Genomic DNA, 72,089 nt, shown 5'->3' on the forward strand with positions numbered 1-72,089 from the left:
GAGTAAGAAGTAAGAGTAAGAAATTGACCAATCATAGTCAATTATTTTTCTTACATTGGACTGTGATTGATCAATTTCTTACTCTTATTTCTTAATCCGTGTATTGTAGACGACGCATTACATTAGAAGAGTAGATTGAATTATAACTTAACAAAAGAGAAATATATATGCTGAATTTTTTCAGAAGTATAATACTTTTGCGAATACTAAGCAAGAAAGAGTATATTATCTTTCTTGCTTTCTTATCAATACGATTATTGTTGAAATTATTCTTTGTGTCTTGTCCGACAAAAGTAGTTTACGATAGATAATTAATACTTAGGCAACAAAGTAATCGTTAGCGTTCGAAGAATCGTCAGATATGGACGTCACATCAGACGTGTTTATTAGCGATGAGAATAAATGGAAAAGTTTTCCTACGGAGAGTATAAATAGGATATTCCCAGAATATATATAGAATATAGAATCTATAAATAGAATATATCCCAGGATATAAAGCAGAACACAAATCACCATGATACCAAAATGACTCCAAAATTATCACTAAAAAGTCATTTTTTAATCATTCTATTTACTGCATTTATTTTAACGTCATTTTGACGTTATCACGTGGCTCATTCATATTTGGCTTTAGCGCTTAATGATCGATAAAAGGGGTAAATATCTAATAAAAGCATCATAATCAGATATTAAAAAATGCATTCATTACAGCCGTTCAATATCTGTTCGTAAAAACATTCTTCAACTGAGTATATAATAATTAATGATGATTTCTTAATTTGGAAAAGATACCCGTTGGTAAATACAATAGATTCCTATCAGTCACAATTTTTTATCTTATTTTTTATACGTATAATATAAAATACGAACGACTGCCGAAGCTCCGATTAATTCAACTAGCTATATTAATTCAGGATAATTTCTAAACCTTAATTAACATAAGCAATTATCTTCTAAAGCAGTATTAATGATATTTCGTTTAATGCGGATAGAATTAATTTTTCATTATTTAACTTTAATCCATGAAAAGTAGAACCGAATTACAAGAGCGACAAATTACACAACTAGAAATGTTGCTGCAAGCAATTTTGCTAGTTCAATCATGGTGGAAGGGATATATATAACATATGTTTCTATAAAAAAGGAACATAAAGTGTGTTAAATAAGGAAAGATTCAGTACCAATTTCACGACGCAAAACAGGCTGATATTCATAGTCTTTTCTTGCATTTGAGACTGTCTTAAGTACAATTTTAAGATGTCATAAGTCAATCCGAGAACTGTATTAGCATTTTAAGACATTATTTAAAACGGTTTTAAAATAAAAACGGACTATGAATATCGCCCCATGTCTAGTATTTCACAGTTGGCAGCTCTTAGGCTTTTATCGACATTCATAAACAGAGAAGTCGGAGATTCAGAGAAAGAAGGTTGCAAACTGTTACACACCATGTTATCCTTCCATCATGAGTTCAATCAATTGTTGATTAAGTTCATCGGAATTTGATCGAACTCACTTTCAATCAATTGTTTGTAGCTAAATGTTAAAAGTACAATATCCTGTTCTTAATCTAATCTTTCTTTTCGTCTGTCAAACGATAAAACATTAATTAAGATAATTCCATCTATCCACATAAAAATATTGCGATACCTATTATTTTCGACAAATGAATCACTGGTTACATTAATTAAAATTTGACCGAAATTATCCTAATATTTCTTGATGATTCGGAAGTGCAAAAATCTGGCTATATATTTTACAATCGTAGTTTTACACGAAAAGAGTCCAAGAGTTCGTGAAAAAAGTAAGTTGCACATCCAAAGAACATATATATCAAGTTAAGAAAATGTCAAATAACTTTATTTTAATGTCATGAAAATCAAAATAATGATTTTTGGTTATAAAATTTGACTATTTATTGAAATTAAGAATTAAAATAGTCATTTTGATTTTTGTTGATTTTGTTATGTTCCTTGGGACACACTATTTACCTCCTAGGTAGAACACGAAGTCATAATCAAGTCATAATGATATCACAGAACGTCATTTGATACCTAAAAATTGACTTATAAGTGACGAATGAGGTCATGATGATATCTTCATGAATTCTGTGTTGCACTTGGGCTGTAGGTGATCAAGGAAGGAGGTCGTCGAGTTTGATAACATTAGCAGTGCTCGATTCGCATGACTCACTTTGTTAGACTTTTAAATGCCTGCCGCAAGTTTTATTGCGTGTGGGACATATGTGGGACCGTAATATTCCCCTCGTGATCGGCGCTAATGACTCTCGCGTCATTTCGCTCTGAATTTACCGACCTACTTTTTTGAATGGTATCGGAGTGATCAGTACTGTACACTTCTTATCTTATCATCGTTGTTATTCTACCTTTATCGTTTGTGCTCTTTTGTAGTCGTTTTGTTGTACTTTCTGTATATAAGTCTGCTTTTTATTCCTACAATAGACTGCACTAGAATTTTTTTTTGTTTTCGACAAATATCGAACATATACCTATTTCAAAAGTGTTCAACTATAGAAAACGTTCATTTATATTTCATCAGGTGAAACAAAAAGAGAACAGGAAGGAGACACAGAGATAAAGCATTTACTAACATTCTAGGACAAGCCCTCTAAGAATATATGCAAAAAAAACAAGAATAAAAAAACAGCAATGATTACAAAAAAAAAACATAAAGAGAAAAAATAATTAATATATAGAGAAAATAATAAGTAATGGAGAAAAAATGTAATATAATAAAAAAATTTTTTATTATACTAAATTTATAATATATACTATGTCTATTGTAATAATATACTTAACGTGCAATCGTATTTAAAAATTCTAAAAGTAATAAAGCGTTAAACGATCGATCGTTCCACGATTAGATTATTCGAGAGAATTGTTATTTCAAGCATCTCCTATCGTGGCAACCTCGAGAACATCGCATCACGACACCGCGATTTAAGTGGACCTCGCGCACGATCACGACCGATCAGTGACTTGAACGCCAAAAATCCGCGCCGAAAGCTCGCTCCGGCGAGATCACCGAGTCGGTCGCCACATGGTGATTTCAACGCTTAGGGCCCGATATTTTCGTGGTCTGTCGAAATGCGATCCGGAATTTAAAGTCTAATTTATCCGAACGTCTCTGCGTTCGCGTTATCGAATATCGGACGATCGAAGGAAACACGCTGAATCTACAAAGAAGAATATCGATAAACACGCCAAAAGGCTGGACGTTGTGCAAGGCTATTTTATTTGCGAAAGGTTGAATTAAAAAAAATCTTCAGGTACAAGCGATATCGGATAAATAAGAATAATATCAAAAGTTACATCTGTCAGTTCAACAAGTTTCTTCTTACATTTTACGAAGAAGAATAGTCACATTTTTACGAGATCAGAGCGGGAAAAAATATTGGTGCAGGGGCCTTATTTTCGAAGAACCCATACGAAGATATTAGAGAAATTATAATATATGTAACATATACATGTATGCAATAGTACTTTTGTATATTCTCGTATGCGATATTTTTCGAGAATACGCGCGTAGTCCCAGATTCGCGTAATAAATTCATCATTAGAACCGTCGATTCGAGCACGAATTCAAACATTCGTGATAAGAGCCGAACGAAGATAAGGGATCTACCGCTGTACCGACGGATCACGATATCGACCGCAAGTATATAAATTAGTTGGTCGGCCCCTCTCGAGATGGCAGCACTAGTATTATTACCCCGCGTTAATTGGAGTAAATTCACGCAACTTGCGTAGCCGCGTAAACGTATGCATAAAGAAAATGATCCAATCGCCCTTCTCTTATAAAGTCGCAGGTAAAATGTGATTGGATAATTTTCTGTATGCATACGTTTAAACAAGTTAGTGTGAATATACCCTAAGGCGGGAGTACAGAATCTTGCATAATACCTGACGCGTGATAAATCGAACCAATCGAAGTCCTTCATTTCCTTCCTTTTCACGAAACAAAAGACTCCGATTGATTAATTGTCTTACGCTTCGTGCATCGTGCGCCGTGGAAAGAAAAGAGGTCTGCGGCGTCCGTGCCGCGGTTTTAATTCCGAAAGCTCGTGGCACATCGCACGTCGTACGAAAGCGCTCGGTCGCGAACCGAGCGCGGCCGAAGTCGCGCGAACGCGAGAGTCGAGACTCGGCGAAGCGGAGTGAACGTAGACGCGCTCGGACGGTGCGCGGACAGTGTAGCGGATGAGCGAGCGAGCGGAGCGTTGCTACGCTGGGTCTGTGGATTTTGCCGATTTTTGCCTTGGCTGTCAAGCCGGAGAAGCGCCCTACTCTCGCGGCGCGTGAAAGCGGTGCTTCGCGAGTGACGCCCCTAGCACGCCTCGCGCGTACCTCTCTCTCTTTCTCCCTCGAACACGCGAATTTCTCTCTCGCTCCGATCTGTCATCCTTTCTTTCTCGCGCTCTCTCCCTCTCTCTCTCTCTCTCCCTGCCGCGCGCTCGGAGAGTCCGCGTGTCCGTCTCTTTTTCCCGTCGCGATACGCTCGATAATTGTATATTCGCGGACGACGGCGATCACGACACGAGGACGGTGACGTCCGTCGCGACACTCTGACGTTTTTGCCTTCGATCGGCCGCGCGTCGCGTGTGCACCACCAGTTGCGTGTTGCGTAACTGCATTTTACAGCAGCCCGCTGCCTCTCGCCGAGCAGTACCGCGGGTGCATCGCTCTCCCGTCCCTCCCGCGTCCCATTCTTCGCCTAGTCACGCCGAAGAGTTTGGACCTACGGAACCTTGGGATCTTGACGTTTCGAGCGCACGACTTTGCTGGTGAGTTTGTCCTTTTTTTTTTGCTTGTTTCATCTTCTTTCTTCTCTTGACGGCGCTCGTAATCCTCTCGCCTCGCGTTCAACGTCTTGAATCTTGCTCGACTGTTCATGTATACTGATGTATACTTGCTTACGCCGTCAGAGACTTCATCCGAATGGAAATTATCGTAACAGTTGAAGATTCACGAGATTTTGAATAAAGATGCGGAAACATGTAGATATTGTATCTTGGTGTATTGTTGAGTAAGAATCTTGCATAATACATCAAATGCATAATAAATCAAAGTCCTTTATTTCCTTCTTTCCGTGAAATAAAAGACTGATTTATTTTCTTATGCTTAAAGATTGTCAAGTACAAGGTGCTTGGCAGCATCAAATATACCAGTGATTTATTTGTTGTTAATATTATCGTATCACACACATTTTGTAGTAAGCCAGTAATAAGCCAAATGTATCCAATTGATTTCTTATTATTAATATTATCATGTCATATTATAAACCAAAAATACACTAATAGCCACTAATAGTCGATAATAAGCCAAGTATATTCATATAACTGATTAATTTCTCATTTGTCACACACAATATTATATTATTTTATTATTAAATTTAATCTGGGAGTGTGTTGTGTGATTTAAGCTGCTTTTCTTTCAGAAAATAGGAGACGCAAAAGTGTCATTCTATCTTCGATAGAAGATTCGTGTCGATTATGTTGAGCAATTTAAGCTCATCCGCACTCTTGTTTCTTCCACAACATTGGTTTAATTGTTAAACCATTTCGAAAAATAACAAAAATACGGATAATCTTCAATTCTAGACTAAAATTTAATCGTAACACGATATCGCCTGCAATTTCTAGTAGGCCTTTAAACAATCTCTACCTTGCGCTTTCTCGCAATAAAATATATTTTTTAATATCTTTATATTTAAAATAAAAATGCAGCCAATAGAAACATAAAAGACGCGAAACAAGAGAAAGCGTAAAATACGTTTCGTTTTTATTTAATTTAATTCGTTGAGAACGCTCTAGATGTATATTGATTGCTGTAATTTTGCGATCGATCGATCCGGTATTTTTCTTAATCGCCACGATAGCACGCGTTTTTACGGCGTTTAAGCACGAATACCATCGCGGTCTCGCCTCCTCGCGCATCTGAATATGCAATATAGAATCACAATGATGTTGAAAATGAGTTGGTGTTGGGGAAGTAATGACGGGTTTATATGGGAAGAAAGAACCGCTTTTATTATAAGACGCGTTTTCGCGAAGGCACGAAGGACCAAAGGGGAGTTGCTCATAGATTCGATTTCGCGGAAAGCATAACGAGCGTGCATCTCTGAAGCAGTTTTAGTCAGATACCAAAAGAAAATATGTTTTACATTATCGTAAAAAGATAATGTATGTGTATTGCGATAATAAACAGCTTGGATTTCGATTTTTATGTCTCGGAGAGTTAAATGTGTTGTATGTACGATAATATTACAAAGAATTAGAAATTTTGCTGCTTCAAGATAATAGCGCCTGAATATATTTTAAAAATTGTGATCCAAATCTAAGCAGACGGTAAAGTAGTTTGAATGGACACATGTCTGAAATTTAGTGGAGAAGCTTTTTAAATAACCGTAGTTTCTTCCTCTTGAATCTAAATTCGGCTTTTACTATTTAGACATTAGGATAATTAAGAATCTGCAGATATTCTTTGCCCTTAAATTTATTTATAATATTTCTTTAAATTCCGTTTAATTTATAAAATTTAAGGTAAAATATTGAGATTTATTTTTAATCTGACAATCTCGTATCGGGTTCGTAAACAATAAAGTTATTAAATAAAAATTTCTGCTTCGAAATAACAATTAATCCAAACGCGATTTAAAAGTATTTTACGATATATTATGCAATCGTACAGAAACGATCGAGTTGATAAAAAAAATGTCCTATTTCAGTACCGCTTTATCGAAGATACGTACTTCCGTTATTTTGCTTGTGAAATGTTTGCCCAAATCGTAAATCACATATACGCTCAAACGACAAAGGATCTTGCGTATAAATAATGAAATCAAAAATAAGAGTAAAAAGAAATGTCTCGATTCGAATAAATCAAAACATACAAGATTGGGCAACAAGCTAGATATAAATACAAAAGACTAATAATATTTTTTTTAATAATATTAGATTACATACAGACGTTTCGACTCCGATCGAGTCATTTTCAATGTCAGGAAACAAATTTAAAATTACAAACTAATAACGTCGGAATATATAAACCTTGACAAATTCTTTATGATTATATATTCAGACGTTATTATTTGTTTTTTAACATTGAAAATGACTCGATCGGGGTCGAAACGTTTGTATGTAATCTAATATTATTAAATAGTCTTTTGCATTTATATCTGGCTCGTGTTGCCCAACCTTGTATGTTTTGAAAAAATAAGAGGTTGACCGTGTACCATCACATGTGAAATACACACGTATACTATCACCGAAAAGTTTTTAGACATCGGCAGCGAAGGCAAAGAGATTTCTAGCAGCAATAACGAAAAATTTTACGAGTAAAAAGTCTTTCGAATTACTTCCTACATATTTCTTCAATTTGCGTATTTACGAGTTTTGCATTTGCCGCAATTTTCCCGAATGTAACTCTCGTCAACATGTGATCTTTTATTGTGCGTACGTCGGAAAACTTTTCGAGGATAGTGTACGTGCCGACGTACACAATAGCAAACGTAACCAGTCGTCGCGTCGTGACACTGCAATGGCACTTGCATATGCAGTACGCTCGTCGACATGAAATTATCCAGTGGCCATCCTTTTGCTCTGTCCTTTTATGTCCCTTTTTTTTTCTTCCCCCTCGTGGCCAGAGGAAACAAAAGAAAATCTTCATTACCCTCGTCCGGTCTTATAAATCTTTGTATACACGCTGCAGGAATTTAGATTTTTTGTTACCAAAATTTTTCACGAGTTATAAAAAATTTAAATTCTTTTATACGACCTCCTTATCTTAAACTTCACTCGTTAAGGAATAACAAATGCTTTAAAACGGTCTTAAAAATTACGGAACAGTTATTTATGGGTCAGTTTAGATGAGTTAATTTCTGAATTTTTGATAAAATTATTTTACTTGATTACATTCAGTCAGCTTCTAAGCGCTGTCAAGATCTTAAGCTGGAACTCTCTCGCGCAAATTTGGGAAATGCGTCTTGTAATTAACAATTTGTCGACGAGGAAAGAACTTAATTCTCGCAATCGGCGGTGATCTGCTGCCTTGTTCGAAACCGGAAGAAAGGGCATCCGACGAGCAACGGAGTGCAAGTACTTAACCTTGCCGCGACTTTCGAACCTCCGATCGAGCGGAGTTCAAGGGAAAGGGTTATTAAAAGGCTCCCTCCCCCCCCCCCCCCCCCCCCCCCAGGCGGAATCGAATTGACCCACTGCATGTCGGTTGCGATTCGTAGTGTAAACGTACGTCTGTGCCTGCATCTATGGCAGCATCTCTCGCCGCTCACACGCTGCGATCGAATTTATTATAATCATTCGGCCGGAGTATCCGGCGCGTGTGTGCACGTATGATGATTCAACTCTCTCAAGATAGTTGAATTTCGCTATGTGAAATTTATAGGAAGCCATATGCTTGATCAACCGCTTGTAGAAAAGCGCACCTTTGATTAATGGATGCCTAACGCTTCGCAAAACATTCGCGATCCATTGAAATTGCCTTTCTTACGTTATGTTACACCTAACATATTTTATTTTACAAGAAATTCATTGGTCGCCCTATGTCCTTAATACTTTGGATGTTATCTGGATACCTTATAGAAGTACCAACGTTTCTTACTCATCAAAAAGGCAAATAAATTACTATGAAAGTACAGATGAAAAATCAGATATTTCATTTGTAGTATAAAGAATATTATTATCGAAAAATAAAAAAAAATTCAGAATCCTATCTTCTATACAGGAAATATAATATTAATTCAAAAAATTGAAACAATTATAATACTCACTATATTGTAGTTAAAAGGATCAAGGGGCCCGGTTCCACCAATATAAAATTAACTTTAATCTTGGTTTAACTTACTATTTATCCGAGATAAAAATTAATTTTACATCGGTGGAATTGGATCTAAAGCTCAGTTTCTAATTAAAAGCATTATGTAAGAGGAAAAGCTTGAAATATTTATCTCGTAACGTCGTGATATCGTACAATGTGCACGACACGCGAATCTTCCTACCTAAATAATTCTCTCAAAGTTATGGAAAGATTACTTGCGCGCGTTGCCTTAATTCCTCTCCGTTTTTTGTCAATGGCTGCATCCTCGTCCCGTAGACGTACGTTACATTGCAGGTAATAAGGTAGAATCATCGGACGAGTGGATAATGGGCAAGAGGAGAGGGAGGAAGTTGGGAAGGCTGCCGTGGAATGATAAACACAGCTTTTGCGTGTACTTAAAACGCACGTGCGTGCGTGTGCACGTTCGTACATACGCGTGTATGCGCGCGTGTGTATGGAAAGAGGGAGGAACGGGTAGGTGGAACGATAGAGCGCGAGGAAACCGAAGGGAAAAAGGCAGAAACGAAAGGGCGGCGTGCATGATGGGATAAGTGCACGTCTCTGACAAAATACCGAGGCCCGCTTACGCACACGCACGCACGCACGCAGACACGCGGGGCTCCTCGACCGATCGACGGTCCCCCGGATAGTCATATTTATTAATCATTTTTAGCGAACGCGGCGTCTTAATTCGCGCGTGCAGCATATTGTGAAACCGACAATTTCCGCACCGATCATATTCGCGCATCCACCGAGGTCCTCCTAGTTGTTGCACCGTTTCTGACAGCGGTGCGTTCGTGGGAATCGCGATCAATCGGCAGTCCTTGCCGCGAACCTGTTGCATCGAGTTACGTCTGAACTCGAAGCGACAAGCTAAACTTTTTATTACGGCCGATATATTTTCCGAGTGTCACACAGATATCCTTTAGAATTTTGGATAGCTCCTTGAAAAGTCGGAAATGTCATATATTTAGATAACATACCTAATTATTAATTGGGTATTGAGATAATGTATTTTAAGAAATAAAGATATACATTCGGATTTATTTCAATGTATTGCGAATTTTTATCGCTATATAGGATAATTATTTTTGGTTTCATTCTAGAATGCTACCTCTGTTGAGTGATGCTGTATTGTTATTTCGAGACGTAAATTTTACGTGCAAGAAAATATCATTCTTAATGCAAGTAGTGTAAGTTTTTCATATATTTTACTTTTGATGACAAAATATTTATATAATTTCGATTTTTATAAACAATCTAATTATATAAAATTAGGGAAAGAAAGAATAAATACACTATTAAATTTAATCTTGAAATGATTGGAATAGGTAGTCCAATAGTGTGTGCCTCACTTAAATAAAACTTAGCACAAAATCATAACGCAAAACTGATTAAAAATTGGAACAATAATAATCACACTTTTAGTATGGCAGGATTGGACTTCCTAATAACCATTGAAGGGATAACTTTGCGCTCAAATGTATAACGTAAAATTTACATATAAATTCTATATAATTTATAATTGTAATTATAAATTATGACAAATACATTACTGAATTTTAAGAATTTGAAGACAGACATTTTAAATAATTCATAGATACAAAAGATATTAGATAGAACTTGTCTACTATATTTTGATTGCCTGCACGTAATTCTGATTCATTCGGCAGAGACGGAATTAGTTTTCACGATCTTCATGATCAAACGTAAAGTCTCGAATAACATCTTCTCTGACAACCACCATGTGTTTGTTGAGTACGCATCGTATGTTTTTTGCTTCGCGAGAAAATGCATCCAACGCGAACGGTATCGTGCCAATAATTGTGCGCAACTTAAGTACACGTCGGTGCTTAAGGACCAAGGAATTGCGAAATAATGAACACTTCTCCGGACGAATAATTAGAAAAAAATGTCCGTCATTAGAATCAGCGGTGGATGGCGTAGGCCAATTCCGTTGCATTGCGATGTAGAATTTTACAATTGCGTAGTCATTTGTCTTAAGATGCATGGGACATTTTTCTCCTCTGTAATCAACGTTTCTTTACTTTTTTTATAGATACTGCATTATTTTACGTCTGTTTAATTATCTTTCATCATTAAACTTTTTTTATAGAATCAAATTCTAATAAGAATGAATGATTGATCATTGTGTTTTTGCACAAAGTAAATCTACAGAGACATTTATAAAACCATATACAAATGTGCAAAAATATAAAATAAGTTAATGCATAAATCAATGGCACGCGATACTAAGGAATTCATGATCGACTTTTAAATTGCAATCTTTTTTTTTAGATGCGATAGTAAATATTTTGTTCGTTAAAGTCGTAAATTGAATCTTGAAGTTATTTTATATTTATTATTAAACGCACGGATTCTGTATTTATTTGCATTTGTAAACAATTAAATGCGATTTTCAGTTATATTAACAAAAAAATTATATTGATTTAGTAATCTCGTTGCATTCTCTGTTTTACATCAGTAAATTGAATGCAAGAACATTGCACAAATTCGCGCGACAGTAAACGAACGCGGACGGTGATTCGAATATTGGATATATATATATATACGATCGTTGCGGATGTTGCATAAATAATAGTATTGCAGTTGACACTTTTACAATATCTATCATTCATGTTAGTATCAAGGTAACCACTCCTTTCTACGTCATACGCGCTGCTGCTCCGCATGGCGCAATTTCCTCTTAAGCTTCTTTAAAAGGCTAATGTGCGCCTTATTTTACTTTATACTATTCACATTCAGGTAATACGCAGATAAATACGATCGCAAATTACATATTTTATGCAAATCCGATGATAATACAAGACGCAGATATTCATTAGATAGGCATTAATCTTTTTCCAACACGGAAAAAACAATTTTACTAAAGTATCTAACAGTTTAGGAAGGTACAGATCTGAAAATGATTTGGTTGAACTGTCAAAATATAATTGAGGTAGAAATCTCAAGCGCGATGAGCAATGCTGCAAAAAGTTTTGATATTCTAGCTACTAGTTTGAGCGTCCTACATAATTATTTTGATAATTAGCATGCAACAAAATTATTTTTTTCAGATTTGTAAATCTATCTAAATAATTCTAGATACTATATAATAAAATTTGTATGAATATATAAACATGTAGCTTTCATATTTTTTTATATTTTTAATAAATGTGTCTTTAATTTTTCTGTTTCTTCAGTCGCTATATATAAAACGATGATTAAAGAGAAACTTAATAGAAAAATACAGAAGGCATCGCACGCTCGTAATAATTCTCGATGGTGAACATGCACGATAGCGTACGATCGGAGTCAAGATCCCTTTCCTCGCGGCCCTCTCGAGGGGACGATAACTCGCGTTAATTTGACAGTTAATTAGCGCCGATCGGATCGATCGCGGTATGATTCGCGATGCACTTCCGCGATTAGTCTTTTTTTCTTGGAGTTGCCTGCTGCGTTTACTTTGCCGTTTGCGATTCGCTATTAATTTCTCTACAACCAAGTATGTTGTAAAGATGAATGCTTAATGTCGCGTCTATATCAAGCTTATTCTCTACATATAGGGAAAATCTATTTTTACTTTAAGAATTAAATCCATTTTTAATTAAGTTTTCAAAACATCTCTTTGTCATATAGTACACTCTAAATTTCCTACAGTGAAATCTCACTCCAAGAAAGTGAAAATGCAACCACCCTTGAAAAAAAGTGAAAATATTTCACTTTTTGAAAAAAGAGTGACGATCTTCGTTCTTTTTAGAGTGAATTTTCATTTCAAAAAAGTGAAATCTCATTCCAAAAAAGTAAGATTTCACTCTAAAAAGAATGAAGATCGTCACTTTTTTTCAAGAAGTGAAATATTTTCACTTTTTCTCAAGGGTGATTGCATTTTCACTCTCTTGAAGTGAGATTTCACTGCAAGAAATTTAGAGTGTAGGTTTTAATGAATTTTAGTTTTCGCGATACGACGAAGAATTGCTACTCGCTATATTGCTATACGTAAAGAAAGATAAAAACTTTGAGTCTTATAAGATTTATTAAAAAAATTAAACTTTTTTCCTAAAATAATTCAAGTTGAAATAATTTTGGCATTTAGAAACGGAGATGGTGTTGTAATAAAAAAGAAAATGAGAGAAGAGAAACGAGGATTGATTTCGATAAACAGGATTCTCGGCAGATACTCTTTAATTAATAAAGTTAAATCACCTTATCTCCCGGCTCGTCAGCGAATTTATTCGCTCGGCAGTGCACACGAGATTGCAAGATTTCTTCGATACGGCCGGGGCCGGGGCCGCGCACCGCATGAAACCGCATGAAACCGCATGAAACGTGCCATGCGGCCGGCAGCAATCCTGAAAACTTCCGTCATCGCCCGCGGCGGGTATTAAGAATGTCGTTGATTAATCCCACGTTGCCTTTTTTCAGTTTTACACATCGCCATTCTATAAATAAAAGACGCCGCCGGACGCGGTGGCGGCGGTACTTGAACCGGTGCGGTGCGGTACTGTGGGTGTACGCCTCTCTACGAGTCTACGCGGTTCTCCATTTCTACTCTCGTCCCCCACGTCCCTCTCGCATCTTCGCTGAGAAAGCACTCCGGCAGTAGGAAAGCAACGATCGCGGTTAGGATCATCGGAATTTCTGATCGAAGAAGGAGAAATTCCTGGGATATGAGAATGGATCAGCGTTGAAACGACGTCAGAATCCGGGATGCGTTTAATTAACCTTCGCGTCTCGTGTTGACCTTATTCAACATTGTAAATCTAACTCGATTACGAAAATTGGAACTTTTCTCGTCGCGCGCATTCTTCATACGAGGTGCATTGTTCGTTTTAATCCATGATACGCACTCGGTATACTCATGCTGTTATACGCGCTACGGCGTAAAAAGAAGAAGTTGGTTAAAGATTCAAACGTTAATTACACGTGATTTATTTAACGGAGTTTTAAGACCCTAATATCAGCACGATGGCAAACATGTTTATTGTTTTATTCATCGATCCGCTCTATTCAAACGCGCTCACTGCCGTGATCGACGTTAACAAATGATACCCATCACTGCGAAGATTAGCAATCCGACGATTATAAACTTGTATCGTTCGATTTCGGACGCAGCTTGGATTAATGGAGATAAATTTATGCCTAAAGATCATTCTTGAAATTATGATAGAAATCAAATGATACATCATATTTATTTATTCATTATATTTATAATTATTTCGTTTATCTTCATTTAGTGGAACGTTGCTTCTCTTTGAGAAAAAATTAGTTTTAATTTAATTTCTTCAATTTTAAGTGATTGGAATTGATTGGACAATGCATATGCTTGTATTGTGTTTTTTTTCCATTTCGGCATAAAATTAGAATATTACGTCTTTTCTTGGACATTCTACTTTTATGTGCTGAGAAATTGCTACTTCTCGGAAAATTAAAATTGACCAAATTTATAAAGGAAGTGATTTATTTGACATTTGACGTCGAGTTCTGACGATAATTAATGTGACAAAGTAAATAAATGATATCGGAAGATAGACTGTGCGTTACATGAAAAATAAAATGTTCAGCTGATGGTCATTCACAAATTGTCATTATTTCCCGCATGATTCAATGTTGACCTAACCCCGCTGGCCACCCGAAGGCGTTTGTCAAAAGTTCAATCTTTCAAATTGATTTACGATTGTTCTCATGAATGTATGCCAAACCGGTTCGGACCTCAGGTACACTTAGTCGGCCTGAAAGTTGATAATTATCGATTCCTTGAGTTATCTTTTGCCACGCACTGCCGCGCGTTCGCCATCGGGAAGCGTAACGGAAAAATGTGCGAGATTAACGGTGATACGCTCGTGAAAAATTTTCAACCCTCGCGTAATTATTGTTTTATAAACAAACGACGAGAGTCACGTGTTTCTGATCGAATAGCAGGTGGGATCTCGATGGCAATAAGGATAGTCCTTGGATGATTTGCGCGCAAGCTCACGTACCCATATAGGTCTCTCCTCTCACTGGACAAATCACGGCTATTACTTTCCGATCACCCTGTACGTCCGTCTTTTTATTCGAGCACACTTCTACCTGCTTCGTATTTTTATTTCGTGCGCACATAGAGTCGGTCCACGTGCACAGGGCTCTTACATATACGTGCGCTTGTACACCGGAGACGGTAATGAACCGGGTTGCTAGCTCACTCGCGCGCGCTCGTATTCGTGTAAACCAAGAGCACACACAAATACACACACACACACACACATACACGTGCAAGGCGAAACGTGCGAGACGGTGCACACGTAGACACGATACAAGACGAGGCTCCAGGCGCGGTCAGATTAATGAAACTCATGCGAGCAGCGGCTCTCAAGTCCGTAAGATATTGAGAAGAAAGCGTTACTGTTCTTCCTCGATTTTCGATCTTACCTCGTATCTCGAAATGAGAAAGGAGCGTCTTAAACATCCCATATTAATTTTCGGGGAGAAATGTTTCAAAAACTTATTTGAAAAAGAATAACAATGCTCACGCTAAGAAAAAGATTTTGGGAATATAGTGTGATTGAAATTATCTATACGGACAGTGTGATTTTATTCAAGTAAATCTAAAAATTTAGGTATGAATACAGATATGAAAGTAATTTTGTTGGATCAAAATAATTATGCAGGAATTCAGGCATAATGTTGTAAAATTTTTTACATTCCAGCAACAGTTCGAGCGTCCCGCATAATTATTTTAATGGGTAGAGCAACAAAATTATTTTCAAATCTGTATCTAGTTAAATTTTTAGGCACTTTAACAAAACCGTCCTTTCTGTGTATTTCTTCAAAGAGTTCTCTCTCTTTTTTAACCTAAATATGCGATATTAAACTTTGAGATAATCACTCGAAACATTATACATGCTTTAATTTTTTTTATGTAGAAAGAATGATTTTGTTGAAATATTAAAAAATTTAGCTACCTAGTTGCAGATCTAAAAATAAATTTGTTGGACTATAAAAATAATTATATATGTAGAACGTTCAAACTAATTGCTAAAATATCAAAATTTTTTGTAGCATTACTTATCATGTTTGAGTTTTCTAAATAATTATTTTAATAGTCCAACAAGATTATTTTTGGATCTACGTAAAAAATATTTTGTTTCCTTCAACAAAATAATCGTTTCTTGCGTATTATTTATTGTCATTTAAATAATAATGCGCAAGAAACTCGGCAAGAAATAAATGAGATTCTACACATTCTATACTCTACAGCGGAAACAGTCCCACAAATAACTGATGCAGTGTACCGTTGTGCATAAATTTTGAAACTGTTGTGTACCGCTTAGAAAATACTCAGATCAGCAAGTATCTACGCGATCGCGTGGAAACCGTCATGATCGTTACAAATCTGCACATTGTGAGTGGTAAACACACGCTGTGTACCGCGTGAAAACAGCGAAAGGACGCGGCACACCGTGTAGACGTCCATTATTGTCTCGTGCATCCATTCTCGATGATGTGTTACGTGCAAACACGCCGCTTTATCTCGTCCGAAATGGGTCGGTAATTGTAATTCGAACTCGCCCGGGACTCGCCGTTACTCGCGCGAACGTAAATCACATCGCTGCAAGGATTCGAGATGTTCCGGGAACATCATTATCTGCCTCCTTATAGAACGTTTCGGCGAAACGCTCGTAGAGCTGTTCTCGCAATGAGCTGGATGCGAAAATTGCAAGTGCAACCGCAATTGAAAAGTGCATTAAACGCGATATTCGGAAACTGACGGAAATAACTCAGGGAATGTATTAATAATTAACCTTTTATTTAAAGTTAGACACGATTTATATTCACTGTCCGCGTTTCATTTTCATATAACATTTTTTAACAATACTTGCATTAATATTTCTTCATAAATCTCAAAAATATTTTATTGTATATATATATATATATAAATTTTATATTTCTGTTTTGCGGATTTTTGAATCCGCAACGGAATCTTTGCGATCTCTGCTTTCAATTTGCCTCCTTTGCCGTAACAATTTTACTTCGATTCGATATTCAGAAACGTTCCGCTTCAATTTCGAGAAATACCATGTTTTCAATTCCGACAGTCTTCTCTTAGCCGGAGTAAGCCTATGCTAGTGTACGAATATGGACGCCCCTGCAACCATAACTGTATACTTTCACGTGGCCGCCGACTTTAATCGGAAGGTACTTAACCGAACCACGGTATAGAATTATAACCAATACCTTCTATTCCCATACTCGATGCTCGCTTGGAGAGTTTCCCACGACTTTGGTCTCTGTTTCTGCTCGACGTTTCTTAACGAGAGACAGACGGTATGCGAATTTTCGAATTTTATCGAAAATCCGGTCAACAAAGTGCTAGAAGCACAAGTTTCACCGAGGAACAGCCAGTTTCCTTGTTGTCACGATATTCTCATCAGAGAATTGCTGAAAAATTACTCACTCTTGCCACTTGGACATGATCTCCTTTACACGTATTTCTATTTAAGTCTGCGATATTTCATCGAAACGTCCGGTCATTTGAGAAATAGGGAAGTTGCATGTTTCACGATTTCAAGAAATTTAAATTTTTACGAATCAGGGAATCGAAGTCTTACAGACGAAAAACGAGCGAATTCAATAAAGCCAAAAACTGTGTGTAACGTATTACTTTCGATCGATGCTGTAATTTGTAAATTTTCAACTTTTACAATTTATCACTCCTCACTTTTACAAGTTTTAAAAGCTCCATGAGTGACAGTATGCTTCTAACAGTGTTTCGCTTTTATCGTGTCTCAACGTGACTTATTGAAGCGCACTTCGACGATACTTTCTAATAATAAAGCATTACATTGTCGTAACGCTCTCTGCGCAATTATTACTTGTACTAGTGATTATTATTCGCTCGTACCAAGTAATTTCATTGCCGATTAGTCATTACGGAATACTAGTGATCTACTGTCGTAAATACTGTCTCCGTTTTGCCGCGATCAATTGTAATTAGTAGTAAATTAGATTCGTAACTATCAGTTGATTAATCCCTAGATTCTATAAATCATACCTACCCGTTAATTATTGAATGTATACACATGGAAAGGACGATTTTGCTCAAGTATCTAAAAATTTAACTAGATATAGATCTGAAAATAATTTTGTTGAACCTAACCATTAAAATAATTATGTAGGATACACAAACCGGTTGCTACACAAAGGGCCGGTATAACAAAGGGCTGACCATTTTGCATCAGACGTGAAAAATTCAAATGATTAAAATCGAGCGCATCCTGTTTTCTCTTTACACGTCTCCTTCCCGCAATTCTAGTTGGAATCTTTACGAATCGCAGACGTGCACGCGAACCGCTGCAAAAGCGAAGGAGGGCTAAGCCACGTGGAACGCCCTCGATCAGGAGGTCTCCTGCATCAGCGGGGACGAACTCTTCTCCGGTGCTTTGAACTCTCTTGAGCCAGTCGGACCTAACTGAGTTAAGAAGACGCTGTTATAGGGCCGGCTAAAGAGAGGGTGTTAACCTTCTCTCCCGCTAGTTCACCTGCGATAGCTACTCTCGCCGCGGTCTCTCAACGGTACGCCATCGTTTTCCGTAACGTTTCAATTCGATACGCGAGTCCGCATCGCTTCCTCGTTGTCTGTGCCACAGCGCGAGTCGCCGAATTTTTTTTATGGGCTTCGAGCACTTTGATCGGCGTGCGAACGAACGTATCTCCTCTAGAATACTCAATGTATTCGGAAGCGATGGGATAAGCTACCGCGCCGAATGATCGAGCAATTCTGTCTAGACGTTAGATTGCCGATCTAACGCGAGACGAAGCGTGACGTGAGAGGAAAGTATGGGATATTAATTCTCCGACTGACACGGCAATATGACAAATTTCACGGGTCTGGTAGAACAAATGAAAAAATGGGCAAGAATAGGGCCAAAATTGCATTTGAATTTGATACATTTATTAGAAAGTTTTTATCAAATTTTTTATATCTGTAGCATAAAAAATTTGACAAATTTTGTAAATACTAAATTACTTGTTAGACATTTTTTTCATATTTTATAATTGAAATAATGGATCGATTCCCTCAGATTTTTCACTTCTGTTAGTCTCTGCACAGAAGGGATAGATTTTGCTAAAGTATAAAAATTTAGTTAAATACCTACAAATCTGAAAATAATTTTACTGATCATTAAAATGATGACGTAGAACATCGAAATTGGTTGCTAGAACGTCAAAATTTTTTGCAGCATTATCATTATATGGTTGAATATTCTACATAATTATTTTGATGGTCCAAAGAATTATTTTCAAATCTGTATCTAGCTAAAGTTTTAGATACTCATGCAAAACCATTCTTTCCGTATATATGTAGTAGCCACGGCAGTGTCTCCAGATTTGAATTTACCGGCTTGTCTTTTTGGGTAAGAGGGAATGGAGCTTGCCTAGAATATAACTATTTCTGAAGCAACTAAGTTCGTCCGTAACTCTTTTTTCCGCAATTTTTCCGCAATCACCTGTCTCGGACGATTCGAGAAGGCGAAGCGAATCTCCACCCTTTAATCGTCTCTAATGATTGGCTCTTTATGCGCATGTCGGAATTCGAATATGCTCGCGTGTGCACGCTACTTTGTGGCAATTGACAGGTTCTTAGATAGAGGCTTTCGATAACATTACGGACCCATGTTTCTCTCTACTCGTTTGCGCACGAAGATCGATTAACATTGCCGCGATCAACGATGAGAACGATGATATTCCGATGAATTTGACGAAGAGAGTAACGTCCGGCTTGTACGTGTGTCTCTTCATACGTTGCAAATATGATGATTCATTGCCCGAAGAATCGTCTCTCTTTATGGAAAATTCTCGCCGCGGATGTATTAAATTTAAATAGTTTAGGTAATCCTTAAATTGACGATTACGTAAATGGTACGAGTGATATCAATGCCTGCATTCAGCAGAAAAAGCAGCTTTGTGTGTGTGTGTGACTGTTGTAAGATTTTTTAATATGTTCGATTCTTGCCTCTTCCTCAATCTAATATGTATAAACCAATTACACTAAAAAATTTCACAATAAAAAATTTTTTTGCTGAACGCATTGGTATCAGTTGATATAGTCGATGATGAATAATTTAAAAAAAAACACTGCAAATAAGATTTATTTAATAAATTACACAGGGCAACAACATTACAATTTTTTAAAGCTGTTTTAAAAATATATATTGATTTTATAGAAATTTGATGATTCAAATCCGAAAAAATAATCTCAAATTTGCTCCATCACCCACAATTTTTTTACAACAAAAAATTAATTCTTAGAATATATTTTTAATATATTTGAAATAGATTACAAAAAATTTACAAAAATTGTACGATTCGATTATTTACACTTAAATCTTATGTAAAAGGCTTAAAAGTTTCTTCTTTTGTTGCTAAAGAAATTGCATCTGTAGCTTTTCCTTTTGTGCCTTGCTTTTCGATTTTCACGGTGCAGCATCTGGCAATAATGTTCCATTCTCGTGGGAGAGTATATAAATTTTTTCACCATGCAGTGTTAAATCCACATTCAAATTTTATAGAGCATAAGGAAATTAAACGTGTAAAATAATTGTGTAGCACAATATTTTTATTGTGTTTTTCAAATTTAACACTTATAAATGCATCAAAAATATAATCAGAACATGCTAAATCAAAAAGCAATATAAAATTGACAAAATGAAATATAATAAAAGAATTAATTTTAAAAATATACTGTCATTTTTTACTTCTTTAATGGCATTTTTCTCAAAATTAGTAATAGCCAAATTTAAACAGCGTATTCGTATTCAGCAAGCAAGAATACATTACAAACAGGTAAAATGGTTAAAACAATTTTTTCCATGTTACCCTGTGTTATTAATGCTTCAACATCTTCGTATGAAAAGATCAAATTTCACAACAAACGTCGGTATTTACATCTTGTACAACTGTCCGTTTCTATTTTTCAACTAAGTTCTTTCGAAATCCTCATCCTCTCGCGCTATCTATTGCGGATTTTAATACCTCGTCCGTAATCACGCGAGATCTTTGTACTCTCGGTAGGATCGGCAGGAATTTTCGAGCCGCCAGTTATCGACGAGCAATTTACGTTATTCGCGGCTGAATAGTTGGAATTTTAAGCGCAATGCACGGAATCTCGTGTGCCGGTTTCCACGTTCCGTATTTCGCGTATCAAGGGACTCTACATCAGACTAGGTTAATCCGGTTGGCTATACGAGGAACCGAGGCGCAAGGAGAGAGAAACAGAGAGAAACTTATAACCAGAAAGCACACAGAACTTCTCTCCTGTGTGGAGTGCACGCGAAACGAACGGTCATGTATCCGCACATAAATGTGTCTCCTAGCGAGAGCCAAGAATAGTGAATGCTGTATGGACCATACAGCATTCTGCACGGATTCAAGCACTAGGTTCTGCCGGTCAGAACAAATCGCCTTGCACCCATATTAATTGTTAAATTCTTTCTGTCAAGAAGCAACATATATTTCAAATGCGATCATGTTTGTCTCTCGAAGGGTCCATTTATTTGAAATATTTTCTTAATCCTAATCGTATCCATTCTGAAATATCCTTAATTGGTATTCGCGGTATTCCACTGTACTTAAAAATAATGTAACCTTAACGTTTAAAGTCAATTAAGTAATAAAGTAATTTAATAATTTTTTTTTTCAAGATCAAAATCCGAGGAATAAGATTATGTAGCTTGAAGTTATATGTATAAAGTTCTCAAAAAACATTCGTTAATATTATAAACAATTTCTCACAACGTTGAATAAAATGTCCAGATCCATTAATTGGAATTGTGAATACAATTAGGATTAATAAAGTCAAAGTTAATAATCGTTTCTTTAGACATCTATCGGAAGTTTTTTTATTAAATAACAAAATTTTATTTAATTTTGACTTGAATTAATTATTTTACTTTCGGTTCTCTCTCTGAATTACCAAAATTTGTCACCCTTTGATTTGCAAACATTATAAATTGGAACTATTAAAGCAATCGAATAAAATAACTTTATGCTTGCTACACAAAGCTACACATGATTCACGTTACTTCAGTTAAATGCTTTTAATGCAAGATATAATACGGCGGTTTCATTAGCTCGGTAGATATTTAACGCGAGACTTTAACATGAATATGTCAAGGAAAGTACGTGCGTGTGTCTAGTACGTGAAAATTGTTATATGGCACACGCGTGCGGAAAGTCCATGCGAAATGCAAATCAAGGTTAAAAAACACATAGCAGCTGGATACTGAATGTGTGTCGGAAAAAGTTATACAGACACGGTTCATGTGATGCAAATTCAAATAAATAAGATAAAATTACAGATAATTAGTCGGGTATTAATTACACTAAAAAAAGAATCTGATTGAATTGAAAGTTTGGTTAAATCTTTCACAATTCTAGTTGAAATAATCAGAATTCTAATTGATATAATCAGAATGTTTTAGTTCTCTCTTCCATCCATCTTCAACCAGAAATTGTTCTCGGTATCTTTTATGTCACACGATTTTCGCGAGATCTGTAATCGGTTGCTTTGTAAAGATACGCGTATTTTTAATAGAATATTTAAATGTTAATATATTTACTGCATATTCAGACGTTTGACAGAAAAGTTGACCAACTCGAATGGCCTTGTTTCTAGCGTACGCAAACTAGGGACGTAAAGTAGGACATGGCGCGATCGCGACTTTAATTATTCACTGACTTGTGAATTTCGTCGTTTAAACTGCCATCCACTTTTTCAGTGCCGCGATGCACCTGCGTGATGCACAAGTTGCAAGTGCATCCCGTATATAGTGTATAAACCGCGTTTACGCTATCTTAAGGGTAAGGCTCCCTCAGTGTTACCGCAAGAGTTCGTATCGCGTACATTAATCTTTATTGTATAAACTTCGTGTACCTATAATTTCACGTTGCAATTTGCTGCGTGAAGATGCATAAGTATAATCATGTCTTGTATTTCGCGGCAACGTGTGCATTATGTATTTACGTGTACATGCCATCTTTAAAACGAGACAGATAACATCGCTTTTTTTTTTATCATATGCAGCTTAAATTCTTGTGTAACAATCCATTTAACTCGTGTACGATACTTCAGTATTTAAAATATTCAAATATTGTAGCACAATCTTAATTTTCGAATTCAACGTTTAATTGAAGCGGTATTTTTTATGCTGATAAAAATTATTTGCTTTCTCAATTTACTTTATTAAAACTTGCATACAGTTTATTTTATGAAAAAAACGCAGGTTAAAGGTTTGTCGATTAAAATATCTAGTATAAAGCGGTTCTGACAAAACGAAGAGAGATTTCTTCATTAATATACAGAAGATTTCTATAATATGATAATTTTATATCTTAATGCACTTTGTGGAATTTATTGACGCTCGTTCTCATCGTAAGATCTTCAATTACGCACTTTGCGTATACTCACTTTTTTTACGGCTGTGATCTTCTTTCGTAAACATTTGAAAGAGTCTGATTGCATTGGAATTCTAGGTGAAAATGGAATTAAATTATAATTTTCTGATTGAATCGGTTATAATTCTAACCAGAGAATTCTGACCGATGTGATTAGAATCTTTTGGTTCGTTCATTTTCAAGCAGAAATTTTTCTCGGTGAACGTACAAATCTCCCTAACGAGGCGGCGTTTCAACAATTAACCATCACCGTTGTATCGCGATCTAACGTACCCGATGGAAATGATGAGCGCGTCCCTCGTTTCGACACGCCTCACAGCAACGGTTTTCATTTCTCACGACGAACAAACGAGTGACCATCGCGCTCGAAAGTCGCGAGTGTGCATCCATCCTGCGGGGGTATATAGAAATCCGCACCCACGCGCGATCTTAAACGCGGCTACGTACTGGATGCTCGGGACACTATGTACTATGTACGACATATATACGTGTGCACGTACACAGGCTTACAGGCGCGGCCAAGTGCACCTCTACTACATACTGGTGTACATTGCACGTATGTAACACGGCGCGCGTCTCTGTGTCGGGAGAGGAGAGGAGACCTGGCAACTGGACTCCCCCTGGGGGCCTACATAAATCAGAAACTCAGGTTCAGGCCTAGCCCGAAGCACGGCCAAGCCAGAAATTTAGATGCACCGGGTGTCCCCGAAGTAATTTCCCCGCGCGAGGCGAGTGAGTGGCCCACGGAATTGGAAATTAGGACGGCGCGCTCACCCCCTTTGCTCACCCCCTTTGCTCATCCCCGCGCTCCGGAGTTTCGTACGATAATTTCAACGCGTCCTCGTTGCCGGCCGTAAATCAACCGGTGGGTTAGATACATACACTCGATAGAATCGTGAATGTGACGCTGCTTATTTTTCCCTAAATATCTCGTTATTTGTGAGTGTAACGATAAATTACTGGCTGTATGCTAAACGTGTACTTTTATAGTTGCACTGACACCATTAATAATTATAATTAACGTTATCTCTGAATAGTTATTAAAAGCTCGAAATTCTTTGGAATAGAATCTCGTCACTCTAAAAGGAGTGACCCAATTTTCAGTCTTTAAGAGTGAGATTTCACTCTTCAGAGTGACAATTTATTCTAAAAATTTGAGAAAGAATGTGTGATAAACTTTCTCGCGTTAAGAAAAACTTTATTCATTCTATATCATTTGTAAATTAATGCAAAAATAATAAAAATCATTGAACAATCAAGAATTGTATATTGAAGTGAGGACTGTACTGTTTTGCACGTCTTTATCTTATTCTCAGTGCTTAGAAAATTGCTCGTCGAACATGTTTAACCAGTTCTCACATTTCGTCCGGCTTTCCTGCGTTTCGCTCTCATCCGTGTTTTATGTCTGGCGTTTCGTAATTTTGTTCTAACCGCAGGTCGCGATATCGAGATGTTCGATACGGTGGTGATCTCCATCTCGATTTCACGCAGCATTGATCGGTGGACGAGAGAATAAGCGTTGCGGATTTAACACCGTAGTAAAAGAAAAACAGCTCTTTGAGCGTGTCGAAAGACACATTCATGAGATAATCAACGATGCTCGATATGAGTCGTGCGATATCAACTCTGCGGAGACTTAGTATATATTCATAATTTCTGATACACTCTGCACACAATTTAACACAGACCATAACGAACCGCGTTTTATACATTCGATTGTCATGTATGTTTATAATACGCTGTAAAGTAATTAAAAAAAATGTTATCGGTATTTTTATCAGTTGTTATAAATTCTATTAAAATTGATTAAAACCACCGCAGCATAAAAAATTCGTTCGAAATTAAAAGAAATTTTTCAGCGCTCTCTGAATTATTAATTGTGACTACATTATTTCCTAGCGATCTTTCGCGCAAACGATAATCTCGGTGTACTGCGGATGAGTTCCGCGAACGCGTTGCATCTAAGGGATAAATGCGGCGACCACATGTATTCGCGGAATATGTATATCCCATACCGAAAGAAACGAGATGCTCACACGAACGTTCTGCTTTTGCCATAATGCACGGTTGCACCGCTGCGCCCATCCTCTCGCGATAGCGGATACCGTTATATTATTGCCGATATTGCCAATAAATGCAATTGTCTCAGCTCGTGACTTTGTTGCTCGATCGCGTATCGTTAATTCACGTAGTACCTACCGGAACAATCTTTATACACCCTCTGTTACAGCCGTCATTGAATGCGTTGCACCGTGATGGAGATTCATAATCGATTAAGAGAACTCTTGTCGGGAATTGAATAAAGACTGTGCGTGTTTAGAGTTTTTACTTTCGAGAAACGACTCTTAATAGTAAATTCAAGCAATATTGAAATAATTCTGCATTTATTATCTTAATCGGAAATTTTTGTTAATGCGGTTGCCTTTGGGATTAAAATTATGCAGCGAATATTCGATCAAGGAATGGCTCGAGTCGTCACGGTTTATGTTTAGATTTGATTGTCTCAAATAAATTCACATTGAAATAATTCAAGCGCTAAGATTCACTTTAACCGAAAATAGGATTATTTCTCTTAACTGATTTATTCTCGTTGGTCTAATTTTGAATTATATAATTATTCATTATTTCATATATTAAATGTCTTCGTTATTAACCGTATAAATTCCAAACTTTCACTAATTTGCAAAGAATGTACGTTTATCTATCAGACTTACATAATTACTAAAGTCTACATGACTATCGTCCGTTTCTGCCAATATAGATCAACTTCTAGTTCTAAGAATTGGAAAAGGATAAAAAAATAAGCTAAACTTACTTAGTTAATTCACTTTGATTAGATTACAGTTAATTTACATTGCGCATTAGTAGAAATGGACATATATTAAATTGCATTTATGAACCTTTCGATAAATAAATCTAAGCAAAAAAGCTTGGTCGTATATATATTTGCAGGGAATTATAATCATGAGTGAACCGTGGAATCTGCATTTTATCAGGGCACTCTCGGAGGAGAGTCCGTCATCAAGATCGAAGGGATCTCTCGATTTTTTCGTGCGCGACTTTCGATTTCGACCGACGGCGCGCGCGAGCGGTCAGAGGGCCGCGAAAAAAAAAAAAAAAGAGAGAGGAAAGAAAAGTAAGAGACCCGGAAGGCCACCTCACATCTTCCGCGAATTTACCGGGCCACTGACTTCTACGTTCGTTGCATAACGCTCCTTCTGTCGGCGGACGACATCGTCGTGGATGAGAGCCGCTGAATCGTGGTGTACCGGTTGTTCCACTCGTGGAATGCGGACCGGCGCGCTGTGTGCGTGTTCATATTGGTGTGTACACACACTACATACACAAAGGAACACATACAAACAAACGCATAGTGCTGTAAGCTATTTCTGCGGTACCCCCGACCACTCGGTCCAACTTTTGTTTAATGGGTTCCGCTCATTAAGAGCCAATTTCCCATTACGTCCCATTTTGGAAACAAGAGCTTTGTGTGTTAACCAAATTTCGTGTTAGAAACAAAACGATCCAACTGATGGGTAAATAATCTTTCGTACGCTACCTGGCTTTATTTTCAAGTCACAATGCATACGTCGGATGCATACATTGTAATAAGAAACACAAAAGAGAGAGCCTGTGTGCCGCAGAGTTATTACGTTGCTGTATATATATGCTCGCGTGCCCACACGTGCATGCAGGGCGAGCGAAAGGGATAGCTTAGCTACGTGTGCACGTTTCACGTGTGCCGCAGACACAAATATTGTTATTATTGTTTACGATCGAAGAGGAGGAGGTGCATCTCTGGCGTGCACGGTGCACGGCGCGGCGTTCGGTTTTAACTCACGTTAAGAAAGCATTGTTTGCATTTCATTGCCTATGCGCCTTTGCGTAACCGCAATACCGCTGTACACAAGCTGTACCCGACGATCCTTAATTCGAAACGATGGACCGTGTGACAGAGATGCGAACACCGAGACGAATTTTTAAAGAAAAGAGGATCTTATGCATTCGTGAGAATATAATTATGGCAAATTGTGCTTAATTTACTTGTTCAGATTTAAAATAAAATTTAATGACGTGACTCCTATATGTTTATTACGATATTCGAAATAATATTGTTGACTTCTCTATAGCAAGCGGGCGTGAATAAATGAATGAACAACTTGGTTCAATGCGAGCGTGACTGGTGAAGCAAATTGTTTATTCGTGTTTGTTCACGCTCGCTCGCTTGGATCCGACTCGAGAGAGAATTACAGCAAGAATTAGATATATCTAAAGGTATTGTAACAATAAATTTGTTAGAGACAAATGTTTTCGAATTATTATAAATAACGCGACCGTGCGGATACAGAATAGAATTCGATCTGTTATTAGTAAAATTGTTGCGGAAATAAAAAAGCGCAAAAGTGTGTATATACATAGAGAAAAAAAATGTAACGATAGAAAAATAAAAAAATGATTGAGAAGAGTATCTCAGGTTGCAAGGAAAAATTTCCCGTAAAATTTGATACAGTTCCAATCTCTCTGCATGCATGGTTAAATCGACACAACCTAACCGGTCCGATTACGACACAGAGCGACGATTCGATTACCTCGCTCGTAATGCTCGCGTGAATTTTCTAGCGCGCATTAATCAAGGGTAATGTCGCAATCTGTCTTGCGGTTAGAATTTTTTTCGATTGGCCGCGCCGTACGGGGTACTCCTCTTAATAGACACATTAACTTTGTGCCGGTAATCGACGATGGAAATTAAATCTTATGTTCCAGTTATAAATCACCCGGGTAACGTGTCCTCGAGCGCTAAATAAAGGACGCGATTATTCATCCGATGAAGCTCGGGAAGAAGTATCGAGTAGCGCTGTAATCGATGAATCTCGTGCATGGAATATTCATAAACGTGTCCCGCAAACTTTAATTGATTCGCTCGAATTATCGCGTCTAGCATCATGTTGTTTATCATCAATATCGCATTAATAAAGTCAAATTCTTAATTGGCACGTAGATTTTTTCTTTGTATTAATTTAAAGGGAATCTTTTACGTTTTGTGTGCAGCTGCAGGCATTTATAAAAGCTTTTTACAAATATTTTTTATATTTTTGTTAATCAACTAGTTTTTGTTTATGGTATTTGATATGCTTTACTCACTTTTCACTTACTTATTTGATCGATAATTTTTTATTTTTACGAATAATTTTACGATTTACTTTCTGTCAATAATTTATATCATCGAAACTTATCAGCGATTTTAGCAGCGCGAAACTATTATCGAAGAACGTAGAATGACTGTGTTACTTACACGTAGCTACTTGCAAACAATCGAAGGAAGTCGTATCTCATAAATATTACAGCGTTGAGGCCCGACTGTCAGTTGCGATCTGTATGCAAATTCGGCCGCTGCATGTTTCTATTGCTACTATCTTTCAATCGAATACTCGATGTAAACAACCCTCGATTAACTATACTGATCTTGGCGCATCAAGATTTTTATCTATTTTAAATTTGTTATAAAAATAGTAGATATTTATTCCGATATCTTTAGATTTTTAGTAATTTACTTACGTCTCTTATCAAATTGTCCTCGATGCTTCGTATTGCCTTGTTAACAAAAAATTTTCAAAACTTTTTCACATCATTGTTTCAGGATTAGCTATTTTCAACATTATAAAAATGAATAATAATATTGACATATTACTTGTTACGCATTATCATTAATAATCCTTTAAAAATTGAAATTTGTTAAATTTTTATTATTTGAAATATTACAATTACCTTTTTACAGTTTTGAAAGCAAATTATTGTATTTTTGTATTTTGTTTTAAATGTAAGCAAATCATTGTTTATATTTTTACATATTACGTTCATCTATACATTTATATTTTATATAAATGCAAATATAAACGGACGTAATACATAAAAATGAAATTTAATTTGCTTTCTTTTTCCTTTAACTTTTTTTTTATTAAGTATTATCTACTGAATCAGTAATCGAAACAGTACATGAAATCACATAAATGTAACATGAATTGGGTATCAGATATATGAAGAAACGAGTTTTACTAGAAGGTGAAAGCGGCATAAAACGTCGGATTTAAGACGATTTCAACAATCTGCGTCATAAAAATGAGATTAAGAGAACTAAATAAAGGGATAAGCAACGAGTTCGATGCAGCTTGCGACTTTTGACACGCGAGCGTTTCGGCTTAGCAAATTTACGATTTCCTCGAAATCCACAAGGCGGAATGAATTTAATTTGCATATTCAGGAGGAAATCTGCGTGGCCTTAGTCCCTGAATATTTTTAACAAATCGAAAGTAAATTGAAATGTGAATTTCTTACGCACGTTTATTTCGAATTATTAAATAATATATTAATTTTGTATAAAAGTGCATCGTGCTCATCTAAATGACTATTGACAATTACAATTACTTAAGTACTCAGCATGATAAAATTGATATTTAATAATGAAATCAGTGTGCTTATAATAAAAAAGAAATGCAACATATTTAGTATAGTAAATTCAAATGCTAAAGATCCTCGAACGAGAAACTGTTAATTAACGTGATGAGTTTGCGCATCTGTTTTCAAACAGCTGCACTGTTTTTTTGAAGAGAGCTATAAAATGCCAAACCTACAATCCGTACGAGATCCTCGAGATCATTGACTTCCCAAGTCGTTATATCAAATCGACGAAAACTTAGTTTAAGAAATATATAAATGTCACGATAAGACGTTCTTAAACATATAATCAGATAAAGATGTTATAGATATATGTGCGAGTCAAATTGTAAAAGTATTGAAGGGACGATTTATCGACCGATTTTTCTCATGTAGCTATTTATATTAGATAATAGCCAGATTTGAGATGAATGATATATGATCTCGCTTATCGCAGCCTCGTTTACGCGACTCCTTCGACCGCCATTGATCACAGTCTTTTTTTTCATCGCGAGTTTTGAATATTATATTAGTCACTATTAACTGTCCATTGGCTGCATCTAATTTTGCATCCCGTCAGCAACTATATTGTTCTGCATTGTATAAAAATCTGATAAAGTCCTTATATACTTGTGAAAAAAAAATTTAATAACAAGTTTTACTATTATAGAAGTCGAATTGTGTTTTATTACCCATTTTTTACAGATTTAAATTTACCTGACAATTTTACAATTTAAAAAATCGATTACTGCCTTCAAAATCCAACATTGCCACTGGAGAGTAAATAATGTAATTAATATAATAAACTATATTAGACTGTATTGTTACAGCGTTTTAAAAATTATTTTATGATTTAGAAAGATGTGTACTCTCTAAATTCTTTGGAGTGGAATTTCGCCCTGAAGAGTGAAAATTGAGACAGTCTAATAGCGTTTTCTCTTGGTTGCACTATCGCCCACTAGTGCAACACTCAGTGCTTCATAGTGCAAATTTTATGTACGAAGTGGGATTTTGCTACTCCGTTTTAAAGGGACGGTGTAGAGCCAGGGTGACATTTAAAATTTGAAAATGGAAGCCAAGCGAAAACAGGGTTTTAGCGCAATAATGATGTAGGGTGCACCACTCTAGTGTAGTGTAGCTGAGTGTAGCGCTTACACGCAACTGGTGCGGTGCGAGGTTGCACCCAGTGTATCCCAAGAGAAAACGCTATTAAAAAGGAGTGGCTCCATTTTTTTCTATGTTTAAGAATGACATTTCACTCTCCAGAATGAAATTCACTTTGAAAGTTTTAGAGATGAGTAATCTGTACGATATTTGTAATGAAGATAATTCTGTGTTGCATAAATCATTGATATATTATAAATGATCAGTTTTGAACGACATACACACAAATAAGTACTCGAATAAAAAAAATTGAATCTCTCTTATTCTTGTCATGCATTTATAATGGACACAATCTTCGCAACTTTCAACCTTGCTGTTACATAGTTACTCTACACATTTATTTATATAATTTTTTTGTGTTTTTTTTGGTACTGAAGAGGACCCAAATAATAGGGTCGAAACGTTTACCTGATGTCATAATTATACAATTTTATTGTTCATTAATAAATTGATTATTACACATAATATCCTGTGTCGGCTCTAATAGGCATTGAAAGATTTTTAACATAATTATACAATTTTATTGTTTATTAATAAATTGTTTATTACACATAATATCCTGTGTCGGCTCTAATAGGCATTGAAAGATTTTTATTCAGATTCTCTCTTAACCATCCTGCATTTATCCTTTCAGCAGTTTCCCGCGGAGGACGTGATAGCGCGGCGGATGCGCGGCCGAAAAGGCGGAAGTGCCCATTGACCATGGCGGCGGGAACGTGCCAATTTGCCTGAGGGGACAGTATCCGCAGAAATCCGCAAGGTGAGTCCTCCCCCGGTTCCCTTGCGCTTCCGAGCTCGGATGCACGACGTTATTAAGATTTCAAGAGATACGGGAAATAAATTAAGCGGGTAAACGGTCGGAAACTGGTGAGGCGAGCTTCGAGATAAATCGAGTGGCGGAAGACGAAGACCTATGAGAGATAATGGGGAAGGGAGGGGTGGGTCGCGTTTTTCAGACTCGCCCGGAGTCAGCCTCTACATCCCAGCCGATAGCTTCCAATAGCGAAAGCAAGATAAGCGCAGCCGCTTCGTGAAGACACCGATCCTGAACGAAGAGAAAAAGAAAGGGAACTTCCGCGATTAAGATGTGCAACGAGGCACCCATGAATTCCGTCTAGATACATATCTGATTTGGCATTGTCACCGTCGATAATCCGCTCGTCCTTTTTTCGCGAGGAATGTTCGCCGAATGGAGATGTTAACTCCCAAATATACACGCAAGGAAAAAGATATACGCGGATGCAGCATAAACGATCACTTCTCTCTCGCTTTCAGACAGATTTAAGAATTTAACAACCGATCTTTTTATAAAAAAGAATGATAGAAGCTAATCTTATATATGTATATATAACTCTTTCATTCTTTCTCATAAAATAATACGAATGAGAATAGAATTGCTTGGATTGAAGTATTTAGCGAGTGTTTAAAGTTTTAAAGAGTTAAAATGATTCTTTGCCGATAACGATCGTTAGATAATCACGATTATTATTTATAGAGATTTCAAATAATTAAAGATAAAGCAGCGCATCGGTCAGATAATGCTTGTTTCTACATTAACTTTAATCTTGGTTCAATTTACTCTTTAAAGCCCTTCCTTTTTTGAGTCTAAAAATTAAAATAAGAGATAAATATTATAGTAAATTATATATAAACCGAGATTAAAGTTAATCTTATATTTGTAGAATTGGGACTAAGGTGAAAAGTTAGTTAAACCGAGATTAAAATTAAACGCATTGGTAGAAACGGGGCATAAAAGTATAATAAACGTTTTATTTCTTGGTTGAAGACGTAATATACGTATAACAATTAACGAGAGAGCATTTAATCTTGCATTTAATTTAGCAGTCGCATATTTTGTCGCCGAGAGTAAGGGCTCGTAAACATTTTTACTAAAATTCAGCACTTTATTGCATATAATGTCAATTTAATATCAATGTTATTTCTCTGACGGCAGCGATTAACGAACACAAATCTACGTTAAAGTCACGTAAATTGATAAAAGAAATTATCTTGTGATTGCTGCATATTGCGAAGTTGCAGATATATCGGTATACATACACACAGTTCAAACATTGATATGTTTGAATAATAATTGATTATTGAGTATCTTGACATTCGCACGCGGCATGAGAGATTACGTCGGAGCAGTTCTTTGTTGAATTCACGGGAAACATGAGTGAAGCTGATAATTTACATATTAAATTAACTGAGGGAATGTTTTTCTTAGATACGCTTCAGGAAGTTAAATTACATTAAATAAAATAAAATGAATGTCAATATTTTTGCTTGGAAGTGAATTAATCATAAAGAAGCGGCATTAATTCTAAAAAAATATGTATAGTTTAATACGATTTATGCAAATATCCATTTTTTATCGCATTTACAGCTAAAGTACATCGATTTATGATTTATGTCTGACAACACAGAATCTTTATATTTCTATTTGAAGCTAATTTGTAATTTTAATATTAAATAGAATTGAATATTAATTAGAAATGAATGGCAGAATATCCTGTTATACACTTTTTTTAAAAAAGTTAAAGATCATTACATAAATTATTAATTAAATTATTATTATCAAGCAACATTAAGAGCAGCCTGATTACGTATACGCGTTGTCCAACTGTTTGAGTTCTATTTAATCTCACCATGTTATATGATATTTTAAAAGAATTTCCTGGGTGTAAGTCAGTGGACCCTTGGTCCATCGGCTATGGGTAACCTTCACGATATGCATGGGCCTCGTTTATCGCGAGGCCGTAACTTATGCGTCACCCGTTATCTGGGTGCGCTTATTATGCATGTTATCGTCTTTCCCTTCGACGAGGGGAGAGCCATAAATTTAATAGTCCCCGGTGTACGGAGGAATCTTCCTTCTTCGGCATGAAAATCTGAATCGACCCTCCGGGACTCGATTCCTGACTCTCGTTCTTGTCTCTCGAATTTCATAATGTCATTTAAGCCTATTTGCGTGTGACATAAATTTCTGGCAATATGAACTCATACGATATAATATAATTATATTTCAGAAAAATTCAATTATATGCGTTCGATTAATCGGAAGTTTTTATACGACTCTTTTAATTTCATTTGTGGCATTTCATTTTATTATCTGACAATATTTTCGATTATCGCGAAATATCTTTTTATTGCCTATATATATTAATTTAATTATCTTGAACAATTTGCTCGCTATTAAGAATTATTATCGCGTTGAAAATAATTTTTCGCGATAAACGGAGATGTTTCAAACTACATTTTTTATCCATGTGTACGTGCGTGTATGTATTGGCAAAACTATAGTTATCATGCTCCATTATTTGTAACAGGGGAGCAGTTCAGCCTGTGTCGGACAGTGGAAAATTTCGCGCCGATCGTGACTCGTATCGCGGAGAGGAAAACAGATAAATTGTTGCGAGCAGTTGCGACGCTGTGTTTACGCGGAACACGATGAAGCAAAATAAGAAATCGACCGGGAAATCAAATCGTCCGTCGCGATAACGACGATGCCGGGCGACGAGCCCGACGTCATCGGTCGGACCGTCTTCTTATCGTCGACAGAATTCTCGGTTGCTGTGAATGATACGGCAGTCGGCAATTTTTCATTGCCTGGATACGCTTCCGGCAATCGCAATTTCCCAACCCTTTGATATCGTTTTATCTGACACATTTCGTTCTACTTTGATCGAGTAAATCTCAAGATATTTCAATAATTTTATGACGCATATTTTATCGTTATATCCTAATTTAGTTTAACAAAGTAAACTCTAGATTTAATCCTTTTTCCAATCATGAATTTTTCTTATAATGAATGTAGAACTGATACCAATATATAGAACTAATTTTACGAGATTACAGATATTGTCTGAGAGATTAGTGATATACCAATTTTTTAAAACTTCTGTATTTGAAAGTAATCTAATTTCAGATCTATTTTGCATTAAGACAAAACAAAATCTAATAAAAATTGGATGTGTGAAAAATATTCTTACTACTTATTTATTATACCAAGTATTTTCCACTTTTCCCACCCCTATTCTGCAAACAAAATTTGTAATCAATTTAAAGCAATTTTTCCTCGTCGAAACAATGCAAAATTTTCTTGCTATATGGAAATCAAAAACCAAGAAAATATTCAAAATATTGAGAAAATACATTGATATTTGAAATACTGTAGTTATTTAAAAATGAGAATTTAAGCATTATGATGTATGTGGGATGGGATATCCTGTACAGCAAGATAGCAGCAAGAACGAGACTGTCTTTTTGCAAGTCACGTACCTATTGCATGTCATAAATCGATGCTAAGTGACCAATAAAACCGTGGCGACCGTACCGATTAACCGGCATCGCCCACATGCACCGGTAATGGACACGTGCGTTTTTCTAATTACCTGTACTGAAATCACCCTAATCGCTCGCCGTCGCGTCAGCCTGAACTCACTTGATGCCTTCTCGCCGTCTTTCTCCGTCTGAGTGGCGAAGGCGATTTGCCACGTAAATTAAACTAATAACGTAAACGGCCTTGAGTCACGCCTTCTCTGCGAGTGCAAGGTTCTCCCTGTAAAATTGCATTTTTTCAGCCTAAACTATTAATATTCTCAATTCTTTACATCGTTCGTGTAAATGCTTTATCACGATCTTATGGATGCAGAAAGATACAGAAAGTCTCCAATTCAAGTTGTGTATTTTTTTTCAAAGGCAGAGAGTAGGAATTGAATGAAATATTATGTCGCGAATAATTAGCTGCACAAATGAGAGAGAGAGAATGATCAGAAAGCGTTAGAAAATATTTTAGTACAGAAACACCGCGCGATTTTATAAAGATTCACGTTTTTTCAGTGCGAGTCTCCGCAGAAAAAAGGCTTTCCATTACAGGGAAGAACGAGTAGGAGATCGATAAATGATGAGGAGAGACAGGGGCCCATTGATACTGAAACGTGTGTCCACCGACGAAAAAGAAAGTTTGCCTGGCCGATGCCAGGTCGAATGGATAAAGGCATTATTGTCGATTGTTCTTTCACAGTAAATCGGCGCGGTTATTCCGCCGAATAAAAACGGAACGAGTGATTTCCGTTAACTGGCGAACGATACCAGACTTCGCCAGTTATTTCATCGTTGTGTGCGAGTAAATTTATTAATTTATGCAATACGTGTGTACAAATATGATGTAATAGATAATCTTCTCTTTTTGCATAACAATCTCTAAATGACAACGATCGGGTCGTGGCGACCATACGTCGTGGTCCTGCACATGCGCGCTTAGTGATTAATTAACCGGTTTAATTAAACGTCTAATTACCACCAGATACGGATCTCCATCGGGATAATCAGGCATGAGGACCGCGACCGTGAGACGACGTGTACGTACTCGTATTATATACGACATAGTGATGCCCGATACCGGGCTCTCGGTTACATCCATCCGTGGCTATATCCTCGTGTTTCGAGACATTGGAGAAGACGCCATTTTAACGCGTATTAGAGTTTCCACAATGCCCTCGCGCGCGGACATCATTCACACCCTAATGAACGTGAAATCTCCGAAGTACTACCTCACCCATGAGAAAAGAACGTCTAAATTGAAACGATTTTTAAGCCTTTCAGGACAATCTTTTTTTTAGTATGATTTATTAATGTACACATATGTAGGCTACAACACGCACGAAACAATATACAAATGCTATACTGTTGTTCGGAATCAAAGGAGTAATACAAGAATAATTCAATTCTTTGAGTTAAATAATATTTTGCTATTTTTAACTTCTACGTGTGTCAAAACATAAATCATTCATTACTAAGGTTAGTCTTAAATTTAAAAAGTCCATATTAACATATGCATTAGAATAATAAATAATAAACTAATTTGAAATTTAATACATTTTCTTGATTTACATGTTTTAACTCCATTGTCTTAATTAAATTGATATATCGAGTAGAAGCAGTGGCAATCTATATAAATGATTAAAAATAACTCAAATTGGTTATAATTTGACGCTATGAAATTAGCAGTGTAGAACTTTTTTTGATTTTAATTTTGATTCAAAGGAAATGATGAGAGCCGACACAGATGATCGTGTGTGATAAAAAAACGTATGTATTAATAACTATGAACAAACGTTTCGAGATGAACCAAAACTAGTCATCTTCGGTGTATGAGTAACGATTATCAAAGTTCAAGAAAACTTCCAGTTACGGAATGATAGAAAGCATAGTAAATCGTCGTTGAATCATCATTGAGCTGTTGTGCAGAAATAAAATTTTAAATACCGTCTGTATTTTGTATAGAATACTCGAACCAGAATTGGTAATTTAACTAAAATATCAAATCAATATTGAGAAATGGAATGTAGTCAAAATATTAAAATTAAAATAAATTATATTTGTTGTTCATACACTGATGACCCAAAACTAAGAGTCGAACCGTCTGTTCTTAGTGATTAATATATACGTTTTTATATATTACACACAATCATCTGTGTCGGCTCTCATCGACATCATCATTTCCCTTTGATTTATTCTTGGAGCTTTTTCTTAATTTTATTATTGTTCAATTTTGACGATAGATTAAAAGGAAATCCCAACATTTTTTATGACAGCTGCCTAAAATTCAAGCGTGTGCTTAAAGGCATTTGTGAGTCTCGCATTCTTCGTTGATCAATAGAACACAGCATCCAGAAAAGATGCTCGTGATTCTCACAGCTTGGCTACTCTCGCGATACGAACTCTATCTTCGAGGCCGATGGCGGAATTGCCGGCCATTAGAATACCGACATTGCGTGGAAAGAAGGTGACTTGCGAGGTATCCGTTTAATGGCTCTTTTGCACGCTTAAATAAATAACTGCACCACGATCGCGCAGAATGTAATTATCCCCGTGTACGTGCACGAATGATGCGTGCCGTGCGTGCATGCGTGCGCGTATACGCGTTTAGAGTGCATGTTGCGAATAATCGTCACTGCAAAGAAGTCGTAGAGCGAGAAAGGAAAGGATAAGAGGACCTTTTGATATGCCCAGGTCTGCAAAATTGCGATCTGAAAAGAACGCAGATAAATTGGCGTTTGTTCACTGTCAGTCACAGATCTAATCGCATTTACGCCTCTCGCGTGTATCTTCCTCATACCGATGGATGCACAAGATGTGTTGCACACGGCAGATCGATAGAGTCTCGTACCCGTTTCCAATGTAGATTTAATCTCGGTTTAATTTCTCTTCGTCATATTTTGTCTAATTCTTAGAACTAGAAAACGATAAAGAGTAAGTCGAATCGAGATTAAAGTTAATCTACAATTGGCATAGAAATGGATATTAAATTTGCAAAGATAATCTATCAGATTTAAGTGGACCATCCAAAATTGAAAATAATATATGCTGATTTTCACCGACGAATTAACTTTAATCTCGCTTCAACTTACTCTTTATCTTTTTCTTAGAACTAGGAAAAGAAGAAGAATTAGTTGAATTAAGATTGAACTTAATCTATATTGGTAGAAACAAGCCTAAATGTTAGAGTTATATAAGGATTAATGCCCATTTCTACCAATGTAGATTAACTTAAATCATAGTTCAACTTACTTTTTATCTTTTTCTAGTTACAAGAATTAGAAAAGGATAAGGAGTAAGTTGGACAGAGAATAAAGTTAATTTACTTAGAAATGGAGATACAAGTATGCACAAAGTTCATTAAACCAAGACGCTAAAAATAAACGGGAAGACGTATTAAACGAAATCGAAAGATGAAAAAACGAAAGTTTGCTCGGATGTATCGGTTCTCCACCGTTCGCTGATCGTTCCATGCAAAAGCATCTTGAATTACCGACGGTACGCTAACTTACCCCCGCGGACTCTTCCCATTTTCCCCCCCTTTGCTTTCGATAACGTTGCATTATGAAATAGCGTGCAACAAAGTTGTACGGTGCTGCACCGCCATTACCGCTAATTCCTTAAGTGAGCGATGCCTCGCTCGATCGGGGCTTTTTCGTTGATCCTTTTGGAGAGTCTCCGTTCTCTCAAAGAGCCCAGCCTCGTGAACGCTGATACGCGGTTATTAAAGGTCGATCTACTCCCGGCTCATCGATCTCCACCGCCCTCTCCTCCCACTTCCCGAGACGGCCGTCGCTGCCGATTTATTCGAATTCCGCTGGTTTTAATTATCTCGCTTTTCTCGCTCTCGAAAGGATACTCTCAGTCGGTCGCAATTAATCCGCGTAAATGTACCACTTTGGTTCTCTCTCGCCGCGATTTATTTCTCACCGTGACTCTCCACCTTCATTTCCGTCGATTTTAATTGGCTTCAACCTCTTCGTTTCTTTTAATTGCGACATATTCCTGCGGGCAGAAATATCGACATAACTTCGATTGATAAACGGAATTGGATTTTTATTTTCTATCGAACGAGTCGTAATTGCAAGAGAACGAAAAGTTCTCTTTGATTTAGAAACTCCAAGATCTCTTCGTGCGACTATCACTTTTTTTATTATACGTGTAGCTTGTTAAAGAGAAATAATATAAATTCTTTCCCTCTCTAAATTCTTTGGAATGAGTCTCACTTCAAAAGAATGAAATCTTCAAAGAAGTGAGATTTTGCTTAAAGAAATTTAAAGAGTTAGGCATAGCTTTTCTGCAAATTGAATCCCTTTTTCTATGGCGGGAACGTCATGAAGAAATCCTGAGGGTTTTTGGGATTCTCTTGGTGACTGGTATTTAATACGCGAAGTCCCATCTATCCCGAACCTCGCCGCCACGGCCTCTTAGAAAGACTAATAATTAAGGTAATGGCTACTTTTCAAGTGGATTTCCGTGTGGCTCGATCTGAACGGCCTCCTCCCGGTCGGCCGATTACGGTCACGAAGGGCCCCGCCATTTTGCTCTCAGACCCCTTTCTGTCCTCTCTTTACCTTCTTTGTACCCCGAACAGGAATAAGCTTTCTCTCTAACTCCTCTGTCCACCCCCCCCCTCAATAATTGTGTATACTCATCGCTGATTTTCGATCGATCAATATCGCTGTAATTCCATCCACCCTTTTGTCGCGATGGCGATTTTAAGCCGTGATTAGATTCGACGTGGATGAAATAGTCTAATTTTAAATGAGAAAATTTAACGGGGACCAACATTTGTAGAAGTGTCGAATATCAGTGAACTTATTTTTAACTGGAACAACAGACCTTAAGACTAAAATTTGTTTAATGTTATCTTACGATTAAAAGCAGTACCGAAGCAGTACAAAGGAAAAAATGTAAATTCCATTTAAATGCTAATTACTGTTTAAATATCATTTACTATTTAAATGTCAATTAAAGAACATTAGTTACCTATAGTATTTCTCTCGGAGTTATTTACGATAGAAACGGACGATTTTGCAACATTTTAGCAATTTATTATAGATAAATGATTGAGAGACCGAATTACAACGCGAAAGATTATAAATTGTTTTCGAATACTCGCGAACTCAGATAAATTCGTTTTCCGACTAAGAGTAATTGCTGTTTATGTATATCTCAGAGACACGATAAAATTCTCCGGCTGAATGAGAAGAACGAAATTTGATAATTCGCGTTCTGGTCGACGTATTGCAAGCTGGCCGCGAGATTGGTGTTTTTTTACGCGATTTATTTTTTTAACAGCAAAGTTGATCTATCGAATCGGATAACCGTTGAAACCAGTGAGTAGTCTAAACTGTATGTCTCGGTCTCCTAAGCTCCGCGGTGCTTATCTCTGTTCTAGATACTCGTGAGAAGACATTTATGCCTGACGCTATCTCAATGACTTTGTTTTCTCAGTTTTGTATCATTTACACACATATGTTGTATTATCTTCCGATGGTGCGAAGTAAAATATTAAATCAGTCGAGACGTTCAAAATAATCGCTGTCGCTGGAACGCATTATAATTTAAGATTTTATTTACCGTCTTTCGTGACTGTTATATTTGGATTGTTATTTTTGGAACGGTTAGTTATTCGCGAATTAATCGTAATAAATAGCAAAAAATTAAGAAAAACGTGATTTATGAAGAAAACAATTGAATTTTACAATTTTAACATTTTTTCCTCATCACTTAATTTTAACGCAAATAGAGAGAAGAAATATATTTCTATAATTATTTTTCTTGCCGTTATTTTTTCTATTCTATAATAAAACACATAACCAAAAATAATAAATTTGAAAGACATTTATAAATAAAAAACAATAAAATACGTGAAAATGTCAAATAAAAATATGTACAATAATATTCGAGTTCAATTTTTCCATATTTAAAGAAGTAAAGGAATAATTGAATCAGATTCAGAAACAAACGTTTTATTATATATAAAACGATGTATCTCGACAATACTAACCACATGAAATCTATATATAGTCTCATATATATATCGAAATCGAATGTTCAGAAGATGACGGAAGAAAGAAGACCCCGACGACGAGCAAGACGAGGACAAAGCGACCGGCATGGCCGGCAATCTGGTACAATGGATTTTGAAGAGTATAATTTTCGTCGGCACACAACAATGGCCATGCCTACCTACCTACCGCGCTGTATAATCTCATCGTCCGCGCGCACGCGGTTCTAATTTTCCGCGCATCATGGGAATTTCTGCTCTCGCGACTCGGCAGAATGCTCGACGATTCTCGTCGCGATCGAAGAATTGCGTTTTTCTCAATTTTAAGAGGTTTTAACGAGCAGCAAAATCTTGTTTCTTTAATCGTCACTCTATAATATAACAGTCATTCTCCAACTGCGCGTAATAAAACGTTAAAGTCAAGGTGATCCTACACGATCGATAATACTGATCAGTAATATTGAATCAGTGATACTGACAGTACGCATCAATATTTTTAATATTTTTACAACCTTACACGATCAGTATAATTGACAATATAATTTTGCTTTAGTTTTACGTACAATATCTATTGCACTGTGACATGAATCCTAATAATAAAGCGATACTGATGCTCGAGAATAAAAAACCAGATGATCGATAATATTCTACGTCAGTTCATCAATATTAACACACGATCAATAATATTGTCAGTATTTGTTAATATTGACGATATTATTGATCATGTAGGATCATCTTAATGATACCAAACGCATTTTCTTTTCCAAAATATTCAGAGCTGAAAATGACTGTAATTATAATACGCGATAAAATTGATTATCTTTGGATAATGCTGATCTAATAGAAAAGGATTGTTTAATATTCGATGAAATTTTTCCCGATATATCTTTGCATTAACAGTAAATATATATTTTCTATCTTTGTTGCACTCTCCTTAATAAAAATTATTATTATTATATAACACAAACTAAAAAAATATATAATTACACGCGAGACAAGCATTAATACGCTCTAAAAAATATCGGTGTGGTTTTCGAACCTCTGGTGTTTATATCAACATCATCATGGTGTGGATTTAAAACCCATGGTGTTAAATCCACATTATATTGGTATTAATGTTGGCACCAATACAGTGAGCATTATATAAACACCAGCTATTTTTTAGCTATTTGTATATCTAACTTTAAGTAACAGTATTATATTAGGAGATTAATTTGGTTCATTCAATGAAAAATTTATGTAATTTTATTGAACGTTCAACCTTCTACGCACATTCTCTATCATTGAAGTAGATACCACAAATTAAAGCAGATTTGTTGTACAATTATTTTCAAAGCTCGAAATATCTCGAGAAAGAAGATTAAATAGATTTGCCTGTTGCTCGCTTTTCGAATTGGCTCTCAGTATCTGGTACATCCAAGCTTCGAACGCGATAAATTCAGTTCGCGCGGAAAAGTACAGCCGGCATTAATCAGCGACGGCGAGTACCGAGTGTTAAAAGCCGTCCGAAAGGGTTAATACCTCCGTCCCTCTCTCGCGACCAAAGAAATACTGCTCGATATTGCGTGGCGAGGCAAGGCGAGGCAAGGTGAGGCGAGGCGAGGCGAGATGAGAACGGCACACAGGGTGAGAGCGCGCGGTCCTCTTGATCGTCGATCAAATCGATCCCCGCCGTAAATCGTCCAGGATCGATCCGGGGAACGAGGGGGCGTGCCGGCGAAAGAGTTGCTCCGCTTCTCCGCCCGGTATCGCACTGGCACCGCGATTCGTTCCGGCGAGGATCGCGGAAGATCCGCGCCCAAGATCGCTCCTTAATCTGATGTAAAGGTACTTCTTTCCCGAGACCCGCCCGTCGGTCCGTCGATCCGTCCTTACAAGATCTCGTCGATAACGTTTCCTACGCGCCTAATCCCACCGTGTCGAGATGGTATCTCGTCACCGCGAGGTCACCCTCTCTTTACTGCTTGCAGCTCCCTCGAGGGTGGCTGATGTCTCAGGGTGGAGATCCCGATCCTTCGATCAGTCGTGATTACACTCGGAAGGCTGTCGTTCATTTCATCCTGTCACGACACTCATTTGTACGAGGACTCGTTTCTATGCTCTTCGCGTGGTAGCCGATCTTCCAAAGAGTGAATCATTTTAACCTCTTGATATTTATTTAAAATGTGCCTTGATAGGATAAACTTTTATCTTAAAATAGTCTTGTAGTTTTACGTTTGACGGCGTCATTTAAATTTTCACGCTTATGGATTCATACAGGCTGTTTTCTAAGTGTTGTTTTTAAGTGTTTCTCTGTATAGAAGGTACATCTCGTATTCCAAAACGATTTTATCGCGCGGCTTGAATCGAACAAATACGGAATAAGTTTAAAAGGGAAAGGAAATTAACATGAACTTAGGTAGACTAATGATTTCAAAGGAGCGATGCCTCCGTTCAGATAGCTAGAAAAGAGAACGTGACTTTGTATATATTTGAATCGATTATTTCAAGGAGAGTGCACAAGCTAACTTTAGGAATGAATTAATGTAAAGGGAAGAAAGAAAGTACTTAATTGCTTTTATATTCAATAGAATTGAATTACAACTGAATTATTAGTACATTCTTCCTCCTTGATGTTATTATTGAACAAGTCAAAACTTTGCCGACGTTTAACCGACGTCTAACCGAAAATAAAATTAACGTTTCACGATAATCGTTGAACTAAACTCATCTGTATTCCAAAAATCAACGAAAATTAGAGTTAATTAATTGGAGTTATTTTCCTTTAAAATCTTCCAAAATTTTAGCTACGATAAAACAAAATAATCACAACGATAATGAGCCAAGATTTAGATGCTAGATTAAACGACGCCAGTAAAGTCCACTTCAAGCTGTCAATCAGAAAATGATTTTCTTTTTTATACAGACCAAAAGTTTTATTCGAAAATTTTATTCTATATATCACCATGTGAAGTCAGTATTTATTCTCTTTTTATTCTTATTCTATGCGCGATCTATGATCCAGATTGAGTCTGCAGCTGCTTATTCAGGTCTTTCAGGTATCTCTCGCTTCTTATTGTAAAAATATACGCAAGGTGACCTCTCTCCATATATCTACATATATTCAGATGCTATCATTCGCTTCTCCACTCGGCCGCTTTTTCACAAGAAGAAAAGATTTTCAATACGCATCCCTAATTATACTCGGAAAGCATTCAGTCGCGGAACAATTCAAATCTTATTTCACACATTATTAAGTTTTCAAGGTTTGTATAAATATTATAATTAGCAGTTTAAATTTGTAGAATCAGTTCGATTCACCAACTTATGAGAAGATTTGACTTTTTTACAAAATACTTTTATTCAATCGTTCTTTATCAAGTGTCTCTTATCTTTCATCTATTACCTTTTTTTTTGCAAATAAATTAATGTTATTGTAAATGTAAAACTTTTGTCTGCCAAAACTAATGAACAAGTGTTCTTTATGAATTCGACTTGCAGTGATCTAAACTTTTCGACTACCCCGTAAACAGACGCTCCCACGAAATACCGCACCAATCGGCCCCCCGCCGATACAAGTGGAAAGAGTTAAAAAAAAAACCGCAGCCGAAGAGCGATTTCGATTCCTAAGCCCTGCCGACAGAGCCAAACATGTTATTTTCTCGTTCGCGGTACCCCGATATCCGATCGACCAGCCGGCCCCGATTGGTCCCTCTTACATTTTAACCCGTCCCACCGCATCCAAGAAGCCATCCAATCACCGCGTCGGCTGATAACAGAGGCCATAATTAACGCGATTTGGTAATGAGCGCCGGGACAGTCGACGACGACTGAATGAAAACTGCGCGGACGAATTTAGTTGCCGCTCGGCTAGATTTTGGATCGGCGGTCGCGAGAGATCGACACGAGATCTTTCTGTTCCGTTATTCGGCATATGTCATCTATAAACCGGAAGTGATTGCGCGTTCGGAATAGGAAATCCGGACAGGAAATCCGAGATTTACGAAACGTTATGATCAATTCACAGACAGTGATTGAGTGCAAGTCGCGTTAAAACATGAAACGAATGATTTTTTATTCTTAATCTTGATAATAGAAGGTTAATCTGGCTTGAAATCACATAAATCGGTAGGATCGATGCTTATCGAAATGTTAACGCTCGATAGAAAACATTTGTAAATTGTAAATGAATTCAAGAACAACGCGTGACAGATATTTAGTGATTCTGAATCTGACAAATATCAACTGAAAATAAAAGTGAGATAGAAATTTGTTGTAATTTTCCTGATGAAGTGCTCGCAGAATTTCAATAACGAAACGTTTCGATAGTATATAATAAGAATTACAAGAGTTTAGATAAAAGACTCATATTCCTGCATTAAACATACATCGGATGCGCTTTATCTATCTTAGCTATATCTATACAAGATATATAATCTGATTTATATATCTTTATAGATACTATTCTATCGCGCCTGAGCGCAATAATTTCTCACGGATATATTGGATAGATTACATTAGAAGAAAATCAACTAAAAAAAGTAAGGTAAGTTGCTGCTACACAGTGCATAGAGAATGTAAGTTATTTATGTCGCGATGATAATTTTAATAAATTTCTATATTTAGCCTCGATTCGATGAATTCATAATCTGTTGTGACCATTTTCGTCTTTTATTTGTAAACCTAATATATAATAAATTATTAGGTTTCGACATAATCCATGTGATAATCATGTGATAATAGCACGTACAAACAACATGTCGCAATATGTCTGGATATGCGATATCGCATCATGAAAAATTGATGTACTAATGTCGCGACATGAAAACTCACGCCTTTTCCATGAATAATATTCACAACATCAAACAACTACATCAAATGCAAGAATACGTCACGCGATAGTGTCGGTTTCTTGCGAATTATGCGTCAGCATAGCCGCAGCCTCCACGTGATTGTTCGCGATCGAGCTCGTTCGTCTCATTATTATACGAACAGTTGCTTGTGATACACAAGTTATTTCTCCTGCTGCGCGCAATAATTGCAGAGACGAGAGTATTTCGTAATGCGTACTTTTACGTTCGTTTAGCGTGCCGTTCCTAATTTCGCTAACTACACGTTTAAGTACCAGACGTTGCTTTTTCGACGAATAGTCCATTTTGTGAAAAACACTAGAAAAATAATTGTCGCGTAACCGAAGTTTGCACATTCTAAAATAAAAACATCCTTTTGAGATTGAGAAATTTATCTAAAACGGCAAATCCTTTGTTAATCTTGCGATGAAAAGAGAAATTATTATCAAGACACTTCTTATTTTTTTTAGAAAATTCTATGTTCTTATTTGCTGCCAATTTACAAAGAAATTGTGTTGTAGCTAAATAGAGATTTTCAAATAATTTTGTTGGATCATATATATATTATATATCAAAATAATTACGTAAAAATCTCAAGCATGCTCAAACAATGTTCTTGACATTCTAGCAACCAGCTTAAACGTCCTAATAATTATTTTGATTCTCTCCAACGAAATTATTTTCAAATCTGTATCTAGCTAAATTTTTAGATATGTCCACATAACCGTTTTTCCCGTGCATGTAGCAAAATTTCGAGCGTTTTGTTTTAAACGATTTTAGAATTTTGTTGTGCTTTTCAAAACATGCCATTCCTGGCATGAAAAATACCTAGAAGATAAGATCGAGTTAGGATGCTAATGAGAGACTGGAGCTTTGCATAAATCTGTAAAAGTTCTAATTACCCCGTTGCTACTCGGCCTGGAATAGATGGTAGATTTTCACGCGGCGTACATCGCTTCTGGAACGAATCGCAACGTAAAATTGCTCCTAGCGAGCAAGCAACGGAGTGGTATGCATCGCATGTCGCACGCCGTATAATTAAACCGCGATATTTCCACCGAATACAAAACATGTAATTATCTCATCTGGATTACAGTACCGTGCTCCCTAATACCGAAATCTACGTACATTGTATGCGGTTCGCGGGTAAGATACCGCCGGGCTAGTTGCTGCAATTTTCTGTTCCTTCGTTTCTAGAGCGGCGCGGAGAGAACGTGAGATATAATTACGGATGTTACGGGGACACAGCCATTGAAGTTGAGTTAACCGCTAACGTCGCGAATGCAAAGTGCATAAGAAATTATTAGAATTTATTTTATATACGCATGAAATCGCATGTTTGTTAATTAATCCTCTAATTTATTTATTATTTATTTTATTTTTATTTTATTTTCTCTAATTATACCAGTCCATATCTGCTCGCAATAACTTATAAAAAATTTTCTCATGTCATTTTAATATACATATAATAATATAATAATCAAAAATGTTGCAGCGCGTTGTGACTGAAGAAATAATAGATTTATTTATCCAGTAATAAAAGAACATTTTGAAACATTCCAGCAACATTACAGCAATGTTACAATGTTGCTGCAATGTCGTTGGAATGTTTCAAGATGTTTCTTACTCACTGGGTATAGCGTTTATATCAAATTTCAGCAGAAATTTTGTTAAGAATCGATAGTCACAAAAAATTAAAAATTATTATGGAAACGAAATACGAGTGACGTGACTTTTGCCATCGTACGTATTTCTGCGTGTTCGTAGAAGCAGCTGCACAACACGCGGCTCGGGGAAATCTATTTTAGTCCTTACTACGAATCGTGCCGCACACGAGGACGTTGCAACGAGTTTTTTGCGAAAACCTCATATTTCTCGCGGCGTTCCTTTCGTTCTGCGAGCGCCGCCGACATAATTGGCGATTATTCTGTATTTAAACGCGTGGCGCGCACTTTTCGCAGAGCCTGTCTCGTTTTTTATGGTATTTTTAAATAAAAGAGAACCCGTTTTTCGTCGCGTCATCATTCCAAACTTCCATCATCCACGATCGAAGGAAGATGGATGACAATCAATCACCGATGCTAATCAATGATTTTTTTTATTAATAGCACTATCTATATGTTGCAAGAAGACAAGGAGAAAGTACACGGTTAAAGTTTTTAAAGAGACACTCTGTTATTCAATGATTGCTGTGTTCAGTAATTGGATTCTATTTTGTCGAAGATTTTTTACTCTTTAAATTTAAATGTGTTAAATTAATCGATATTACAATTAACCCTTTATAAGTACACATATTTTTACTTAATTTGTAAACACACTGGGTTTTTGTCAGGCCCAAATTTTTTTTACTATTCTAGGCTTTTAAAAAATCTAGAAAAATTTAAGATAGCTTTTCAACATCCCTACTATTCTATAAGGTGAATTAGTGCATTATTATTGACTTCAGTGGTATACTTATAACTGATGTAATCATCGGTGAATATATTTACTGTTTTTTAATAACAACACACTGATTCATTTTTATAGGTTATAATTTCTGCAGATTACAACGCATTTCAATCTACGGAAAATCATAACCTCTAAAAGTGAATTTCACTGATGATTACATTGCAGTTATAAATGTAACATTGTGTGTGTGTGAAGTCATTGATTCACTTTTAGAGAGTACATTGCCAAATATTTATTCAACTCAAATGTTAAAATCTTCATTCAATAAAAATTTGTGCCAAAAAATTTGAGTGAATTTTTCCCGAGTCAAAAAAGACCTTGTGTTTACAAAGGATAAGTAATGTCAGCGTTACGATATCGGGTTAGCTGTTTGTAACATAATATAGATAATAAAGTTCTCCATTGGCAATGTGAAATTTTCGCCTTTCAATCTTCTTCGAATTTCAACGCAAATTTTTATATTGTTCTAAATTGTATAAAAATCCGAAAAAATTCTTGTATATTATGAAAAAAGCTTTAATATCGAGTTACTATCATAAAAGTTTACTATCATAAAAGTTGGATTGTACTTTATTTATTTTTATACAGATTTAAATTTATCTACCCAAATCCACAATTAAAAAAATCGACTATGTCTTTCAAGTCCAACATTTGTCAGCAATGGTTCATTTGAAATTGAGCTTAATTTTAAACAATTTATTTAAACTAACGGCGTTTAAATCAAATAAATAAGGAAAGGATCAATATATAAGGTTGATGTTAAATATTTGGTGTCTAATAATATTTTTAAATATGGATTCTAAATCTACATCTTTCAGCTATATAAACTACGCATCGCTCATTGTCAGATTTGAAACGCAATCATAAACTGAAATTGAAATAATAATATCACAATCAAATTGATCGTCGATAATAATGATGTTACTAGCATTTTAAAACTGTTAAACACTAAAGAACTTATTGCTTACTGAAAGCAAAAAACTTACTGAAATGTATATTTAAAATTTACATTTAAAAATACTAGGTATCAAAAATCTAGCTTCAATCTTTGGTCCTTTTCTTACTTATGTGATTTATTCATGTAACTGTCTAAATTATTATTGCTAACGGTTTATTGTTGCGATTATTAACATGTAGGCAACACTATTGGTGAAACGCTCGCGGAACCAACAATACAACCTCGAAATTCATCGTTACTCTAACCAGCTTTGTCATACAATACCCAGCCCTGATCGTGCGTGCGAGATATACCTGAGGACTTTATTGTTAAGATCGAAAGACGACGATTCTCTTCCACACGAATTTACACTTGATAAGCCAGTCACGCACGACGTTTAATACCCGCCTGTTGCATACACGAAAAGAACGGTTTTATTAAAGTAAAATTTTAGCTAGATACAGATAAAAATAATTTTGTTTACAGCATCAAAATAATTATGTAGGACACTTATAAACTGGTTGTTAAAATATTAAAACTTTTTGCGGTATTATCATCTATGCTTAGCATTCTACATCATTATTTTGATGCTAATAAAATAATTTTCTTATTTTCAGATCTGTATCGAGCTAAATTTTCAGATACTTTAACAAAACTATTCTTTCGGCGTGATAACTTCTTTGCTTATAGTTGCCGAAAATTAATGTTAATTTATTTTATTTTATTTATTGTGTATATTAGAATTACATTTTAGAATTATATTTATATTTATATTGAAAGATGCAGAAATAACTAAATACACAAAAGATGAGGCATCAACAACGAACTACTATTATTAAGCCTACTAAAGCGATTCTAACAGTAGATAGATAGGTAGTTTGAAGTATGACAAGATAATATATGATATATGACAGAGCTTATCGAATCAATATGATGCGAAAATATAAAACAAAATATTCATAACAATAAGATTGCAGAAAGAAAAAGAACAAGTCGCAGTTAACTGTGATTTAATGACGAAAAATGAGCCATCCTGTCGCGAAAAGAAGATATAGAGGAGGAAAAGCGAATAGAGCAAGATAGTATATATTGCAATACTTGGTGGATATGTAGGAGAACAAAGAATTTGGCGGAGCGATAGAAATGAGAGAGAATAAGGAATTGTAGTAACGGATGTTTGGATTGAAACCGGCGTGGAAGTTGGAGTATAGTGAATAAGATTACGTAGATAAAAAGAGAAGTGTTAGAGCGGAGTAGACGGTAAACAAGACAACATAAATCGAGAGTAAAACGTTATTGAATTCTTAATCATCCAGAACTTTAATACCTATAATGGAGAATTGTGTAATCTATATTTGCGAATATTATTAAAAAAAACGGAGACAGGAATTCTGTATACGCTAGAATACGCTGAATTATTTGTTGAGTTAATTTTTACTATAGTACGCAAACAAAATTTGCTAGGTATATATTTTTTACTTATCTTTACAATATTGACGTTCATTCAACAAGATTTGATTTTGTAATAAAAAATTATTACTGTAAAAATTACGTTGTATTATTGTTTTTAAAAAAATAACTATAGCATTTAAACTTATAATTTACATGAAGACCGCAGCTGCTACCACATTATAGTAATTTTAAATATAAAATTTTCTCCGTGTAGTTATCGCTGATGATTCATCGTAAAAAATCAAGCTACGCTTACATTTTAAACGTTGTATTAACATATTTTTTTACGACAAAATAATAAGGAAGATATGTAGGAGCGACTTAGAGGAATTCAGTAGAGAGAGTGTGAGATACAGCTTTCAAACTTGTCATCTTTTCCATTTGCCCGTCAGATACATTTTTCAACGCACTTCCTGAATAAATTTGGACTTTGTCTCCGATAAAAAAATCTCACACGTCCATTTTCAATTGTAAAACCACGTGCCGACAGAGAATAAGATGGAAACTAACTAGCGAGTAATGGCCGTTACATGCATAAATTATTAATCGTTCGCGAACGTATTGTTTTACAGAATGAATTTCATGCATATCAAACATGCGTGTGCAGATCACCTTTTAGTGATAAGACGTTCATTATTTTGGATTTCGCTATAACTGCTTTTCCTTTCGCTTTCGCAGGATGGTGCTGGTGGTGGGCGGGGTGGTCCTGCAGGAAGAGATTCCTGCGGACAGCAGGTCCTTGTACGCGGCTCATCCGGTATACCGTGAGAGCGCGGCTCAGCTGCACTCGATGCCGGCGAAGCTTGTGGGTCCGGTGGGCCTTCTCTACGTTCAACAACGAGAAATGGCTGCGACGCTACCGCACGACAGTAAGTACAATGCATCTCGATGTGCCGCGTCAAACTGCAGGGTCTAAGGATACGAGCGCAAACAAACACGAACGGTTTGAGCACTCAATTTCGGAATAGGGTACTAAATTAGCACCTAATTAGCATTAAATTGTTGACCTATTGCGAACTTGATTTTCGATGGTGGGGGGTCCAGGTTAATAGGTGTGTATTACGTATACAATAGTTATATCCGTTTTGCAAAGGATTTCTTTTTAAATTAAATCATATCTTACTTTCACTTTTTTCCTCAAATTACATTTTCGCTCACAAGAACGCGTATATATATGATATGTAAATTTGAATGTCCACAATATATGAGACTTGATTTTGCTAGACCTAAATGACCAAATGTGAATCAGTCATTCCTGCGGGAAAGAGAAGCTTTTTGAAAAATTATAATCTCTCGCGGTATCTAACGGAGAGAATATGTTTTTGATGCAATAGCCACGCGATTTCCATATTATCTTGTAAGGAGATATCAAATGTTACCGGCTACTTTTGACGCGATATCGCGGGATTGACGCAATCCGTCAACCTACCAGATGTGATTACGCTTAATTACGAGAATAAAAAAAACAACCGCGCGAGCGATAAATCAACGGACATCGAGCATTATTTTGCGCTTTATCGAGCAACTGTTTATAATGTAAAATTACAGTCCAATTTTTCAGATGGTGTAACTTTCAAAAATAACCGAGATTCGTTATTATGCTGCAATAACAACGGTGCAGTAAATCTTGTAACGAAGCATATCTTTCTCCACATATTTCATTAAATCTGGATGAATCTGGTAATGTTTCGCAATAAGCGATTTTCTTATCTTTTTCTCGGAATATACATATAATAAATTTTTATCAATAATCTTTATCAGCAAATAAAAAATTATCGCTTAAAAAACCACTGTTCTCTTGTATATAACGTAGTGTAATGTGTAACGTAATATGTTATGTTAAATCGATGAATTTTGTGTATATAGCTCGTGTTTCTCTTTAAAAAATCTATCTTTTAATTTTACAATTTTTGCGACGCGTGACAGTACAATAAACATTTGAGGAAAGATGAAAGCAAGGTATAACAATATAAGAATAATAAGAACACGCGAGTAAGAACATTATTTCTTTTGTAAATAAGACAGAGATCTTAATATTTTTTTCTCTATAACAATTGGCAGAGTTTATATTTAAAATGCGAAAATTTATCTTACATTATTATGGAAAGTTCTTGCCGCGTATGGACAAATGAACTTACCAATCTGCAGCCTTTCGAAGCGCTATATTCGCTCGAACATGTGCAGACCGAATCGACTGAATGTATGTTGCCGTACCGATTATTCTTTTTTCCCTTCACAGAGAACGTGAGCATCCTCGGTTCGGACGACATGACCACATGCATAATCGTTGTTGTCAGGCATTCCGGTGAGTATATTTGAAAGTACAATCGTGCTCATTATAAAATAGCTGCTGGTTGCATATAAATGACCGCTTACGGCACGACAATGAAAAGAAAAAGAGGTCGGAATAACGCAATGACGAAGCGCGATTGCTTGATCGGTATCGCGTTGAAAAATATTTAATATGAAACTCATAGAACTTTGCAATATAATAACCGATCTCTCTTTTAACATACACGTCAGATTCTTAAATTGAAGTTGATTTCTTTAAAAAAGAGAGGGAGATACGTGGAAAGTCTTTTTGTTGAAAGATCTTTATCCTGCAAATTAAAGAGTTTTGATGAAATTATTAGTTATTTAATTAAATATATCAGGAATCTAATTGATGCGAAGGTTTTTATTATAATTCTGAAATTATTAAATGTCAATGAAATTATAAGTATCTCGTTTAGAAGTCATTTCATGAGAAAACTACAAAAGATTCCCGTACTTACTTAAAGAGAGAAAAAAGACACAAAATTCAATTGCAATCTGCTTGTCTTGAACCGGGAATAAATTATTCGTGGAGCTAACGGGCAAAAACTTGTGAAAAATGTTGCTAAACGAGAAATGTGACATCCGTGATCATCTTTGGACCTTCCGTTATATTGCTTTTTATTTTTATTGTCAGGCACACACTTTCATTCGCACGAGAATCATTGACTCCTCTTCATGATATAACGTCTAACATAATGCGCAAAATGTAAAACGCCGTTTTTTTTTCGAAAAGACGAGCTGCTTAATAGAACCAGTTCTGCCATTCGAGCTTAGGGGAAAAAGTGCTGATTCAAGTTACGATTCACGTCCATATCATTTAAATGCCTTGTTAATCTTACGATATCAAGTTTAAAGAGCTAAGGAGAAATAATTGCAACTGAGAATACGTCACTATACCTAATCTCATGTGCTCTCGTGGAAAATTTATTAAAATTGTTGTACATCTATTTTTTAATAAGCGTGTTTTATCAATTCGATATTTATAACTGATATCACATACGAACTTGAATGTTTTTTCGAATGATAATGGATTTCCTATCGCACAAAGGAGTCTATTACATTATACCATACTTCTCAAGGAAACTATCAGATAAGTTCTCCTTAGCTTTCTCCTGCTAAGGCGACAGTATATCGCGACGCAAGTTGGGTGTCTCCGATCGTCTTAAGGTTGCGCGTGAATAATGGCCGAGGTAGAAAGCGACTGCGAAAGTACGTAATTAAGTAACAGTTCGCGATATAAAAGTCCTTTTGTCGCGAGTTCTCTCCCGGTCCATTCATCGTTGCTTTGCGTTCGCACGACAGAGTTGGATAATGTTCAAAACTAATTGTTAAAATTAATTATTATCGTCTTTGTTTTTCAATTAGTATAGACAAGGCATTTTATAATTGCATCTTTAAGAATCTCTCTCGCAAGAATATTCACATGTTCTCAAACGTTATTTTCTATTCCACTTTTATTATTAAAACGAGTGCATCTAACGAACTGTAATCAATCGCGATCCCGGATCTATGTTAAATCGTTTCAGTGCACAACATCAGTACTTTGGTCGATTTCTCGATCCGATAATGATGAAAAGATTGACATGTCACTGATACGGTTGTTTGCTGTAATTATGCTGCAGTAATTACCGTTTTGATAGTTACATTTAAATGCTCGAAAATTAATTTCTCTTTTAATCGGTATATTCTTTTCGTAGCAAGTGGTCACAAAAAGATAATAGCATGCAAGCGATGATAACTCATTTAGTCATTTTGATATTTCTTTCAATCTTTTCAATAGCGATAAATACCATTAAATTCACTGATCAATAATACAAATAATAGTAATGTAAAGTAATAATTGAAGCAACGATTAAAAGTTCATTTGGTGTTGCTTTGAGACTAATTCGCAGGACATTTGTTATGGTTTATTTTTTTATATGATAACGTAATAATAAAAAATAATTATTTTTTTATATTATACTCAATAATATAATAAATATCTGGTTCTCTTTAATATTGTAAGGATTTTTTGAATGTTATATTTTTAAATGATGGATTTCAGGCTCGGGCGCCGCCGCTCTGGCGCACCTTGACGGCTCCGGAACGGAAGATGCTGCGGCGGCAATGATCCAGAGGGTAACGGAACTTGCCCTCGGATATCCCGAAGGTCGCCTGGAGTTACAGTTGGTTGGCGGTTACTCCGATCCGAGAAACTATTCTGAGGAATTATTTTACAATATACTTTGTACGTAAACATATATTTGTGATGTAATACTCCTATTATTGAGAAGAAACGTTCCATTGGATATTTTCCATTTAGTGACATTAATCGACACAAATATCATTCTATCTTTTCTGACATTCCAATGAGTAACAAAGATAGAACGCTACTTGTGTTGATTTGTATCATCAAACAGGAAACATCTTCGGAGAGTCCTATTTTTACTACATATGATATATTACTTGTATTTAAATCAGCAGAAATAATTATGTCTGTATCCTCCATTATGTTTGTGTCCTTATTCTTGTCTTTATTCATAATAGTGAGTTAAATCATTTACTCGCTTTGAAATAGATAAAAGATTAAAAAAGATAAGCTAAATGGAACTCTTTAACAAAGAAAAAAAATACGTCAAGTGCATAAAAAAGATATCGAATATTACATTCCATTTAATAAAAAACGGATATGAAATAAATGCAATTAGCCAAGTATTTCATAACGCAAAACACACATAAGATAGATTAATAGATAAATTTTTAGAAAATATAACGTCATCGATGCCCAGCGTCGTCGTCGTCGTCGTCCAGCGTCGCGAATTTATGCACTTGGCGTCGCGACGCTACCGCATTGTTTGGTAAAGCTGAATTTTTATATTACTATATCATATTTTTGAAAGAATTTTTAATCAAGATTGATCGAAGGAAATTAATGCTAAGTTCTACTCGAGAAGCGATATTAAATTACACAAAAACGTCGACATTTTTCAAGCAACTGTGAAATTGAATAATATTTAAAATAAAACGAAATTCCCTCCTTCAGTTTCGTCTACAAAATATTAACCGGACCAATTGTCTTTTAGCTGCATTTCACAAGCAACCGGTGGAGATTGATCTAACACTGTGCTGTGTGGGTGAGCTGAATACTACTGTGAGAGGTGGGATTCATTGGCCGTTGATCTACGGTATCGGACTAAACGTGAAGACAGGCGAAATCTTTCCCGCGACTTTCCCTGACAAAGGTCCAGATCAAGCACTAAGGTGCGCCAGACAATTGACCGGGGGTCAGCAGGTGCGTGTACGCAACGTTTGCATTAGTGACATTATTTCAATTCAACGAATGATCATGATTTACACTTAAAACAAAAAAATTACAGCTTAATCTTACAGTTTATAAATAAATATAAAATAGTGAATGTTAAGCGAAAATCGACCAATGAGATTAAACACACTAAATGGCGTTTTTCACTTATGTGTGATAAAATATTGAGTATTAATAATATTAAATAAAATATTATTAATCGATTAAGTACGATATAAAATTTTATTTAGCGTATTCCTTCGAAATTGAACGTACATTCTGTCTTTATTTAAACACAGGTTTTGGATATATACGATTGCGCTCTGGGGTTACTTAGAATCGGACCGTTTAACTACGACCCTTTGCGTGGCGTGGATCTCTGGCTGGCACAAACCGATCAGTTCATCCTACAACATCTGTCCACATCACCGGAAGTGGAACAACCACATTTCGTATCACAGGTAACTCCATTTGAAATACTATACGACATCGTTAGTTATCGTTAGTTCCTCGAGAGAGTAGAAAGCATTAGACGACAAATCCTGCAATTGTACTGTGTTTCCCACGCACCGTTAAACAGTGACGAAATTTCTGTTTCAGGTACGGGCAACGCTCAAGTATATCCAAGACAATCAATTTCCGGCCGTCACCGTCTTCCGAGATAACAGACCTCATTACTACCGTCGGGACGAAACCACTGGTGTCTGGCAACCGATGCGATACTAAAGCGTTTAACAAGCCACAGATTCGGTTAGGGCTTGCGTGATGGTTGTTCGACAAAATTTTCGAACGACACGAAGTATAATAATAAATTCGCGAATCGACGAAGCGTACGGAGTAGGACGATCAAACCATAAGAATATAAATCAATTAGTCGAGTTTGATATTGCGTCTTCTGAAGATCACGGATGTCTTCGCCGGAGTTTTTTAAGCCCTAATGCGTCCGTTTGAAAAAATTGATTAGCATTTACAATTTGTGAGCAAATTGCGGAAGTCGGCGTGCAATAATTGCAGCCCTCGTCGGCCGGCAATTATCTGTGATCGTCGAGAAAAAGACGTCCGATTGGGAGGAAGCTATAGGATCGAATACCGATCGAAGCGGTCATTACCAGCACGTTGATCGATGCCTTAAGGCCTGCTCACACCGGAAGACGTCTCACGAGCCGTATTAAAGCCAAGGTGCGGATTTGAATACGCATTACCGAATGTGATTTGTAATATTTGCAAATAAAGTTATCAGACAATACTCTGTTATCGAGTAGAGAGCTATAAAGCAAAATATTATAAAATAAAAATAATTTTGTGACAAACCATTTTCCGATGATTTTAATATGCATTATTCTGCATTAAGATGCAGATAATGCATATTTTACTTTACATACGTTTTATATATATTCAATCTTTTTAATAACATTCTTTTTTAAATAATACAATACATAAGAAATTTTTCCCGTCATGCTCGCCAAAAATTTTCGATGATTTTATCGAAATTGTTTTATATAAATTTTTATAAAGCAAGTTTAAATTTAATTTGATCTTCAATTAAAACAGGAGACGTAAAAAGACGACTAATAGAATTAAGAATCATATTGCAGATTAAATAATTCATCCCTCTTCAGACTTAATTTTACAAAGGCAGAATATATTGATCTTTCATTATAGATTTCTTAATTACTCGCGAGCTATCAGAAATTCCAGACAAAATTACCGCAACGTAAGCGACTGAATCCGTAATCGAATTTTTCGCTTGCTAGGAAACTCTTCTTTTATGACTTAAAAAAAGATGTATGATTTTTGGAAAATCCTATAAAAAAAAGGATTTTATAAAACACGTATAAACATTTTTCTCTTTTCTATTGCACACACATACGTATACACGCGCGCATTTTTTTTATCTTAAAAATAGTAATATGTGTGCACATTCGTATTAACGTGCAGCGTACGACAACTTCAGTTGTGAATAGGCCTATACGTGCTGAATATATTGGCATTGTTGAATTTATCTTTTTGTTAGATACTTATATTGCGTGGACGACGATCGAATTTTGATCGTTATAAGGTGTTACTAGTTGTACGCGATCATTACTCCACCGTTAAACGTTCACTCTGTATTAACTTTCTTCGTTGCCAGAGCGAGAAAATAATGACACTCTCATCGCGCATTTAGTTAAATGTAACTCATTTTTACGTCACACGTGCAATCGTCCTATCGGGTAACTCGATAGTAAAGAATCCCGTTTGGTGTTAAACGCGCGATTAAAGACACGACGAAACGTACACGCGTGAGGAGATTTGTCTTTTTTCGCTTTCTCTTCGTTTCTTTCAGTCGGATTTGCGAAAGTTCGAGCAACGATTGATTCCGTACTTGCCATAATAAAAGGAAGAAAGTTAGACGAAAAGTAGAGGCGAAGTAGAAGAAATGATATATATAATATTTTCAGGGTTGTGCCCGAGTCTTTCGGGTGAGGGGGGGGGGGAGACGCAGTTAGTTCCATGAGGGAAACGGGAATCCCTTTAAAAATTCATGCGCAGATTAGTGATAATGTACGAGCCGTGTCCCGCGGAAATTTTATCAAATTGTGCGTATTATATATACGTATGTCGAAAATGCGGAGAAATCTCTTCCAACTTTTTGAAACATTTGAGCGATCGCGTTTGATCATTTATGTAAGATAAATGTTTAAGGTAAAACATTTCCTGTTGCGTCATCGAATGATTCAAGAGAGCGAAATCGATTGCGAAATTGTCGAGATTAACACATAAACGCATAATAGAATGGGACAATTCGATCACTTTGGAGATCGTACGAACGTCCTATATAGATTTTCCTATTTGTTGTTAGAAAGTAGGGCGTGCGATCGCGATCGAAGAATCAAAATGACGAGGCCTTCCCTTACCTGTGGATTCATCGATTAAGCCGAAAGGTAATCACTCTCCGGATAGCATTCGAGAGCACAGCTCTATGGCGAAATTGGTCAAAAAGTTTCATATCTCGACACTCGAATACAATTTTCATGAAAGAATCCACTCAATAATTCAACATTATTGTTGGCCGTTCTCTCTTTCGAGACGAATATATGATGAAGAAAAATTATTTTTTAATGCTTCAAAAATTTCTTTCAAAGCTATGGTCTCGAAACCGTGGAGTAGTAAAGGATGCGTTCACAATTTTCCATTGTTCTAGTGATACATAAGCTAATTGAGGTTGATATTATAATAATAACGACGACGATGATTATCATAATGATACTACTGATGATAATGATATTTCCTAGAAATCGAAGAGATATATTTTTACTATATTATGTAAAAAAAAAATGAAGAGCGAATGCACTCGTGACGACGAGGCTCTCAGGATCGAACTTGCGACCTGCTTTCCCTTCCCATTCGATCTACGTGAATAAAAGTATGGCGGGTTTGCCACTTACTTCGTTGCTTTTGCCAGGAAAATATACGGCTTTTCTTGCTTGCGTCATGAAAACTTCCCGGTGCAGCAATACAAGTTACATATATATTTGACTTTTCTTTTAAGTTCACCATATCGTTCTTCCTTTTCCTGCTCGAATCTTTTCATTTTTTTTTCACAGTAGCCTTTTTTCGTTCGATCTCTATCGCATTCTTTCTCGCGTTACGCAAACGCAATCTTACTACATAATATTATTTGGTGATATATTTATACAATAAACGATGATAGACTAAAGCAACACTTGTGTACGTTATTTCATAGCACTGTATAAAATCGGATGCTTAAGATGACAACCGTAACCGATTTTAATCTATTATTGAAAATTATCTCGCATTGGCCTACATTCGATTTGTTATAATAAATTCTTCGTAGCTGATCTAATCGCGAAGAGTTTGCGAATAACACGTGACTCTATAGGATCAACTTGCTGAGAAACCACTGAATAGAGACTGGTAACAACATCGTTAACAAAGTTGTGGTCTGCTACACAGTCTATAGCAGTAAACTATTACGTAAGTAAACTACCGCACCGCAAGGAGCGTTCGTGCATTATCATGGCTTTATACATATTGACATGAGTATTAAATACGAAACGCGATAAATAGATATTGAATAATCGATTAACGACGGAGAGCACTTTCATTTAAATATTATTCGAGAAAACTGAATTATTAACAAAATATTTTAATTCTATAATTATTAGTATATAATATTTTATATTATTAATACAATATTATTATTAATCATCAATAATATTTTTTGTAATTGTCATCAATGTATATAATTACATAATTTATCGTTACGTGTGAAGTAAATAATTTTATAAATATAAAACTATGTTTGAAGATGCTTCAAAGTCTCTTTCTAATCAATTATGACTTATATAGTCAATGTATTTTAGCTAATTATGAAAGTAGCAAAAATTATACAAGAAAATTAATTGAATATCCAAGATAAAAGATTTTGCATTTATTGTCTTAATTTATTATACAATAAGCTATTTAAAGTTTACAGATTTTTGGAATCTTCCAAAAACTAAAAGTTCAAGTACTTACGTTACAAATTTTCTCTATTGCATAACTTTCGAGAATATGGCATATAATTTGTTCAATGTTAATAGCTTATGTACATGCGTGGGTGTGTAACCTATATCCTGTCATGTTGCATGAGAAGTTGCTCGATTGTCAGGGGGAGGAGACTTCCGCTTTTGGAAAGTTTGCTTTGAACGACTTATATACAAGTCTTCCGACATGCCTCGCATGGAATCCGAAATCTGCAGTGAAGAAGATAATTGCATTGAAAGGTGATCATCCGGAAATAATATTCGTGGCTGAAATTCTGGAAAGTAATTTCGGGCTTTTGTATCAACTAAGTCGCAAGAAAAGATCTTTGAAGCGATCTTAAAATACTATTTACAAAATTATTTACTTCACACGCAACGATAAATTACGTTGATATGAGAGTCGAGATTAATCGCGTGGAATAATACCGAAATAGCGTATTTTCAATGCATAATGAAGTTGATATACTTAAGTATTCTATCGTAATTCTCCGCATACATTACTAAAACACATAATAATTAACAAACTATATTTTTTATTTCTACGCATTTTCATTTGATTCTTCAATTAAAAGAAATGTAATTTCACGTTAAATTGCGCTAATAACATTCTTATTGTAGGCGAAATTGATCTGTACCGTAGAAAATTAAGGAATGTTTTTCACTTTTGACAAGAAATATAGGCGCGTATGTTTTATTAGCGAATATTCCACATATTTTTAATTCAAGACGATAGGAAAAATGAAAAGAATCGCGGAAGAAAGTGAGAAAAGAGAGAATAGACTTGTAGGGAACCTGCGGGCGGCGAGTAGTAACGGACGACACGCGCAGACTCCTCGCAAGTGACTCGGCCAGACTCGCAGTAGTTGCCGTCAAGCATTTGGTCCGACACGGTCAGTGCCGTTTCGTCGTCGGTTCGTGACGACGCCGACGGCCCATTTCGCGTTTTCCTTTATCGCGGTCGCTCCACGTTTTCGGCATTTCAAGAAAAAGGCTTTGAGCGAACGAGACCTCTTCTTCACGGTGAGTTTTATCAAGTTTTTTTAAGTATACAATTTTTTGACATTATTTAAAAGATCTTTCAAACTATTTAATTTTGAAAATGGCTTGCGAATTATTTTGATTAAATTGGAAGATGTGTTTTCCTTCGAAAAAGTTGCGATAACATTTCGCATGTTAAATTAATCGTTTTACTTCTTCTTTCCAGATTTGAAAGTAAATTTACATGCGTTAACAAATATGTGCTTTGCTTTTTTGAAGTAACATGTAATGTATTTGAATATGATGACTAAAAATAATATTGTAAAATTGGTTAAAAAATAAATAAAAATAAAAATTGCTGCTCATAACAAGAATAAGAAATAATCGAATTAGAATTAAGGACTATATACCATTCTTTTGTATTCTTTTCATATAATTTGTAAATTCTATATAAATAATTTAAAAACGAGTGAGAACTAAATCTTAATACATGCAATTTTAATTAATTATATACGTGATATATAACATCCAGATTTTAACGCCTCAAATTACATTTCCTCAAATGACGAGTAAATGTATTGAAATCGATTAACGAAAGCAATACTGACTGTGTTTGTAGATAATACTGCACTAAATACTATGTTTAGATTCGATCGACATGTTTATTTTAACCAAGAGAGAAAAGATCTATTACCATTTATGGAAATTTACTTTAATTTGCAGTATTTACATTTTATTCAAGTAATATAAATAATGCAACAAGCATTGTAAAAATAATTGTAAAATTCCAAAGTACATCTGTGAATCAAATTGCATACACGTGGCTTTAAAGTCTTCCTTTTATACTCATACGAGTGATATTGTTACGGGATACACAGGTATTTGCTCAGCAGAATTGCAAAAGTAATTCTATTACATCGAAAGCAACTACTCCTTGTAAATGAGATTGAAGAAGAGTACATATATTTATGAAATTTAATGGAAGTGTGTGAAATATATGATATATAATTAATTTATTTTCTTTTGGCAATATAAAAATGAAAAAAATCATCAAGAAACATAAATGATAAAATAAAAAATAAGCAACTTGGAATTAATTAATTTTTCATTCTCCGTTCATTTGAAGAATCCCTTAAGAAAACTCTTTCCTAAATGACGACGTTGTCAGAAAAAAGTTAACAATTGTTTACCTTTATTGAATAACTCTTCGTTCATTTAATATTGAATAATTATTGTGTTTCTTTACGATTTTTTTCATTTTTATATTGCCAAAAGAAAATAAATCCGGTATTAAATTTATCTTTCACATTGACATAAAGCATTAATTATACATCATATATTTCACGCACTTCCATTGAATTTCATAAATATGCACTCAACAAATTTTTGGTTAAAAATAGACGAATCAGAATTTTCTCTCTCTGATTAAATTTATTAGAATTTATTTGAGATAACCGGAATTCTAGTTGATACAATATTTCTGATAAAATCTACTAGAATTCTTATTTTTACCAGAATAATTATATCAATTAAAATTTTAGTTATCTCAACTAGAATTCTAGTAGATTTAACCAGAAAATTCTGATTCGTTTATTTTCCACTAAAATTACTATATATTTAATCCAATTAGACCATTTTTCTCAATGTGTGTATATAATAAAATATTCTAAAGTTTCTGCTGTAATATATATATTTCATATTTCTAAATATTTAAAATTTTTTAATATTTTCATGCAATAATATCAATAAGAAAACGAAATGATAAAACTTTTGATATTAAAACCTCTGCATCGAATAGCGATCAACGATTTCCTGAGAAGTCCTTCAACTTGTCCTTCTCGTCTGAGGATAGTATTTATTTCAGAGTATGCTAATAACCGAGTATGCTCTAATAGTTCTATGAGATAAGGAGAGAATCGTGGAAAGCGAATTATCGTCGTTAGCGAATCGTAATATTGTCTGTCAGTACTAATCTTCGCTAGCCGTGAATGTTCGTGACGTAAGATCGTAATCGACCACCCCGTTTTCTTAGAAACGCGAACAGGAAGTTCCTCCTGATTCAACTTCCGTTTTCGACCGACATATTCTCGGATGAAAAGTGAAGGTTGATGAACGAAAAGTAGTTTAAAACGTTAGTGAGGTCGCGAGAAGGATGTTATTTTAAATTAATTGAACTTACCAAACGTATTCGATGATTATTTGTTGCGCGTTTCTTATTAAAAATGAAAAGAAAAATATTTAGATGTTAGCATTAAATTAAAATTTTGAATTGTAAATAAGCGTTTGCTATAAATTAAATTTTAGGCAAATAACAATTTCACGCTTCATATAATTCGCAATCAATATATTAAAAGTATTATAATTTGAAACTTTTCTGGGCAAAGTTAATATTGCTTTTAATCTTAAGAAATCAGCACGTGCGTGAAGAAAAAAGGAACTCCAGATTGTTCGAACAAAATTATAGTTCTGAAAAGTTTAACAAATTGTATACTTTTTAACGCACATTTGCGTCGTATAAAATCTAAGAGAAAGATAAAGGTAAAGTTTAGGTAAAATTATTTTCAATGAGATATTACTCCCTTATGTATAATTTTCTACTATATTGTATTAGAATAAATTTTCATCTAATCTTATAGCATGAACATACGGTAATTAATGCGGCGGGTTTGTGCGATAAAAGGGCGATAATATTTTTTACATACCACACAAAGTGCAATCTTGGGCTAATGCAATCTCTGCGCTAATGCAATCTCCACGATTTGACGGGCGTGCGAATGGAATTACGTGTTGCGAAATCTGTGTGGAGGAAGTGTATTGTATGGATTCTGTACCTTCGAATGTAAATCGCAATGGTCGATAATGGTTCCTCGTAATTTAATGAACTCTTCTCAAAATATTCCTCATCTCTTATCATATATGTAAATTTCGTATTAATTTTGTATTAAGTAATTTATAACTTAAATAATCATGTAAGCTTATTTTAGCAAAATCGCAAACAAGAATTTTGTTACAAAAAATTATAAAAATTTTAGTCAACATTTTTATTAACTTCTCAGCTAATATTTATTAATATATTTTTAAATATATTCTCCATACATTTTTATGATATTTTTATATATTTGTATATAATTGTGTATGTTAATTACTTAAAATATTTCATTTGAAAAAGTACATTAAAAACATATTTTTAATATATGTATATTACTCATATTTTTATGACGCACTTTAGCAGCTATATATATACATCTTCCAACTATATATGATATCTTCATGAAAAACGAAATGATTATTTTCCTAAAATTTGTGAGTAATATTTCGAAGTGAACTATGACATTTTTCATAATGCATTTTATAAATTTTACCGGTCAAATCAATCGCGATAAATTTGTTTGGTCGCGATCACATTTCTCCTGTCGCGAAATATACGATTTCGACCTTTATCACGACCGCGGGGGTGATATTCTATTATAAGTCTCTTGACCCTATCTTTTTATCTGCCAGTTTATTGACGCGTCACATAACATGATAATCGCCCATTCTTTCGCAAAGAGCGCGATATTATTTTTTTTATCCCGGTCATCGACATTGTTGTGTATCGCGAAGAGGACGATTATTGCTGTCGACGTCATATAGAAGAGACGTACATAAGTAATTCAGCCGTCACAAAGTAGAATGAGCGCGTCGATCAGAGATCGATAAACGGCGGTATCTTGTTTTCCCTATGGTAATCTAGTATAGAAAAGCTTGGCCAAGAATGACGTATTTAATCGGATTAAATACTCACGACCGCCGTCTACTTCTTCTCTCTAAGGCAGGAAGCGAGTAATCGACTTCCAAGAGTGATCTCACCCCTCGGGTTTATTGCAACGCATCTTATAGAACACCCCGTTGCGCTCTTCTATACTTCACCTTTTCTCAAGAGAACAGCCAATAGCCGATGGCATATCAGCTGTCGCTACTTCTTGGCGAGTTATTAGCGATCTAAATACCAATGGTAATGTTAATAAAAGGCAATAAAGAAAATTGATTGTGTTACCCAATCATCCAATCAAGTCAAAGTTCGAATACTTGTATCCGAAAATATAGAGGCAACGCGTTCAGAAAAATAAACAAAAAAAGAAAGAGAAATATAGAGAGAGAATCAATTAAACTTATTGCTTTATATTTGATTATCTTCATTTATATCATTTTCCCTCTTTAAATAGTTTAGACTTTAATCTTATTGGTATAAGATGCTTTAAATACTTCGATTTTTCTTTATTAAAATGTCAAAATACTAATAATCTTCGCGAGTTATAAACTACGAGAGAGAAAACAAAGACAACTTTGTGAATTAAACTTTTGCTAAGTAATTAAATGACAAAGAATCTTCTCATTCATTTTAATACTGAATGAGCTCAATTCTAATTAAAGGCTTATTCGTTACTGAATTGTTTAATCTTAAATACTAAGAATTAAGTGACAATAATAATTGATGGCTTACAGAGAAATTTTCGCAAAAGTTTATGATTCACATTAACAATGGGTATTTGAAATGTATTGTTAAATTTATACATGTATATTCCTTAAATAATTTTCTTAAATTATTTTTAAATACTTTCGTTTAAGGTTATTTAATTTACTTTTAATAAATTTATTTTAAATATATTCTTATGAAGTATAATAGTTTAAAAAAAATATTTTTGTATTAATTTTATTTTTATATTTATATTTATATCTTTATATTTTCTCTTTTCAAGAATGGATTTGGACATGGAGGAAACCCGCGAAACGCATAACCTTTATACAGAAAGCACCCGTGGAAGCCTCAAGAATGTTATTTTTATATATTAATTCTTACATTGAATAACTATATTATAAATAAAAAATTACTCTTTATAAAGAAAAACAAATTTAATTAATATTAAATTAATGTCCGTAATAATAAAGGGTTATATATATTTCACGGTTTATTGTGCAAATAGGATAGTTCTAATAACATAGTTCTCTCTTTTACAACAGTAGAGAAAATTACAATAGTAGACATTGCGACATAGAACAGTTGACTTTGTGGAATTATCTGAATTCTGTAAAGAGGGTCTTGTCTCGTAATGAAAAGGAGTCTATCAGGCATGAAACTATTACATACCTTTGTAAGACTGATTACGGATATATCTTAGAGAGAAATTTTCTTAATACGTCCAGTATAGTATTGTACATTTTTAAAATACAATCCACATTTCATTTTAAATAGTTTATTTCGCTTTTCCAATTATTATAATGTACAAAAAAATTAATTAAAAAAAAAATAATGCTGTCGTACGTGCAAATTTGACGAACTCACTCTCGGAAAATGATTTTTCGGAAAATTATTGCGCGCTATGTTAATAATTCCGTAATTGTCGCAAGATTTTAAGGTATTTAAATACTACTATACAATTTTATTGCTAATTCTATAAAGTTTAAGGGAATTGAAAAGTCACGCAATTATTCGCGAAATAACGAACACACATACCTTATTGATCTTTTATATCTTCTTCCTATCCGTTTATTAAAGCTGACAATCTTCGGAACAGAGCTTTTTCGAAATTTTCCGTGATTTGCGGCAAATTGAACGAAAGCTTTGAAACTCGATTCAAAGAGCTGTTTCAAAGAGTTTCATATTTACCTTCTATGATAACAAATTAAATTAAGATGCCATGCATTTCGAATTTCATTAATTCAGAATAAAACATGAAGAAATATGACTCTGAAAATAACTTTCAGTTTTAAGTACTTTTGCTTTAGCTGACATTAGCACGTAGCAGTAGTATTTAAAAAAAAATAGGACAACAAAAAAAATTCGACAAGTTATCTGCAGCTGTCACCGCTCATTACTACGAAATGGACTTCTTTCTTTTTGCAACAAATGAGCGCGTCGTGACAAACGAGCAGCCAATTTTACAGAACGGACAATCATTTTTAAGAGTCAAGACCCTTAACTCTTCCATCTTATTATTGTTAGTTAGTCCTACATATTTTACCGATCTTTTTATCAGAAATAAAAATTTTTTCAATATACATATATAAATGACACAAAGCAAGAAATATTGTTTTTTATTGGGCGAAATAATAATTCACAAAGTTTGAACATTAGAAAATTGACATTCGTTTCTGATATGAAATTTATTTGGTACTTTTTTAATACGAAATTTCATAAATATCAGATATTGTGTAAAACTAAAATAATGAATGTGCTAGTCAAATACAAATTTTAATTGCCGTCGAAAATCCGAGTAACAACCATCTCTGCTTTCCAATTCAAATTTATCAATTAACAAAGATGGTTCTAAATAGAACGTTCATATTTGTTTTGTATGCGATTTTAGCATATTACGTGAACAGCTTTATTGCATCTACTGAATTTATTTTGGTCAAAAAGTTCTCGTACATTTAAACAACTATAATATTTTTCGTTCGTCTTTAAAAATATTTGGGATAGAAGTTCATTTCGGAGGGATCTCGATTTGAGTTATATGTATACATATATATATTTTATTTGCATCGAGATTATTAACAGTTAACGAAATATTTCGCAACGCGAACGCGATATCGTCGGATTTTCATTTATCGACAAAACTGAAGGAAACTTTAAATAAACCATATTTTTAATCAATTATTAATAAACATTATAAACATACTTGACAAACAATGTTTCATCACAAACTGATGTAATTATTGTCTAGAATAGTTCAAATAGGTGAACGTCATTCAACGTAAACTACGCAGGACAACGCCAAAAAATTAGAATGTTATTTAACTTAGAAATTAATCCACATTTTAAAGAGAAATGTAAAAAAATGTACCAAGAAAAACCATATGCACGTGTCGCAATTTCCGCTTGTGACGTCATCTTGCCCTACCTCTGAAAAACTTTCTCTTTACGACGTTGTTTTTTGCAAGGGAAAATATTACATCTCTCATAATAGTAAAAAGCAGAGATATGCGCAGAGATAATCTCGAATAATCACGAATTTGCGTAGACAAGAGAGAGGGGGGGGAGAGAGAGAGAGAGAAAGAGAGAGAGCGTGAAAAGCACTGGAACGTAAAGGGAGATAATAACTGCATTATAATGTTTTCACGATATTGCACGATTAAAAGTAATGTAATTAATACGTACAATAGCTTGCGCCGCATAGTTGCAGGAATTGGTAATTAAAGCTACATACACCAGAAACGCGAATATCAGAGGTGAAAAAGTATAATCGTTACGCGGTTTTTATTCGCAGCGAATGTGATTACGCGGGAGATCTACTCAAGTATAATCCAAATATAAAAACGTTCGAATTATTCGAGCGAATTATTCGAATGTTGAAGTATATTGAAATTCCAGCAATTCTCTGAAACACACACATGCACGTAAGCAGTCGCGGCCGTGTGTGTGTGTGTGTGTACGCAGAATTTTTCAGACTGACAACTACTAATCGAGAATCGCGTGAAAGTTCTCATAAAAGAAAGCACGCTGCAAAATAAATTCCTTTATCCATGATTCAACCTCAACTATATGCTTTATTGTATCAATGATTTCATCAAAATCATTAGTTTGAAGAAATAGTAAAGTGACATCAATCAGTTCCACAGACATTTACCGGTTCGCTAAGTAAAGTACGCTATTAAATAAAGTTTGCGTAATATTATTATAAATTCTTTCCCCTTCCTATTTTACCCCTTTCTACATAGTTTTCTCAGTTAGTCTTCCTACTGTGTCGTCACATTTCATTATTTACTGGCTGATAACTAAAAGTGGTCTTCATCGCAAGTTTGCTTCAAATTTAATTTATTACGGTTTTAATTGTTGACTCAACTATTTTTTCTGACATTACAAATTTATTAAATGTGATTACGCGTTGCATCTTTAAGGTATATTTGTTCTTTACTAATTAGTTTATGTTTTGAATATTTAGATAGTTTTAACTTATTATTCTGCTTTATCTGTTTAATTTTTTTTTCTCGCATTCTTTTATAATTCTTTGAACTTTGTATTATTTATATTATCGATTTTTATACTATACACTTATTATACATGTTGCATACTTTGTTGTTAACAAGTTTTATACATTATTCTTATACAATTCAATTTTATACTTTAGAATCCGGATGAACTTTTCGTATGAAGGATTAATTAATTTGGCTTACACAATGGCGGTATCAGCGATAATTTTATATTTGGCATTAACCTTTGTGTAATTGAATCATGACGTATATCCAGGATTTTTGTTCTGTTTAACTGTTTTACACATTTTCATCATTTGACTCATACTCAGCGATATATTTTTTGGCACAAATCCAGAGTCTACCTTCTGTCGACTGGATATTATTGAAATCAGGGCCTAAACAACGGTCTTCTTTGTCGTTATACGTCTATAATCTGTTATTTTTATTAGCTTATTTTAGTCAACCGTTTTTATATACATATTACAGTTTTTAACTTTGAGAATGACATAAAGAATGTCGAAACGTTAGTTGTACGTAGACATATTTTTATCTTGTTTTTATTTTTATGTTTAATGCCAACTGTCATATGTACATTAAAATTTGTTTGTTGTTGGCTCGTAGCTCTTCTTATTGTAATTTCTTATTGTAATTTCTTTTATTTAAATCATTTGAGCCATTCTTTATTTTGTATTATTATAAATTCCTCTGTAATATAATTATAATATTCATTTAATTAGTAAATACAAAAGTCTAGAAATGTGCAATAAACTATTATTCTAATATCTAATTAATGTAGAATCATTGAAAGTTTGTACATAATAAAAAGAATGCGCGATAAAATATGTAATAAAGGTTATTGAAACAGTTTCTCTTTATAAAGTACTGCGAAGCGACTACTATACGCAGTATTGCTTTCAATCTTCGTGGAAAAAGTAACGCTTGTAACATTTTTCTAGGAAAATTTATTATTTCTATACAATTCACGTCGTCATTTAAAAAAGAATATTTATTGAATGTTTGTGTCGTGAAATACAGAAGCTGCTAGCCCTTTTACCATATATTATTCTGGGGAGCGATAGATTCTGAAATTGTTTCGAGATGGATCGAGAGCACGTGCGGTGGTTTAAAATACGAAAATTATTCAACGGCTGCTCTAGACTAAAGAAAAATGAGAAAAAAAGGTCGACTGCCAAAAAACCAGGTTTCCCCGTGAATGAACAAACTACCCTTTTGCGAATGGAAATCCGAAACCGCTGTCGCCATAATAATGCCTGAAAGTGTTTTTTTGGAAAAGTAAAACTTTCATAATTTTTTAAATTCTATTTTTACGATCAATTTAAATTACATTTTGTTGTAACTTTTCGATTCTTTTCAACAAATCGATAAGATGTGACATTTTAACAAACGGAGGAGCATTTATTTGTGATAATTGAAAAATTTTTACAAAGAATATTTAACTGTGTGCTGTATATGACATTTCCCGAAAAATTACTAAAATTTAATCTAACATTTTCATGAACTGCATTTTTTTGTTACACAATCTTTTCTCGTACTTCTTCATCATCAATTACTCGACATATATATATATATATATATATATATACACACATTCTCAATACAAAACATGTTTCTAAATTGAAGTTTCGTCCGATTTAGGCACTATGCGTCATTGGCGCGAGACACACATCAATAGAAAAGTTTTTCATCCGCTTCACTAAGTCGAATGAAAGGCTTTATTGACTCGAGCGTTCCTTCGTGACTTTCGTAAAATGCCGTCCACGTTCAAAAGCTTTTAATTAAACGCGCGTCACCACGTGTAGTTCTACCATGTTGCCGATTTTGAGTTTGTAACGAATTCACGCGTGAATCACCGATATACATCTTTGTCTGCTGTCAGCTGAATTCGACAACGCACAATTGAGAAATACTCTTCGATCAAATTTTGATTAATTTCCAAAAAATTAAAAAAAAAACCATCTAGATAAAAATTTAACACATCATATAAATGGATTATTAACAAATACTTCCATATAAAATCTTGCATTTTTTACGCGTGTTTTGTGATAAAAGTTTTTGCTTTAAGTATGCACAAAATATCTGTTGTATTAAACAGCTTTTGTATCTTGATTTCTTGAAATATCAGC

At 35.1% G+C, this 72,089-nt stretch overlaps 1 protein-coding gene across 3 annotated transcripts; it reads left to right on the top strand.

Moving 5' to 3' along the window:
• The first annotated feature begins 4,164 nt into the window (after positions 1-4,164).
• On the top strand, positions 4,165-57,766 carry Ntan1 (N-terminal amidohydrolase 1). 3 transcript variants are annotated; one of them, XM_018507959.1, is made up of 8 exons: positions 4,165-4,804; positions 31,522-31,647; positions 51,568-51,758; positions 53,129-53,194; positions 55,250-55,432; positions 56,268-56,476; positions 56,785-56,946; positions 57,086-57,766. In XM_018507959.1, the coding sequence occupies exons 3-8, from the start codon at positions 51,569-51,571 to the stop codon at positions 57,209-57,211; spliced, it is 936 nt and encodes a 311-aa protein (XP_018363461.1). In that variant the 5' UTR covers positions 4,165-4,804; positions 31,522-31,647; position 51,568; the 3' UTR covers positions 57,212-57,766. The 3 variants fall into 3 exon arrangements, with proteins under 3 accessions (XP_018363461.1, XP_018363463.1, XP_018363462.1); XM_018507961.1 differs by having other exon boundaries at positions 31,525-31,647; XM_018507960.1 differs by lacking the exons at positions 4,165-4,804; positions 31,522-31,647 and adding an exon at positions 45,045-45,748.
• Positions 57,767-72,089: the final 14,323 nt, after the last annotated feature.

The sequence above is a fragment of the Trachymyrmex cornetzi genome, unplaced genomic scaffold (assembly GCF_001594075.2).
Source record: "Trachymyrmex cornetzi isolate Tcor2-1 unplaced genomic scaffold, Tcor1.1 scaffold248, whole genome shotgun sequence".
Classification (NCBI taxonomy): Eukaryota; Metazoa; Arthropoda; class Insecta; order Hymenoptera; family Formicidae; genus Trachymyrmex; species Trachymyrmex cornetzi.

Coding starts and splice junctions, on each gene's coding strand:
- Ntan1 (XM_018507959.1), top strand. CDS start 51,569: ATGGTGCTGGTGGTGGGCGGGGTGGTCCTGCAGGAAGAGATTCCTGCG. Junction 55,433..56,267: donor ATTATTTTACAATATACTTT/GTACGTAAACAT, acceptor ATTGTCTTTTAG/CTGCATTTCACAAGCAACCG. Junction 56,947..57,085: donor AACCACATTTCGTATCACAG/GTAACTCCATTT, acceptor TTTCTGTTTCAG/GTACGGGCAACGCTCAAGTA.